The sequence below is a fragment of the Oncorhynchus masou genome, unplaced genomic scaffold (genome assembly GCF_036934945.1).
Source record: "Oncorhynchus masou masou isolate Uvic2021 unplaced genomic scaffold, UVic_Omas_1.1 unplaced_scaffold_666, whole genome shotgun sequence".
In the NCBI taxonomy this organism is placed as follows: domain Eukaryota; kingdom Metazoa; phylum Chordata; class Actinopteri; order Salmoniformes; family Salmonidae; genus Oncorhynchus; species Oncorhynchus masou.
This window is the reverse complement of record NW_027013106.1, coordinates 348,484-419,620: the sequence shown is the minus strand read 5'-3', so window position 1 is coordinate 419,620 and position 71,137 is coordinate 348,484. Positions and strand designations below refer to the sequence as shown.

General features: G+C 43.2%; 1 protein-coding gene and 1 long non-coding RNA gene across 2 annotated transcripts in view; both read right to left on the bottom strand.

The window, feature by feature from the left end:
* The window catches only part of LOC135536818 (uncharacterized), a 22,434-nt gene extending 16,382 nt beyond the window's left edge, over positions 1 to 6,052 (bottom strand). Inside the window, exons 1-2 of the long non-coding RNA XR_010455067.1 lie at positions 5,807 to 6,052; positions 638 to 886 (exon numbers count right to left, since the gene is read on the bottom strand). This is a non-coding gene — a long non-coding RNA (uncharacterized LOC135536818). The remainder of the gene's footprint in view (positions 1 to 637; positions 887 to 5,806) is intronic.
* Positions 6,053 to 10,884: 4,832 nt separating this feature from the next.
* On the bottom strand, positions 10,885 to 51,502 carry LOC135536806 (zinc finger protein 585A-like). Its single transcript, XM_064963032.1, has 8 exons — positions 51,454 to 51,502; positions 34,417 to 34,502; positions 33,530 to 33,768; positions 27,396 to 27,644; positions 23,556 to 24,736; positions 19,977 to 20,044; positions 16,274 to 16,527; positions 10,885 to 12,918 (listed from the first exon to the last, which is right to left on the bottom strand). The coding sequence occupies exons 1-8, from the start codon at positions 51,493 to 51,495 to the stop codon at positions 11,564 to 11,566; spliced, it is 3,474 nt and encodes a 1,157-aa protein (XP_064819104.1). The 5' UTR covers positions 51,496 to 51,502; the 3' UTR covers positions 10,885 to 11,563.
* Between the last annotated feature and the right edge of the window lie 19,635 nt (positions 51,503 to 71,137).

Below are 71,137 nucleotides of genomic sequence, written 5' to 3'. Positions count from 1 at the left end.
TATCACAAGGGTTAGTAACTACACAGACTCATTTCATATCATCCTCCACTCACTATCACAAGGGTTAGTAACTACAGACTCATTTAATATCATCCTCCACTCACTATCACAAGGGTTAGTAACTACAGACTCATTTAATATCATCCTCCACTCACTATCACAAGGGTTAGTAACTACAGACTCATTTAATATCATCCTCCACTCACTATCACAAGGGTTAGTAACTACAGACTCATTTAATATCATCCTCCATCATCACTCTACAGACTCACTATCACAAGGGTTAGTAACTACAGACTCATTTAATATCATCCTCCACTCACTATCACAAGGGTTAGTAACTACAGACTCATTTAATATCATCCTCCACTCACTATCACAAGGGTTAGTAATGACACAGACTCATTTCATAGAACTTTAAAACACTGACAGTTTGTCTACTTAACTTCTTTAGTCTACACTCTGAACACTCCAGACAGCCCAGTGAATAAAACGCTCCCTTTACTAATGTTAAACCAGGCAAGTCTCAGTAGCATTAAATAATATCTACCTTCTCATTGAAACAGTTCTACTGCAACGTTTCATTCACAGTGGGAAGTTGGAACGAACAACAAACTTAGATAGAACCCGCTCTTACCATGAGAAACAGATTCCCCAATCTTCTCCTCCTCTTCTTCATCTTTAATGTTGACATTCAGCTCCATTGTTGGACTGCAGTCTTCCAGCTTCACTGATGCCATCTCTGGATCCTGCAGTGCAAACTGGGCTCCACTGTCACAATCAGGACCCAGTGACTGTAGGTTTGGACTCAGTGTGGAAGGAGAGAGGCAGGCTGGGTTTGTCCTCACTGTTGATGTTACCGGCCTCAGACTTAATTCTAGTCGTCCTGTAGTAACATTGAGAAACAGTCACGAAAAGTTATTGTCTTGACAGTTCTGGCACTTTCTTTATTCTCTAAAAATATATGATTCAATTCTCACTTCAATAGATCAGGTACCTAAGCATTGAGAACAAAACATTCATTCATTCACATTAGACACAAAGTACACACTTTAAAATGACACGTAACCTATAGTAGATATCCTGATTTCAAATAAATGACAAAGCCCATTTAGTACAAAGTTAGTATATTTTAAGCAGCACTATGTGCTATTTTACAATAACCTGGTCTTAACTATTATTTCAGTCACACACATTGTATTTCCCATTCACACCATATGAACAATTATAGATCAAGACAGAAACAACTTAAGTGTCTGAACATTAGTACACATGTAGAAAACTGATAATCATTACATTCAGCTTCAAAACAGTAGTGCGACCATGAAAGTGTCTCTCTCTCTCTCTCTCTGATCAGAGTAAGAGCTCATTCTGCCTGGGGCACGGAGCAAGATGCCCACCGGCTGGAGTGTCAGCCTTCTCGCCTGCTCCAATCTCTCTCCAGCAGCGCTCACTTCATGAGCTCAGGGCCCAGCATGTATTGGTAGTCTACTTGTGTGCTGCTATAACCCCTTGCTTTAGCTACAGTCATGGGAGTTCGCTAAATATTTTCATAAAGAAACTGATTTTTTTTAAACACAGGTGCAAAATCAAGGTGACTTACAAAAGATGAGGACCAAGAGCCATTTCTTGTGATGTAATGTCCACAACTAAAGAACCATAGTGGAATCTGAAAAGATACATCCTGAAAGCATGATGGTGTACTTTACTACATGCACATGCTCACAGAAAGGAACGAGGTGGGTAGCTAATGAAATGTGTCATTGTAGCAAAGTATTTATAAGCTAAAAATCAGATATCTTAAAAGTTTCCTTCATTTTGGTTCTATTATGGGGGCGGCAGGGTAGCCTAGTGGTTAGAGCATTGGACTAGTAACCAAAAGGTTGTAAGTTCAAATCCCCGAGCTGACAAGGTACACAATCTGTCGTTCTGCCCCTGAACAGGCAGTTAACCCACTGTTCCTAGGCCGTCATTGAAAATAAGAATTTGTTCTTAACTGACTTGCCTAGTAAAATAAAGGTAAAATTTAAAAAGAATTATAATAATTATCTATACAATAGGCCATAATTGAATTAGGCCCAATAGGCCTGGCATAGTCACACTTTCAAGGAGCTTTATATTTAGGTTTGAGTTATTTTGCCTAAAAACTTTAAGGCCTATCTATAGGCAAAACAACAACTCTGCATCCAACAACTCTGTGGCCAAAAAGGTGTTTGCCATCCCCAGCGGCTCTGCAAGTGCGGAGAGGATATCCTCCGCTGCTGGCCTGCTCTCCAGGCACCATCACATGAACCAGAAGCAAACAAACTCTGGCCAAACTGGTGTTTCTAAATATAAATTCAAAGTCACTGAGCCGAAGCAAGTCACAGCCTCCAGAGCATTCAGAAAGTATTCAGACCCCTTCCTTTTTTCAAAACGTTGTTACGTTACAGCCTTATTCTAAAATGGATTCAATCATTTTTTTCTCCTCATCAATCGACACACAATAACCCATAATGACATCACAATAACCCATAACGACAAAGCAAAAACAGGTTTTTATACATTTTAGCAAATATATTCAAAAAAATATATAGAAATACCTCATTTACATAAGTATTCAGACCCTTTCCTATGAGACTTGACATTGAGCTCAGGTACATCCTGTTTCCACTGATCATCCTTGAGATGTTTCTAGAACTTGATTAGAGTCCACATGTGGTAAAAATCAATTGATTGAACATGATATAGAAAGGCACACACCTGTCTATATAAGGTCCCACAGTTGACAGTGCATGTCAGAGCAAAAACCAAGCGATGAGTTCGAAGGAATTGTCCATAGAGCTCCGAGACAGGATTGTGTCGAGGCACAAATCTGGGGAAGGGTACCAACAAAATTTCTGAAGCATTGAAGGTCCCCAAGAATAGCGGCCTCCATTATTTTTAAATGGAAGAAGTTGGAACCACCAAGACTATTCCTAGAGCTGGCCGCCCGGCCAAACTTAGCAATCGGCGGTGAAGGGCCTTGGTCAGGGAGGTGACCAAGAACCCGATGGTCACTCTGACAGAGCTCCAGAGTTCCTCTGTGGAGATGGGAGAACTTTCCAGAAGGACAACAAACTCTGCAGCACTCCAACAATCAGGCCTTTATGGCAGAGTAGCCAGATGGAAGCCACTCCTCATTAAAAGCCACATGACAGACTGCTTGGAGTTTACCAAAAGGCACCTAAAGACTCTCATACCATGAGGAACAAGATTTTATGGTCTGATTAAACCAAGATTGAACTCTTTGGCCTGAATGCCAAGCGTCACATCCGGTGGAAGCATCATGCTGTGGGGATGTTTTTCAGAGGCAGGGATTGTGAGACTAGTCAGGAACGAGGGAACGATGAACAGAGCAAAGTACAGAGAGATCCTTGATGAAAACCTGCTCCAGAATACTCAATACCCCAGACTGGGGCGAAGGTTCACCTTCCAACAGGACAATGACCCTAAACACACAGCCAAGACAACACAAGAGTGGCTTCGGGACAAGTCTCTGAATGTCATTGAGTAGCCAAGCTAGAGCCTGGACTTGAACCCAATCGAACATCTTGGGAGAGACCTGAAAATATATGTGCAGCGACGTTAACCATCCAACCTGACAGAGCTTGAGAGGATCTGCAGAGAAGAATGGGAGAAACTCCCCAAATACAGGTTTGCCAAGCTTGTAGCGTCATACCCAGAAGCCTCAAGGCTTCTGCCAAAGGTGCTTCAACAAAGTACTGAGTAAAGGGTCTGAATATGGAAATTATATATATATACTATATATACTTTTTTGAATAAATTGACAAAAATGTCTAAAAAAAACGGTTTTTGCTTTGTCATTATGGGGTATTGTGATGTCATTATGGGGTATTGTGATGTCATTATGGGGTATTGTGATGTCATTATGGGGTATTGTGTGTAGATTGACGAAGAAAAAAAACTATTTAATCCATTTCAGAATAAGACTGTAATGTAATAAAATGTGGGAAAAGTCAAGGGGTCTGAATGCACTGTATATTCTATATTATTATAGACTGATTTAATACAACTAAATGCTGTTAAAATGCTGAGCGCTTAATGTCCCTGACTCGCTACCAGTCTAGTGTCGCACTTAGGGTTGCCAACTGTCCCGTATTAACCGGGATGTCCCTTATATTGGGCTAAATGGTTTTGTCCCATACGGGACCTCCCCTGTCCCGTATATTCATCCAATCACAGTATAACGTAAACGCGCCAATTCCTGCAAAGTAATGTATGTTGTTGTTCGCTCGGTTTTGCATATCAAGGAAATATGGATCAACCTGCAAGAAAGGCTGTGCAGCTACAACAAACAACGTGAAGTAACAAAGACGTGGATTCAGCCCGTCAGTGGTGACTCGACGAAAGCTTTCTGTACTTTATGCCGTCAGGAATTCTCAATTGGCCAATGGAGGGGAGAGTGACCTAACTCCGCATGCAGCCACAGAAATGCACTAGAAGGCCACGTTAGCTAAAGGCGCTAGCAATATCGGCACATTCTTCGTGACGTCTACTGCGGAAAATGATGATGATCTGCCTCCTACGGAAGGTGAGCGTGTATTTCTCATTTGCCAGTGATGCCTCAAACAAGGGAAATAGAAACATGTTTCCAGTGTGCGTGAGATATTTCTCTGTCTGATGGTGCAGTGCAAGTTTCTTAACTGTTTAATGAAGACAGTGATGAAACTGCAAATGGCAAACATCAAGCTCTGATGAACTGTCTGGAAAAGCATGACCAGGATATTAGACATCACAGCCTATGCAGTAGATAATGCCCATGTCAACTTTGGAAAACACCACTCCGTTTACCAGTTATTGAGCAGTGACAACAATCGCATTCTGAAAGCTACTTGCCCAGCTCACATAACTCATAATGCCTTTGGCCTTTCCAATTGAATACACTGTATATTCATTCCCATAACACCATACCCACACCGCCGTGTCACCGTGCACGCCACCGTTTGTACCTTATTTGGTAGTGAGAACGTTGGCAACCCTAGTCGCGCTCGCTTCACAATGCGTTTCTTTGTTGGCTATAGCCTTGAAATAAATAATTGAAATAATATAACCTAAATTATATAACCTAAATTATTAATTTCGTTCTTAGGCTCCCTGTCTGGCACCTGGCCTATTTATAGTGGTATATGCTGTTTATTAATATGACAGGTAACCTATTTGAAATGAGCGCTTCTTACATTCACCGTTTCATGTTTATTAAAAACGTTGAATTCAAATCAAATGGCTTGGTTTCAATACTTCAAAACCAAAATGGTAGGTCCGTGTAGTCACAAAAATAGATAGGTGTTGGTTACGTTGTGATTTTAATGAAGGGGAGCGGCAATTTTCGTTCCTGTAAACTAAATGCAGGTTTTAGCCGAGCATTTGGAAAGAACGTGGAACGCCGGAGCAGTGAGCGGGATTTCCGAGCGCTCACCTACTCTCTGTCTCTGATGCATCCGCACTGCCTGTACTGAAGTCTGGTGACGCAGTTATTGGCGCCGCCATTTTAGCAGCTCGCGTCACTAATTTAGAAATGTCAAATAAATGGATTCTTTATGAAATGACCTTGCTGAAATGTACATTCACTTAGACAAACCAAGGTCTCGAGCTATGTGACTTGTAAAATAACTTTTATCGCGTTCTTCACTCATTCGGTTTTAACAGGGGGAAAAACACAAAACCTTTACCAAACGTTACACCTAACATGATAGTATACGGATTTGTTACCTGATATGTTATGACATATTCTTTCGAAATTAGGTTTAAACGTGCTATTACATACCTGTAGTAATACAAAAGCTATCGTTTCGACAGCACAGTTCTGCGGCTTTCTTTGTTGTTTTTTTTACTTCCTGTTCCTCCACTACCACAGTTCAACAGCGACATCACAGATAGAACAATGAGACAGATATTTCACCGGATGTATAAATGTGAAGCATCCGCTTGACGATTACACTCTGGGTGGCAGTGGGAGAAGATGGAAAGAGATGGATTTGGGCCGATATTTTAGCATTTTCTCATCGAAGAAACATCTGATCTCAATACAGTTTTTTGTTCCCAAAACTAAAATGCTATGAACAGAGTAGAATAAGGTTAATTAGACTTCACCCTTGCAAAAGTTAACAATCGCGTCGTTTATAAGGCGTGCAAAGGTGAATTGAGTTATTGCACAAGTGCACTTCAAAAAGGAGGTGTTACCGAACGAAATATGCAGATGAATGCTAGAATGCGCCAATAGGATCTTGCTCGCTCGTGCTTGGCTCTGCCCAGCTCCTTGCTTATTCTGCACACTATGACTCATTTGGTCCCGTTGGAAGCTGTAGTTTATCTTGGATATAAAACCCTTTGGCGACATCTTATTTTTGGTATAATGGCATTCTGCCACCTACACTACAGGTGGGTAATAAATAAATAAATAAATAAATAAATATATATTACTTTAAATACGAATCCATACAAACTATCAACATTTAAATTAGACTGAATCAGCCTGCTTTTCTGTTGCAGTGAGGTCAAGGAGGCCGAAAAAATCCTCAAATTCAGATATAAGGATGTCCATCTTACTGGATTTCTTGTGCAGTACAATTAATAGTACAATTAATACTGTGGCTATTCTTCACCGTCTTCTTCACCGTCCCCGCGCCTTCTTCACCACCTTCTTCACCGTCCCTGTGCCTTCTTCACCGCCTTCTTCACCGTCCCCGTGCCTTCTTCACCGCCTTCTTCACCGTCCCCGTGCCTTCTTCACCGCCTTCTTCACCGTCCCCGTGCCTTCTTCACCGCCTTCTTCACCGTCCCCGTGCCTTCTTCACCGCCTTCTTCACCGTCCCCGTGCCTTCTTCACCGCCTTCTTCACCGTCCCCGCGCCTTCTTCACCGTCCCCGCGCCTTTTTCACCGTCCCCGCGCCTTCACCGTCCCCGTGCCTTCTTCACCGCCTTTTTTCACCGTCCCGTGCCTTTTTCACCGTCCCCGTGCCTTTTTCACCGCCTTCTTCACCGTCCCTGCCTTCTTCACCGTCCCGTTGCCTTCTTCACCGTCCCCGTGCCTTCTTCACCGTCCCCGTGCCTTCTTCACTGCCTTCTTCACCGTCCCCGTGCCTTCTTCACCGTCCCCGTGCCTTTTTCACCGTCCCCGCGCCTTTTTCACCGTCCCCGCCTTTTTTCACCGCCCCTTCACCGTCCCCGTGCCTTCTTCACCGTCCCCCGTGCCTTTTTGTCCCCGTGCCTTCTTCACCGTCCCCGTGCCTTCTTCACCGTCCCCGTGCCTTCTTCACCGTCCCCGTGCCTTCTTCACCGTCCCCATGCCTTCTTCACCGCCTTCACCGTCCCCGTGCCTTCTTCACCGCCTTCACCGTCCCCGTGCCTTCTTCACCGCCTTCTTCACCGTCCCCGTGCCTTCTTCACCGCCTTCTTCACCGTCCCCGTGCCTTCTTCACCGCCTCCTTCACCGTCCCCGTGCCTTCTTCACCGCCTTCTTCACCGTCCCCGTGCCTTCTTCACCGTCCCCGTGCCTTCTTCACCGTCCCCGTGCCTTCTTCACCGTCCCCATGCCTTCTTCACCGTCCCCGTGCCTTCTTCACTGCCTTCACCGTCCCGTGCCTTCTTCACCGCCTTCTTCACCGCCTTCTTCACCGTCCCTGTGCCTTCTTCACCGCCTTCTTCACCGTCCCGTGCCTTTTTCTTCACCGTCCCCGTGCCTTCTTCACCGTCCCCGTGCCTTCTTCACCGTCCCCGTGCCTTCTTCACCGTCCCCGTGCCTTCTTCACCGTCCCCGCGCCTTTTTCACCCCCGTGCCTTCTTCACCGTCCCCGTGCCTTCTTCACCGTTCTTCACCGTCCCCGTGCCTTCTTCACCGTCCCGTGCCTTTTTCACCGTCCCCACCCCGTGCCTTCTTCACCGTGTGCCTTCTTCACCGTCCACCGTCCCCGTGCCTTCTTCACCGTCTTCTCACCGTCCCCGTGCCTTCTTCACCGTCCCCGTGCCTTCTTCACTGTCCCGTGCCTTCTTCACCCCGTCCCTTCACCGTCCCCGTGCCTTCTTCACCGCCTTCACCGTCCCCCTGTGCCTTCTTCACCGCCTTCACCGTCCCCGTGCCTTCTTCACCGTCCCCGTGCCTTCTTCCTTCTTCACCGTCCCTGTGCCTTCTTCACCGCCTCCACCGTCCCCGTGCCTTTTCACCGTCCCCGTCACCGTCCCCGTGCCTTCTTCACCGTCCCCGTGCCTTCTTCACCGTCCCGTGCCTTCTTCACCGTCCCCGTGCCTTCTTCACCGTCCCCGTGCCTTCTTCACCTTCTTCACCGTCCCCGTGCCTTCTTCACCGTCCCCGTGCCTTCTTCACCGTCACCGTCCCTGTGCCTTCTTCACCGCCTGTCCCCGTGCCTTCTTCACCGCCTTCTTCACCGTCCCCGTGCCTTCTTCACCGCCTTCTTCACCGTCCCCGTTTCTTCACCGTCCCCGTCCCTGTGCCTTCTTCACCGCCCACCGTCCCCGTTCTTCACCGTCCCACCGTCCCCGTGCCTTCTTCACCGTCCCCGTGCCTTCTTCACCGTCCCCGTGCCTTCTTCACCGTCCCCGTGCCTTCTTCACCGTCCCCGTGCCTTCTTCACCGTCCCCATGCCTTCTTCACCACCGTCCCGTGCCTTTCTTCACCGTCCCCGTGCCTTCTTCACCGCCTTCTTCACCGTCCCGTGCCTTCTTCACCGCCTTCTTCACCGTCCCTGTGCCTTCTTCACCGCCTTCTTCACCGTCCCCGTGCCTTTTTCACCGTCCCCGTGCCTTCTTCACCGTCCCCGTGCCTTCTTCACCGTCCCGTGCCTTCTTCACCGTCCCCGTGCCTTCTTCACCGCCTTTCTTCACCGCCTTCTTCACCGTCCCCGTGCCTTCTTCACCGCCTTCTTCACCGTCCCCGTGCCTTCTTCACCCCCGTGCCTTTTCACCGTCCCGTGCCTTTTTCACCGTCCCCGCGCCTTCTTCACTGTCCCCGTGCCTTCTTCACCGTACCTGTGCCTTCTTCACACCGCCTTCTTCACCGTCCCCGTGCCTTCTTCACCGTCTCCCCGTCCCTGCCTTCTTCACCGTCCCCGTGCCTTCTTCACCGTCACCCTTCCCCGTGCCTTCTTCACCGCCCTTCCCCAGTGCCTTCTTCACCGTTCCCCCCCGTGCCTTCTTCACCGCCTTCACCGTCCCCGTGCCTTCTTCACCGCCTTCTTCACCGTCCCCGTGCCTTCTTCACCGCCTTCTTCACCGTCCCTGTGCCTTCTTCACCGCCTTCTTCACCGTCCCCATGCCTTCTTCTTCACCGTCCCTTCACCGCCCGTGCCTTCTTCACCGTCCCTGTGCCTTCTTCACCGCCTTCTTCACCGTCCCCGTGCCTTCTTCACCGTCCCTGTGCCTTCTTCACCGCCTCCTTCACCGTCCCTGTGCCTTCTTCACCGCCTTCTTCACCGTCCCCGTGCCTTCTTCACCGTCCCTGTGCCTTCTTCACCGCCTCCTTCACCGTCCCTGTGCCTTCTTCACCGCCTCCTTCACCGTCCCTGTGCCTTCTTCACCGCCTTCTTCACCGTCCCCGTGCCTTCTTCACCGCCTTCTTCACCGTCCCCGTGCCTTCTTCACCGTCCCTGTGCCTTCTTCACCGTCCCCGTGCCTTCTTCACCGCCTCCTTCACCGTCCCTGTGCCTTCTTCACCGCCTCCTTCACCGTCCCCGCGCCTTCTTCACCGCCTTCTTCACCGTCCCCGTGCCTTCTTCACCGTCCCCGTGCCTTCTTCACCGTCCCCGCGCCTTCTTCACCGTCCCCGCGCCTTCTTCACCGCCTTCTTCACCGTCCCCGTGCCTTCTTCACCGTCTTCTTCACCGTCCCCGTGCCTTCTTCACCGTCCCCGTGCCTTCTTCACCGTCCCCGTGCCTTGTTCACCGTCCCCGTGCCTTGTTCACCGTCCCCGCAACTTCTAAATGGTTTCCCAAATGAACATCCTTTTCCTAAAAAACGTTCTCCAACAAGCAACGATTCATCAGTATCATTTTCCACACCAATTTTTAGCCCTTTTTGTTCCATTCTGGGATGGAAAGTAATTTGCCCTTGTAGTTGGTAGTTTAAAGCTAGGTTTACATCCTATCACTGATGAAGAACAATCTGGTTTTCTGCATGGTTAACACATTAGTAATAATCTCAGGTTGATCTTAGATATGATTGACTATAATGACCTCATCCTTGATGATAGTTTTCTCATGTTTATTGATTTTTTTATAAAGCAGTTAACCCGCTAAACATGTTTTGGAAAGATTCAAGCTGAATATCGAGTATAATTGGGATTTCTGTGGATGTTTATTTTGCCTGTATTTATAGTATAATTGTTTTAATTAACATATATAACTTTGTTACAAAGATAACAAGACATGTTGTACAATTGAATGGTTTTGATATGATTTAGTTCAGACATTCAGACATGGATAAGGAATAAGTATATTGCAGTCTACTCAGGAGACTGAAAAGATTTGGGTCCCCAGATCCTGAAAAAGTTCTACAGCTGCACCATCAAGAGCATCTTGACCAGTTGCATCTCTGCCTGGTATGGCAACTGTTTGGCATCTGACCGTAAGGCGCTACAGAGGGTAGTGCGTACGGCCCAGTAAACCACTAGGACCAAGCAGGACCTATATACTAGGCGGTGTCAGAGGAAAGCCCCAAAAATTGTCAACGACTCCAATCACCCAGGTCATAGACTGTTCTCTCTGCTACCGCACGGCAAGCGGTACCGGAGCAACAAGGCTCCTTAACAGCTTCTACCCCCATATGTCCGTAAACACTCCAGCCAGCTGTACACAAGAATAATACAAAAGACAAGAGATTGACCAACACAAATACACGTACAAAATGTATTGGCAGATCAATGCAGTTATCCAAACATGTTCATCATCAATGACTAAAATAACAAATGTAGTTTTAAAAAAAGACAACTTAATAAATATGAAGTCATTTAATAGCCTGTGAATCATTAAACAAATAGTAATTTAGTAGCAAGAAATAATCCAGCCAAATGTATGGTGAAAACTGATGATGTGATGATCTCTATCTGATACATGTTGTATCTACTAACTCATTCCCACAGAAAACTTTAGATGAAAGCAGTACCACCCAGTCAACCCTCACACTTTATTGTTTCAATGAGACACACCTCAGAGGATATTCAATCCTAAGGGCAAATCCATGGTGATCTCAATATCTCTACAGTAGAAGCAAACAAAACACACTGATCAGTAAAGTAGAGGCTAATGTTGTAGAAAACGCTCCTCTTCCACAGTGAGAAACAAGTGTGCTACGCTTTCCTCTTTTGATCAAATGAACTGTTACTTAATTCTCATCTCATAAAGGAAGTAGTGATGGAGTGACTTTACTCTCCGCTGGTCTGAGAGAACTGATGATGCTTCTCTCCTTTATGTATATGTTGGTGTGTTTATAAGGTATACAATCTGGAGAAACTCTTGTCCACAGTCACAGTGGTAAGGCTTCTCTCCTGTGTGTTCTGCGATGAACGTTTACCTCAGCATTTACCACGAGCAGAGCAGGAGTAAGGCTTCTCTCCTTTATGTATACAATGGTGGGTTTTTAGGTTGCCCGATATGGAGAAACTCTTCCCACAGTCAGAGCAGGTGTAAGGCTTCTCTCCTGTGTGTATACGTTGGTGGGTTTTTAGGTTGCATGATACAGAGAAACTCTTCCCACAGACAGAGCAGGAGAATGGCTTTTCGCCTGTGTGTATACGTTGGTGGGTTTTTAAGGTATTCAACCTGGAGAAACTTTTCCCACAGTCACAGTGGTAAGGCTTCTCTCCTGTGTGTGTTCTCCAATGAACATTTACCTCTGCTGATGTTTTGAAGCATTTCCCACAGTCAGAACAGGAGTAAGGCTTCTCTCCTTTATGGATACGTAGGTGGGTTTTTAAGTTGCCTGACATGGAGAAACTCTTCCCACAATCAGAGCAGGAGAATGGCTTTTCTCCTTTATGTATACGTTGGTGGGTTTTTAGGTTGCCCGATACTGAGAATCCCTTCCCACAGTCAGAACAGGAGAATGGCTTCTCTCCTGAGTGTATACGTTGGTGGGTTTTTAAGTTGCCCAGTTGAGAGAAACTCTTCCCACAGTCAGAGCAGACGTAAGGTTTCTGTCCTTTATGTATTAGTTGGTGACTTTTTAAGGCATCCAATCGGGAGAAACTCTCTCCACAGTCAGAGCAGGTGTAAGGCTTCTCTCCAGTGTGCACTCTCTGATGAATGGTTAATTTAGCTGATTTAATGAAGCATTTCCCACAGTCAGAGCAGGAGTACGGCTTCTGTCCTTGATGTATTAATTGATGATTTTTTAAGGTATCCAATCGGGAGAAACTCTTTCCACAATCAGAGCAGAAATAAGGCTTCTCTCCAGTGTGCACTCTCTGATGAATTGTCAGAGCCCTCGATGTTGTGAAGCTATTCCCACAGTCAGCGCAGAAGTATGGCTTCTCTCCGGTGTGTATACGTTGGTGTGATTTTAAGTGGCCATATTGGGAGAAACTCGATCCACAGTCCGAGCAGGAGTAAGGCTTCTCTCCTGTGTGCACTCTCTGATGAATGGTTAATTTAGATGATCTATTGAAGCATTTCCCACAGTCAGTGCAGGAGTAAGACTTTTCTCCAGTGTGCTCTCTCTGATGAACTGTCAGAGCCCTTGATGTTGTGAAGCTCTTCTCACAGTCAGTGCAGGAATACAGATTCTCTCCTCTTTGCATTTTTAGGTGTATTTTTAGCTTTGATAGAATTGGGAAAATCTCCTCACAATGTGGGCAGTGGTGAGACCCCTTAGCTCTGCGATCTTCCTGCTGTTTCTCTCTGGGTGTAGAGAATGTCTCAACATGGTCTCCTGTGTGAACAACATCAGAAGAACCAGTCAGTGAGACAAAAATATGACTTCATATACAGTGTGTTCAGAAAGAATTCACATCCCTTGGACCTTTTCTACATTGTGTTGTGTTTCAGCCTGAATTTAAAATGGATTAAATTGAGATCGTATCATTGGCATTCACACAATACCACACACATGCAAGGGCATGGATACATGACTAGATATTGGATATTGTTGTATCAACATGAATTCTACTACGACTATTTACCATCTGAATATGAAAACCACATCTGTAGATTCTAAACCACCAGTTGGAGGACAGATGGAACTAAACCACCAGTTGGCCAGAAAGTGTTATATATGGCAGGCCTGAAAACGGTTTAGTCCTTACCCCATAACACCAGTGGAATACCCCATAACACCAGTGGAGTACCCCATAACACCAGTGGAATACCCCATAACACCAGTGGAATACCCCATAACACCAGTGGAATACCCCATAACACCAGTGGAGTACCCCATAACACCAGTGGAATACCCCATAACACCAGTGGAGTACCCCATAACACCAGTGGAATACCCCATAACACCAGTGGAGTACCCCATAACACCAGTGGAATACCCCATAACACCAGTGGAATACCCCATAACACCAGTGGAGTACCCCATAACACCAGTGGAGTACCCCATAACACCAGTGGAGTACCCCATAACACCAGTGGAATACCCCATAACACCAGTGGAATACCCCATAACACCAGTGGAATACCCCATAACACCAGTGGAATACCCCATAACGCCAGTGGAATACCCCATAACACCAGTGGAATACCCCATAACACCAGTGGAATACCCCATAACACCAGTGGAATACCCCATAACACCAGTGGAATACCCCATAACACCAGTGGAATACCCCATAACACCAGTGGAGTACCCCATAACACCAGTGGGGTACCCCATAACACCAGTGGGGTACCCCATAACACCAGTGGAGTACCCCATAACACCAGTGGAGTACCCCATAACACCAGTGGAGTACCCCATAACACCAGTGGGGTACCCCATAACACCAGTGGAATACCCCATAACACCAGTGGGGTACCCCATAACACCAGTGGAACACCCCATAACGTTGAGTCAATAAGTATTCAACCCCTTTGTTATGGCAAGCTTAACAAGTCACATGGTCTCACTCTGTGTGCATTAATAATGGTTATCATGATTTATGAATGACTCCCTCATCACTGTAACCCACAAATACAATTATCTGTAAATGACCCTCAGTCAAGTAGTGAATTTCAAACACAGCTTCAACCATAAAGACCAGGGACATTTTCTAATGCCTCACAAGGAAGGGCACCTATTAGTAGATGTGTAAAACATTTTATAAAAGACATTGAGTATCCCTTTGAGCATGGTGTAGTTATTAAATTAACTCTGGATGGTGTATCAATACACCCAGTCACTACAAAGATACAGGCGTCCTTCCTAACTCAGTTGCCGGAGAGGAGGGAAACTGCTTAGGGTTTTCACCATGAGGACAATGGTGACTTTAAAACAGTTAGACTGAGGATGGATCAACAACATTGTAGTTATTCCACAATATTAACATCAATAACATAGTGAAAAGAAGCAAAGCTGTACAGAATAAAACTATTCCAAAACATGCATCCTGTTTGAATTAAAGCACTAAAGTAAACTGCAAAAAAAAAACTGTCAAAAATAATTAACTTTAAAAATCAAATTTTATTAGTCACATGCGCGCTGAATACAACAGGTGTAAGTAGACCTTATAGTGAAATGCTTACTTACAAGCCCCTAACCAACAATGCAGTTTAAAAAAATACAGATAAGAGTAAGAAATAAAAGTAACAAGTAATTAAAGAGCAGCAGTACAATAACATGTGCAGGGGAACCGGTTAGTTGAGGTAATATGGTCAAGGTAGAGTTATTAAATTGACTATGCATAGATGATAATGACAGAGAGTAGCAGCGGTGTAAAATAAAGGGGGGGGGTATTCAGGAGTCTTATGGCTTGGGGGTAGAAGATGTTTAGAATCCACTTGGACCTAGACTTGGCGCTCTGGTACTGCTTGCAGTGAGGTAGCAGAGAGAACAGTCTATGACTAGGGTTGCTGGAGTCTGACCATTTTTAAGGCCTTCCTCTGATACCGCCTGGTATAGAGGTCCTGGATGGTAGGAAGCTTGGCCCCAGTGATGTACTGGGCCGTTCGCACTACCCTCTGTAGTGCCTTGCGGTCGGAGGCCGAGAAGTTGCCATACCAGGCAGTGATGCAACCATATTCATATCCTGAATACAAAATGTTATGTTTGGGACAAATCCAACACAACACATCAAGAGTCCCACTCTACACATGGTGGGAGCTGCATCATGTTATGGGTATGCTTGTCATCAGCAAGGACTTGAATGTTATTGGGGGGATAAAAAGAAACGGAATAGAGCTAAGCACCGGCAAAATCCTAGAGGAAAACCTGGTTCAGTCTGCTTTCCAACAGACACTGGGAAACAAATTCACCTTTCAGAAGGGCAATAACCTAAAACACAAGGCCAAATATACACTGGAGTTGCTTACCAAGACAATATTGAATGTTCCTGAGTGACCTAGTTACAGTTTTGACTTAAATCGGCTTGAAAATCTATGGCAAGACATGAAAATCGCTGCCTAGCAATGACCAACAACCAACTTGACAGAGCTTAAAGAATTTGTACAACATTGTACCATCCAGGTGTGCAACATTCTTAGAGATTTACCCAGAAAGACTCACAGCTGTAATTGCTGCCAAAGGTGTTTCTACAAAGTATTGACTCAGGGGTGTGAATACTTATGTAAATTAGATATTTCTGCACTTCAATTTGTATAAATTTGCAAACATTTCTAAATACATATGTATGTCATTATGGGGTATTGGGTATATTAAATATCAATTTCATCCATTTTGAATTTAGGCTGTAACAACAATGTGGAATAAGTCAAGGGGTGTGAATACTTTCTGAAGGCTCTGTACTGTCCAATACAAAAGGGGAATACAACCATTCTAAAAGTGGACAGCTGAGAGTGAAAATCATGAGCCATATCATCCTCCACTCACTATCACAAGGGTTAGTAACTACACAGACTCATTTAATTGAACTTTAAAACACTGGCAGTTTGTCTACTTCACTTCTTTAGTCTCCACTCTGATCACTCCAGATAGACCAGTGAATAAAACAAATGCTGACAATACTGGTGTTGGAAAGAACAACACAAGCTTTGTTGTACAGTCTGATGTTCTTCAGAGATGTGATGGCAGAATTACAGAATTTACAATAGCAATAGACTGGGTCATAACTTAGTAAGATAGAACCTGCCTTTATCATGATAAACAGATGTCCTAATCTTCTCCTCCTCTTCTTCATCTTTAATGTTGACATTCAGCTCCAGTGTTTGACTGCAGTCTTCCAGCTTCACTGATGCCATCTCTGGATCCTGCAGTGCAAACTGGGCTCCACTGTCACAATCAGGACCCAGTGACTGTAGGTTTGGACTCAGTGTGGAAGGAGAGGGCAGGCTGGGTTTGTCCTCACTGTTGATGTTACCGGCCTCAGACTTAATCTGAGTCGGCCTGTAGTAATAAAGATAAACGGACACAAAAGTTATTGTCTTGACAGTTCTGGCACTTTATTCTCTAAAAAGTTATTATATGTTTTCTTGTTCAATTATCTCATTTCAACAGATCAGGTAGTTAAGTATTCACAACTAAACATTCATTCACATTAGACACAAGTGCACAAATTTACACAACGTACGTGCACTTAATCTATAGTAGATTTCCTAAATTCACATAAATGACTCAAAAAAACATTTAGTACAAGGTTGCAGTATGTTTTAGGCAGCACTATGTACTATTTTCCTGAATAACCTTGTCTTCACTATTATTTCACTCAAAAAACAACAGGATTTCCCTTTCACACCATAGTAACAATTATAGATAAAGATTCTACTACACATTCAGCTTCAAAACAGTAGAGCGACCTTGAAATGCTGTCTCTCAATCACCCACTTTGCCTGAACTGAAGTCCGTTGACGCTACTGAGTTAGCGCCACCTGCAGTACTGGAGTAAACATATCGAATGAATATTAATTTGTTTTTGCGCTATATTCCATATGCCTGTATCGCAAGGTGTTGTTATTTTGCATTTTTATGAGCGTTTATGTCGGCTTGTTGTCATGTTGTATTTTTAGTCTCGTCTCCGTCGGGTCTCTGTGCGGTGTGCACCTTCCCATTTACACCAGAGATCTGTATATAATGAGGAGATGCACGTCTCCGCCCTAACAATGGGAGTCGGTGTCCCAAAGGCGGGAAGGGAGGGGACAAGCTTAGGTCCAAAACAAGCCCATAGAAAAAAGCATTGGCCTTATTTTGGACATATTTTTTGTGAGAGTGAATTCTCTCGCTTCGCCTCTTCCTCTAGGATATCCAAACACACCAAGCCCCTACCGTTCACGCCAGGAAAGTTGCGAGACCACATCTTCCTATTTTATTTAACCTTTATTTAACTAGGCAAGTCAGTTAAGAACAAATTATTATTTACAATGACAGCCAAACCTGGACGACACTGGGACAATTGTGCTCTGCCCCTCTGTCAAGCGGTTTTAACTAACTATTTGCATTTGTGGTTTGGTCCAAAAGACTGGTTCATATTGACACCAAAACACATTGAGACATTATTTTACTGTAATAGAGGAGAAGTTACCTTTTCTATCAATGCCCTTTTTATGTCTGAACTACTCAGATTGAGAGCAGAGTTACACTACTAAAATGAGAGTATCAATGAACATTTATTCTGGAAAATGAATGCTCAGTTGGTCTCATGCGGCATTGGTACCGCTAGCAGCATTTTAGTCAAAGACCATCATACCAGATGCCCAGTCTGTGTTTTATAAATGTGTAATAAGCATGAAAACACAATTATATAATGTATTGGCAACTCGTTCTCATTCTGAGAAATAAGGTAGGCCACTTGATTTTAACATCTGAACAAAGTGGACAGGCTAACATGCTTTTCAAACAGGGTGTGTTCATAACAATTCAACTGTTCTACCTTGTTAGCTTGCAGATAGATCCTTGTTGGCGGTCCGGATCCAGAATGGGTCAATACAGACCTCGGTCCAGATCCAGAATGGGTCAATACGGACCACGGTCCGGATCCAGAATGGGTCAATACGGACCACGGTCTGGATCCAGAATGGGTCAATACGGACCACGGTCTGGATCCAGAATGGGTCAATATGGACCACGGTCTGGATGCAGAATGGGTCAATACGGACCACGGTCTGGATCCAGAATGGGTCAATACGGACCACGGTCTGGATGCAGAATGGGTCAATACAGACCACGGTCTGGATCCAGAATGGGTCAATACAGACAACGGTCCGGATCCAGAATGGGTCAATACAGACCACGGTCCGGATCCAGAATGGGTCAATACAGACCACGGTCCGGATCCAGAATGGGTCAATACAGACCACGATCCAGAATGGGCCAATACAGACCTCGGTCTGGATCCAGAATGGGTCAATACGGACCTCGGTCCGGATCCAGAATGGGCCAATACGGACCACGGTCTGGATCCAGAATGGGTCAATACGGACCACGGTCTGGATCCAGAATGGGTCAATACGGACCACGGTCTGGATCCAGAATGGGTCAATACGGACCACGGTCTGGATCCAGAATGGGCCAATACGGACCTCGGTCTGGATCCAGAATGGGTCAATACAGACCTCGGTCCGGATCCAGAATGGGCCAATACGGACCACGGTCTGGATCCAGAATGGGCCAATACAGACCTCGGTCCGGATCCAGAATGGGTCAATACGGACCACGGTCTGGATCCAGAATGGGCCAATACGGACCTCGGTCCGGATCCAGAGTGGGTCAATATGGACCTCGGGTCCGGATCCAGAATGGGTCAATACAGACCTCGGTCCGGATCCAGAGTGTGTCAATACAGACCTCGGTCCGGATCCAGAATGGGTCTTCCACCCCTGGTATCATATAAACACACATAAGACATAAGACATGGAAACGTGTAGAACTGTAGGAAATTAACTTTAAAAAAGAGAACAAATCTCAGCCCCATCCTAATGTGTAGAATTGTGGGATATTAGCATTAAAACTGCTAAATGTTCTCTCCGCCAACAGTTTGAACAATTGCAAGATAGTTTGTTACTACACAAATAAATGACAATATCCATCTGGACCTTTGCCACCTCGGAAATGTGTGTGACTGGACCTTCTCAAATAGTACTGGAGAACCCCTGTAATAGACTGACTGGGAAGGTGATTTTTCAGTCAAAGTCCTGCAATAAGAGCTAAGACATTAATATGTGTTAACTCTTGGTAATTGTATTCTGTGGGTGTCACCCGTTATATGGGTGCACAATCCAACCCGTTTCAGTTCGTAGAAAAATGTCCCCAATGCAATTATGCATCTAATACATCCACAGTGGGATTTCAACCGTTTTTCCTGTTTATTCTCAATTTAATGAACTATTGTAATTCATTTTTAATTAAGTAACATTCCAACCATGTTTAGCGTTTCTAGTCCAAATATGGCATGATTCCCCTATTTTCTATCCGTTTGCCTCACTTTCAATGAGGTACTTTTACTTTGAGGTTGAACCGTAAATTCCACTATTGTGGCTATCTTCACATAGGTAGGGACAAGCGGGGAGGACGGAGACGTTGGCCACGATCAGATATACATGTATTATGTAGAACAAACATGCCTCTGATTCTAAGGAATCATGTCAGTTCTATTCAGAGGATTTCTATCTGCACCTTTCCAAAACGTGTCGTACTGAACATCCCCAGGCGAAACACACTGAGCTATATACGAAAGCCTCACAAATGAAAACGTGTGCTTGTAAAATAGTTTTTTGATCACGTTCTTAACAGAAAAACAAGACAAAACCTTTCCCAAACGTGATCCTACCTTGAAGGATGTGTTATCTAACACGTTATGACGTTATTTCGACATTAGACAGTTTAAACGTGCTATTACAAACCTGTAGTAATAACGATAAACGGACAGCACAGTTCTGACGTTTTCTTTATTCCGAAGAATGGTGGGCACCTACCGGAACTTCCTGTCCCCCACTACCACAGTGCAACAGCGACATTATTGGACTGATGGACTAACTACTACTAAACCATGTAGAATATAAAAGTGAGATTGATTATCTCGACAAATAAACTTTGGTTCAAGAAAACTAAAGCAGTGTCTGTTTTAGTATCTAAAGTTTTCAACCCATTACATATGTATTGTAGAAGATCTCTGTGGAAGGCTAAGAAGATCATCAAGAACCTCCGCCACCCGAGCCACGGCCTGTTCACTCTGCTACCATCAGGCGGAGACAGTACAGGAGCATCAAAGCTGGTACCAAGAGAATGAAGCCTCTTCTATCTCCAGCCCATAAGACTGTTGAACAGTCATCACTGATTTGATGTAGAGAATATTGGTGACAAGTAACTTGGCTTGTCCCAATGTGTAGAGGTGTCATGACATGTATTGAGTAGATAAATACAAATATACATTATTTTGAATTCCATGAATTAAACAAAAGCATTATATTTACTGTAAAGTTACCCCCATAACTACAATGATTCAGTAGATCAATAAAGTTGCAGTACTCTAGCAGGTCTCGCAGCTGTTTATGCTGACAAAACATGTTAGAGAATAGGTCAGATTTTGCTTTGTGATGCTCATTTAAACTTGCTGTCTGGTTCAGCTTCAGAAAACCCCTAAATATGTCACTTGAAACACTTTTTTTGTATTTCATTACAAAAAAAGAGAAGAGTTTGACCAGAATAAATTCTTATACAAACTTGATTTTTCATTGGCAGATCAATTTATTTGGCTTGAATGTGCTTTTCCAAACACATTTATTATCAATGACTAAAATAACAAATCTAGTTTTGGAAAAACTATTGAATAAATGCATGAAGTCGTTTCATAGCTGTTTATCATTAAAGAAATAGTCATTTATTAGTAAACAATTATCCCAAACTACTGGTGAAAACTGTTCACACCATCTCTATCTGATACATGTTGTGTCTACCAGCTCATTCCCACAGAAAACTGATCATCACACCATCTCTATCTGATACATGTTGTGTCTACCAGCTCATTCCCACAGAAAACTGATCATCACACCATCTCTATCTGATACATGTTGTGTCTACCAGCTCATTCCCTGACATCAAATCTCTATCTGATACATCACACTCATTCCCACAGAAAACTGATCATCACACCATCTCTATCTGATACATGTTGTGTCTACCAGCTCATTCCCACAGAAAACTGCAGAGGGAAGCAGTACCTCCCAGTCCACTGTCAGACTCCGTTGTTTACATTATTATGAGCCGTCCTCCTCTCAGCAGCCTCCACTGAGATCATATCTATTTCAATGAATAACAATGCAACTGTCTACACTTCACTTCCATGGCTTTGTGAAGTCCAGAAACTGATGCTGGATGCTGGTTGGGCCAAGTGTGATTGTTCTGGGTAGCTGCATCATGTTATGGGTACCTTTATTTAACAAGACAAGTCAGTTAAGAACAAATTATTATTTACAATGACAGCCAAACCCGGACGACGCTGGGTCAATTGTGCGCTGCCCCTCTGTCAAGCGGTTTCAACTAGCTATTTGTGGTTTGGTCCAAAAGAAGGGTTCATATTGACACCAAAACACATTGAGACATTATTTTACTGTAATAGAGGAGAAGTTACCTTTTCTATCAATACCCTTTTTATGTCTCAACTACTCAGATTGAGAGCAGAGTTACACTACTAAAACCAGAGTATCAATGAACATGTTTTCTGGATAATGAATGCTCAGTTTGTCTCGTACGGTATTGGTACCGCTAGCAGTATTTTAGTCAAAGACCATCATACCAGATGCCCAGTCTGTGTTATATAAATGTGGAGCGCCAAGTCTAGATCCAAGAGGCTTCGAAACAGCTTCTACCCCCAAGCCATAAGACTCCTGAACATCTAATCAAATGGCTACCCAGACTATTTACATTTTACACCGCTGCTACTCTCTGTTGTTATCATCTATTCATAGTCACTGAAATAACTCTACCTACATGTACATATTCCCTCAACTAACCGGTGCCCCGGCACATTGACTCTGTACCGGTACCCCCCTTTAAATAGTCTCACTATTGTTATTTTACTACTGCTCTTTAATTACTTGTTACTCTTATTTTTTAATCTTATCCATATTTCTTCTTATATTGCATTGTTGATTAGGGGCTCGTAAGTAAGCATTTTACTGTCAGGTCTACACCTTTTGTATTCAGCATTTCACTGTAAGGTCTACACCTGTTGTATACAGCATTTCACTGTAAGGTCTACACCTGTTGTATACAGCATTTCACTGTAAGGTCTACACCTGTTGTATACAGCATTTCACTGTAAGGTCTACACGTGTTGTATTCAGCATTTCACTGTAAGGTCTACACCTGTTGTATTCAGCATTTCACTGTAAGGTCTACACCTGTTGTATTCAGCATTTCACTGTATGGTCTACACCTGTTGTATTCAGCATTTCACTGTAAGGTCTACACCTGTTGTATACAGCATTTCACTGTAAGGTCTACTACACCTGTTGTATACAGCATTTCACTGTAAGGTCTACTACACGTGTTGTATTCAGCATTTCACTGTAAGGTCTACACCTGTTGTATTCAGCATTTCACTGTATGGTCTACACCTGTTGTATTCAGCATTTCACTGTAAGGTCTACACCTGTTGTATTCAGGAACGCATGTGACCAATAACATTTGATTTGATAACCATTCATACTGTCAGATCTAATATGAAGAACTGAATACAACCATGAGAACCATTCATACTGTTAGATATAATATAAAAGAACTAACTATAAAAGAAAAGAGTTTGACCAGTACAAATTCATTTACAATTTCATTTACTTTTTATTGGCATGTCAATTAAGTTGGCTTCAATAGAGTAACCTAAACATATTCATCATCAATGATGAAAATAACTAATCTAGTTTTAAAATACAATTTAATAAAACACATGTAGTTGTTTCATAAACTGTATATAATTAAACAAATAGTCCTTTAATAGCTAAAATAATCCCCCCAAAATAATGGTGAAAACTGATCATCACACCGTCTCTATCTGATACATGTTGTGTCTACTAACTCATTCCCACAGAAAACTGATCATCACACCATCTCTATCTGACACATGTTGTGTCTACTAACTCATTCCCACAGAAAACTGATCATCACACCATCTCTATCTGATACATGTTGTATCTCATTCCTCACAGATAAATGCAGAGGAAAGCAGTACCACCCAGTCAACCAGCCTCACAGAGGATATTCAACCCTAAGGGCAAATCCAAAGTCCTCTCAATATATGTAAAGTAGAAGCTAACAAAACACATCAAAACTGACCAGGTGCACACTGATCAGTAAAGTAAAGAGGCTAACATTCTAGAACGCTCCTTTTTCTCGGCACAGTTCTCTCACAGTGAGAAACAATAGGATTACAATAGTGTACTATGCTTTCTTGAGAATTAAGTGATGCAATGACTTTAATCTTAGTTGGTCTGAGAGAACTGATTAGGCTTCTCCCCTTTATGTATACATTGATGTGTTTTTAAGGTATACAATCTGGCAAAACTCTTACCACAGTCAGAGCAGTAGTAAGGCTTCTCTCCTGTGTGGGCTCTTTTATGAACTTTTACATCAGTTGATGTTGTGAAGCACTTACCACAGTCAGAGCAGGAGTAAGGCTTCTCTCCTTTATGTATAAATTGGTGTGTTTTTAAGTTGCCCAGTTGTGAGAAACTCTTCCCACAGTCAGAGCAGCAGTAAGGCTTCTCTCCTGTATGTATTCGCTGGTGGCATTTTAATATTTCCAATCGGATGAAACTCTTCCCACATTCAGAGCAGTAGTAAGGCTTCTCTCCTGTATGTATTCGCTGGTGAGATCTGAAGTGGTTCTGTTGAGAGAAACTCTTCCCACAGTCAGAGCAGCAGTAAGGCTTCTCTCCTGTATGTAGACGTTTGTGTTTTTGTAAGTGGATATGTTGAGAGAACCTCTTCTCACAGCCAGAGCAGGAGTAAGGCTTCTCTCCAGTGTGCACTCTCTGATGAATTATCAGTGTCCCTGACGTTGTGAAGCTCTTCCCGCAGTCAGTACAGGAATATGGATTCTCACCTGTATGTATACGTTCATGTGTTTTTAAGGTATCCAATCGGGAGAAAGTCTTCCCACAGTCAGTACAGGAATATGGATTCTCACCTGTATGTATACGTTCATGTGTTTTTAAGGTATCCAATCGGGAGAAAGTCTTCCCACAGTCAGAGCAGGAGTATGGCTTCACTCCTGTATGTACATGTTGGTGTGTTTGCAAGTGGATCTGTTGAGAGAACCTCTTCCCACACTCAGAGCAGGAGTATGGCTTCACTCCTGTATGTACATGTTGGTGTGTTTGCAAGTGGATCTGTTGAGAGAACCTCTTCCCACATACAGAGCAAGAGTAAGGCTTCTCTCCAGTGTGCACTCTCTGATGAACTGTCAGAGATTGTGATGTTGTGAATCTCTTTCCACAGTTAGTGCAGGAATACGGATTCTCTCCTGTGTGTATTTTTATGTGTATTTTAAGCTTTGATAGAAATGGGAAAATCTCCTCACAATGTGGGCAGTGGTGAGACCTCTTAACTCTGTGATCTTCCGGCTGTTGCTCTCTGGATGTAGAGAATGTCTCAACATGGTCTCCTGTGTGAACAACATCAGAAGAACCAGTCAGTGAGACATACGTACGACTTCATATACAGTGTGTTCAGAAAGTATTCACACCCCTTGACTTTTTCTACATTTTGTTGTGTTTCAGCCTGAATTTTAAAAGGATTACATTTGAGGATTTATGTAATTGGCGTACACACAATACCACACACATGGATACATGACTACATATTGGATATCGTTGTACCAACATGAATTCTCCTACGACTATGTAGCATCTGAATATGAATACCACATCTGTAGATTCTAAACCACCAGTTGGTGGACCGATCAGGACAGAAAGTGGTAGGCCCGAAAAGTGTCTAGTCCTTACCCCATAACACCAGTGGAATACCCCATAACACCAGTGGAGTACCCCATAACACCAGTGGAGTACCCCATAACACCAGTGGAACACCCCATAACACCAGTGGAGTACCCCATAACACCAGTGGAGTACCCCATAACACCAGTGGAATACCCCATAACACCAGTGGAATACCCCATAACACCAGTGGAATACCCCATAACACCAGTGGAATACCCCATAACACCAGTGGAATACCCCATAACACCAGTGGAATACCCCATAACACCAGTGGAGTACCCCATAACACCAGTGGAGTACCCCATAACACCAGTGGAGTACCCCATAACGCCAGTGGAGTACCCCATAACGCCAGTGGAATACCCCATAACACCAGTGGAGTACCCCATAACACCAGTGGAATACCCCATAACACCAGTGGAGTACCCCATAACACCAGTGGAGTACCCCATAACACCAGTGGAATACCCCATAACACCAGTGGAGTACCCCATAACACCAGTGGAGTACCCCATAACACCAGTGGAGTACCCCATAACACCAGTGGAGTACCCCATAACACCAGTGGAGTACCCCATAACACCAGTGGACCCCATAACACCAGTGGACCCCATAACACCAGTGGAGTACCCCATAACACCAGTGGAGTACCCCATAACACCAGTGGAGTACCCCATAACACCAGTGGAGTACCCCATAACACCAGTGGAGTACCCCATAACACCAGTGGAACCCCCATAACACCAGTGGAACACCCCATAACACCAGTGGTAATAACCCAGTTAAAACCAGTGGAGTACCCCATAACACCAGTGGAGTACCCCATAACACCAGTGGAGTACCCCATAACACCAGTGGAGTAACCCCCCATAACACCAGTGGAAACACCCCCCATAACACCAGTGGAGTACCCCATAACACCAGTGGAGTACCCCATAACACCAGTGGAGTACCCCATAACACCAGTGGAATACCCCATAACACCCAGTGGAGTACCCCATAACACCAGTGGAGTACCCCATAACACCAGTGGAGTACCCCATAACACCAGTGGAGTACCCCATAACACCAGTGGAGTACCCCATAACACCAGTGGAGTACCCCATAACACCAGTGGAGTACCCCATAACACCAGTGGAACCCCCATAACACCAGTGGAGTACCCCATAACACCAGTGGAATACCCCATAACACCAGTGGAGTACCCCATAACACCAGTGGAGTACCCCATAACACCAGTGGAGTACCCCATAACACCAGTGGAACACCCCATAACACCAGTGGAACACCCCATAACACCAGTGGAATACCCCATAACACCAGTGGAGTACCCCATAACACCAGTGGAGTACCCCATAACACCAGTGGAATACCCCATAACACCAGTGGAATACCCCATAACACCAGTGGAATACCCCATAACACCAGTGGAGTACCCCATAACAATAATTAATAAATATTAAAAAATAATTTTTTTTTTTTGGCCAAGTCTCTTACTTGAATAGAATATTCCACCACACTACCTCATCTCTGTAACCCACACATACAATTATCTGTAAGGTTTCTCAGTCAAGCCAGTGGAGTACCCCATAACGCCAGTGGAATACCCCATAACACCAGTGGAGATACCCCATAACAAGTGGACAACACCCAGTCACTCCAATACCCCATAACACCAGTGGAATACCCCAAATAACACCAGTGGAATACCCCATAACACCAGTGGAATACCCCATAACACCAGTGGAGTACCCCATAACACCAGTGGAGTACCCTGCATAACACCAGTGGGGTACCCCATTACGGGGTAGTGGAATGGCCCATAACACCAGTGGAAAAACAAAATGTGGAATAAGTCAAGGGGTATGAATACTTTCTGAAGGCCCTGTAAGTAAGTATACTGTACAATACAAAGGGGAATACAACTACTCTAAAACAATGAGCCATATCCTCCTCCACTCACTATCACAAGAGATAGTAACTACAGACTCATTTCATATCATCCTCCACTCACTATCACAAGAGATAGTAACTACAGACTCATTTCATATCATCCTCCACTCACTATCACAAGGGTTAGTAACTACAGACTCATTTCATAGAACTTTAAAACACTGGCAGTTTGTCTACTTCACTTCTTTAGTCTCCTCTCTGATCACTCCAGATAGACCAGTTAATAAAACAAATCCTGGTGTCAAACTATGCAAGTGTCAGTAGCATGAAATAACATCTACCTTCTCATTGAAACAGTTCTACTGCAACTTTTCATACACAGTGTGAAGCTGGAATGAACAACAAACATCGTTAGATAGAACCTGCTCTTACCATGAGAAACAGATTCCCCAATCTTCTCCTCCTCTTCTTCATCTTTAATGTTGACATTCAGCTCCAGTGTTTGACTGCAGTCTTCCAGCTTCACTGATGCCATCTCTGGATCCTGCAGTGCAAACTGGGCTCCACTGTCACAATCAGGGCCCAGTGACTGTAGGTTTGGACTCAGTGTGGAAGAAGAGAGGCAGGCTGGGTTTGTCCTCACTGTTGATGTTACCGGCCTCAGACTTGATCTGAGTCGGCCTGTAGTAATAAAGAGAAACAGACACAAAAAGTATTGTCTTGACAGTTCAGGTACTTTCTTTAAAAATGTATTTATTTATTTTTATTTATTTTTAATTCTTGTTCCAAGTATCTCATTACAATAGATCAGGAAGCTAAACATTGATAACAAAACATTATTTCACATTAAACAAGTGCAAACTTTAAATTACACAATGTAAAGTGCACTTAAAGTGGAACTGACAGCGTTTTCACTACTTTGCAGATATGAAACAAACAGACAATCACTATATCAGTCAAAAATATTTTAAAAATCACAGTCTATGCTACAAAACCCACTTCATAAGCTGTTTTAAAAATAGGTCCATTTGACTCAACATTCCATGACGTACAGTAAGACATTGTTGGCAGAATAGATGGATGCAGTTCAATGTGTCATGATTTTCCCTTCTGGGTGTCACGCCCTGGTCTTAGCATTTTGTGTTTTCTTTATTATTTTGGTCAGGCCAGGGTGTGACATGGGTTATTTATGTGGTGTGTTTTGTCTAGGTTTTTTTTGTAGGTCATGGGATTGTGGTTAGTGGGGTTGTCTAGAAAAGTCTATGGTTGCCTGGAGTGGTTCTCAATCAGAGGCAGGTGTTTATCGTTGTCTCTGATTGGGAACCATATTTAGGCAGCCATATTCTTTGAGTGTTTCGTGGGTGATTGTTCCTGTCTCTGTGTTAGTTTGCACCAGTTTAGGCTGTTTAGGTTTTCACGTTACGTGTATTGTTTGTGTTTATCTTTTATTAAACATGTATCGAAATAATCACGCTGCATTTTGGTCCACCTCTCCTTCACCGGAAGAAAACCGTAACACTGGGTGACAATCAGAGAGAGCCCCCCCTCCCACCAGAGAGGAAGGGGGGAATGGGGTGACGTTGGCCAGTTTGATGACGTCGTAAATACCTCACAGAAACTATCTCTTCCTTGTCATGCAATAATGAGGGAGAGAACCTCTGTGGAACAAAGGGAGTCCTCCCTCAAACTCCCAACATCAACAGACTGGATAATGAAACAATGTTTCTGTCATCCAATCATTTGGAATGGTCCTGTGGGTACATAAAGAACAATCCTGTTGAATTCATTACTCATTTGTGATGTCACTAAGGACAGTAGAACAACATAACTGTATCTCTGAAAGTGTACATTTCCCAGTTATCAGATTCACATCTAAATGTTGGGGTGACTTATATGATTAAATATTAAACTATTTGTGAGGAGATGAAATGTGATGTTAACCTTCTAAATGAGAATAGTTTTTCATATGAAAGTTCTACCCAGTCAGTGACCACACCCGCGAGAGCACAGACATTTCGGCGTCATCGAACACCCCCTTTTGTGAGTGCATAAAACCACTCGTTAACTAAATCTACATTCTGTCCATTCTGTCTTTCCCGCTCTTTATCTGTCCCCACCTCTTTCCATTGTCTACAAAGCCGTCATATCGGGTTAGTCCACTAGGGACCTTTCATTGCATTATGTTAGTATTCTATAATCATCCTGTGTGTGTGTTTATCTATTTCTGTGTGATTATTTCATTAGTTAGTAAATAAATAATAATTAATTGAAACATTCATTATGAGACTGAGGTAATAATTCATAATTGATTAATATGATGACGGGTAGGATATCGAGATATTCTGATCTACATTTGAGTTAATTTGGGAAACGGTAACTCGTTAAATAAACTTTTCCCGTGGTGCCCCAGGTTACGACTTAATCAATTGTTACATGGTTAATTTAACCGCGTAATAATTGACCGTAGTATGTAATTATTAGATGAATAGCCATCATCGCATTAATGGTAGCAACAACACGACAAATGCATGATTTAATATAATTCACCAATACATTCTAAATGTTTTATTTCATTGAATATTAAAACATACAATCTACCTGCAGTGAACAGTAGGTAACAATATGGTGATGTCATTACCTTGCCTTCCTATTGATGGGGCATTCCTTACCCCTAACCTTACCCCTAACCCTTACCCCTAATCCCTTACCCCTAACTCCTAACCTCTAACCTCTTACTCTATCTCTAACCCGATTCCCATGTCTACCCCTTTGGCATTTGTAAGCATGAAGGCACAGAACAGTAGGTAACAATATGGGGATGTCATGACCTTGCCTTCCGATTGATGGGGCATCAAATCAACAATACACAGGTTATGTTACCAACGTTATGAGTTTAGACAAGAGGTTATAGCAGACGGCCATTTCTGAGCCTTCGGCAAATTAGATTACTGTCCTACTGTAATGGTCCCGGTCAATGCACGTGATTGGATGTGTGGTCAGGGAAGTGAATGTGATTGGCTTAGAGCTCAGGTGAGAACACGGGTAATTGTGTTAGTATTTGATGAAGCATTAGGATGACAGGAACCTCTCCGAAAGGGACACAGTGTGCCATGGAGGCACCGCTCGGCCCCCTGGGTATCAGTGACTGTACCTGGATCTTTCTAGGTTCGTCATTTATTTAACAGGTCTGGTGTCATGAATCTGGTTGGATCACCATGTCTTCCTCAACAACTCACTGTATACTGGATCCACTGTAGGTTACACAAGAACTGTATACTGGATCCATTGTAGGTTACAGAGGAACTGTATACTGGATCCATTGTAGGTTACAGAGGGACTGTAATACTGGATCCATTGTAGGTTACAAAGGAACTGTAATACTGGATCCATTGTAGGTTACAGAGGAACTGTAATTACGGATCCATTGTAGGTTACAGAGGAACTGTAATACTGGATCCATTGTAGGTTACAGAGGAACTGTAATACTGGATCCATTGTAGGTTACAGAGGAACTGTAATACTGGATCCATTGTAGGTTACAGAGGAACTGTAATACTGGGTCCATTGTAGGTTACAGAGGAACTGTATACTGGATCCATTGTAGGTTACACAGGAACTGTATACTGGATCCATTGTAGGTTACACAGGAACTGTATACTGGATCCAATTACTGGATCCATTGTAGGTTACACAGGAACTGTAATACTGGTTCCATTGTAGGTTACAGAGGAACTGGATCCATTGTAGGTTACACAGGAACTGTATACTGGGTCCAAAGCTACCTTTCACTGGTGACTGTCAGCAGCATTACTTTGAAAGACATACTACTGGGCTTATTGTCTGTGTCTCTCTCCCTCTCTCTGTGTCTCTGTCTCTCTCTGTCTGTCTCTCTCTCTCCTCTCTCAAAGTGGACCTCTGGGCGATAACACTGACAGGAGATTTACTATGTCTTTTTGGTGATAAAACCTAAAGAGCATTCCAGAGCATGAGTTAATGTTTCTGTTCTATACGGTACCAGGGAGAGATGGCTCCAGTAGGGCCAGACACTGGTCTCTACGCAATGAAAACTGTCTGCTGTGAATTATAAGTATCTTTCATACAAAATCTTAAACAAAATCTTATAGATCTTCTCATTGAAAGCAAGTCTAAGAAGCGGTAAATCTGTTCTATGTGCGCTCAAACAGGATTCAATGCTGGTCTAACCAATCGGAATCCACGCGTTAGATAAAATACGGAACAGTTCTGTATTACACTGAAAGAATAAACGTTTTGTTTTCGAGATGATAGTTTCCGGATTCGACCATATTACTGACCTAAGGTTCGTATTTCTGTGTGTTATTATGTTATAACTAAGTCTATGATTTGATAGAGCAGTCTGACTGAGCGATGGTAGGCACCAGCAGGCTCGTAGCATTCATTCAAACAGCACTTTTATGCATTTTGCCAGCAGCTCTTCGCAATGCTGTTTATGACTTCAAGCCTATCAACTCCTGAGATTTGGCTGGTGCAACCGATGTGAAATGGCTAACTAGTTAGCGGGGAGCGCGCTAATAGCGTTTCAAACGTCACTCGCTCTGAGACTTGGAGTAGTTGTTCCCCTTGCTCTGCATGGGTAATGCTGCTTCGAGGGTGGCTGTTGTCGATGTGTTCCTGGTTCGAGCCCAGGTAGGAGCGAGGAGAGGGACGGAAGCTATACTGTTAACACTGGCAATGCTAAATCGCCTATTAAGAACATCCAATAGTCAAAGATATATGAAATACAAATCGTACAGAGAGAAATAGTCCTATAATTCCTATATTAACTACAAACTAAAACTTCTTACCTGGGAATATTGAAGACTCATGTTAAAAGGAACCACCAGCTATCATATGTTCTCATGTTCTGAACAAGGAATTTATACGTTAGCTTTGGGGCGGCAGGATAGCCTAGTGGTTGGACTAGTGACCGGAAGGTTGCAAGTTCAAATCCCCGAGCTGACATGGTACAAATCTGTCATTCTGCCCACTGTTCCTAGGCCGTCATTGAAAATAAGAATTTGTTCTTAACTGACTTGCCTGGTTAAATAAACATGGCACTTTTACTTTCTTCTCCAACACTTTGTTTTTGCATTATTTAAACCAAATTGAACATGTTTCAATATTTATTTGAGGATAAATAGATTTTATTGATGTATTATATTAAGTTAAAATAAGTGTTCATTCAGTATTTTTGTAATTGTCATTATTACAAATAAATCAATAAAAAAAATGTCTGATTTATCGGTATCAGACTTTTTTTGGTCCTTCAATAATCGGTATCGGTATCTGTGTTGAAAAATCATAATTGGTGACCTCTAGGCTTGATCAGCAACAAGTAAAAACGGCCTCTTCTCGGGTTACAACACTCACTACCGAGTTACAAACTGCCTCTGGAAGCAAAGTCAGCACAAGAACTGTTACTCGGGAGCTTCACGAAATGGGTTTCCATGGCCGAGCAGCCGCACACAAGCCTAAGATCACCATGCACAGTGCCAAGTGTCGGCTGAGTAATGTAAAACTCGGCGCCATTGGACTCTGGGGCAGTGGAAACGCATTCTCTGGAGTGATAAATCACACTTCACCATCTGGCAGTCTGACGGACAAATCTGGGTGTTGCTTCTATTGCCAATTCTATGGATATATGATTAGAATGATCCTGATAAATGAATTGGCCTGGATCAGAGAAGCTGTCCGTCTCGTCACGTTCATATGCATGGCACAGTGGAGATGCAACATGTTGCACAGGTCAGATAGGCTAGTAGCATGGAGAAATATTGTCCAGAGGCGCTTTTTTCCAAGGGAGGTTTATAAATTGACTGGCTGGGCTGTGGGACAGTGGATGTGGTAAAACTAATGGAACTGCTAACAGGCATTATGCATGAATATTGGTGATAACTCCTTGCTATCAACCAATCAGCATCCAGGATCCAAACAACCCATTTTATAATGTGACAAAGAGATTGGTAAATGATATAACACCCGTTATAACATCTGGTATGTAGACACTTATGTAGCATGTAATAGAATAGGACATAAGTTGTCATGCAGACTGTGTAATAGCAGTTGTTATTAACAGTAGGCATTAGCGCATATGACAACAGGATAAACAGTCATCTAGAAACACCCATTATGAACTAGTTTCATAAGATGTTATGCCGTTACTCATTACTGTTGTATAGGTGTTATAAAAGGCTTTATTAACACATGACTAAGGACACCTAGACTAAAGTGTTACCCCAACTTCTCCTGATCATTTCATAGACAAACTGCCAGTGTTCTGAAGTTCTATTTCAATTCTCTAGTCTGCGCCAGGTCACAGTTGTAAATGAGAACTTGTTCTCAACTAGCCTACCTGGTTAAATCAAGGTGAAATTAAAAAAATAGTAAAAAGTCTACTCTGAACACTCCAGATAGCCCAGTGAATAAAACACAAGTTCTACAGCAACTTTCAACGCAGTTTGAAGTTGAAATGAACAACAGACTGGAGCTCTTCAGGGACGTGTGAGTCAGAATTATAGAATCAACCTGAAGATAGAACCTGTTCTTACCATCATAAACAGATTTCCCAATCTTCTCCTCCTCTTCTTCATCTTTAATGTTGACATTCAGCTCCAGTGTTTGACTGCAGTCTTCCAGCTTCACTGATGTCATCTCTGCATCCTCCAGTGCAAACTGGGCTCCACTGCCACAATCAGGACCCAGTGACTGTAGGTTTGGACTCAGTGTGGAAGGAGAGAGGCAGGCTGGGCTTGTCCTCACTGTTGATGTTACCGACCTCAGACTTGACCTAAGTCAAAAAAAAAAAAGTTTAAATAATTTTAACAGAACAGTAGTTCACCTGCCTTACAATTAATGCTTGGGTTGCTTGCTTAAGAATCTTTCCTGGTAAATATTTAGCTATCCTTCTGATAAAGCATGCAGTTTATGCAGCACTATTTACTATGTTCCTGAATAACCATGTCTTCACTGTATTATTTCACCTCACAAAAAAAATATTGTATTTCCCATTTTCACACTATAGAAACAATTACAGACAAAGTTAGAAACACCTGAATGTCTGAATATTGTTACACATGTAAAAATAATAAGAAGTGAACCCGCGCTGCCTGCACTGAATTCAGTTGACGTAGACAGAAGGGGAGCCGCCATTTTACCATCTCGTGAATTTTACACAAAACCAATAACGAACTCAAAAATCGCAAATAATTTGATTTTTTAAATTAAATTAGCTTTACTAAATGATTTTCATTCAATCAGCCAACCCCAAAGTCTCTAGCTATTTGACTTATAAAATAGTAATGCTCACTCGGCTTGACACAAAAAAACCTAAAAGTAAAACCTTTACCAAACGTGATAATACCATAAAGGATGTGTTACCCAGCACGTTATGACATGTTCTTTCGATATTACAAAGTGTAAACGTGCTATTACATACCTGTAGTAATACATGTGAAACTGACACAAAATATATCGTCTCCACCACACAGTTCTGGCGCCTTCCCGGAACGTCCTGTTCCACCGCTGCAACAGAGCAAATGCGACATCACAGACCGAACAATGCGACAGATATTTCATTGGATGTATATATATGGTAGTGAGGGGAAAGCCCACTGGCAGAGTGGGAGAAGATGGAACGATATGGGGTTTGGCCGAAATTCGGCAAATTTTCTCATGCATTAAACATTTTATCTCAATACAGTTTTCTGTTCCTCAAACTACAATCTGTTATGAACAGAGTGGACAACGTTTGCTTAGGAATCCAAAGGCAAATTGAGTTAATGCACACAAGCGCTTCACCGACTAGGCGTTGCCTAAAGGAAATATTCAGGTTTGCTGGAACACGCCAATAGGATATCACTAGCGCGTGCTTGGCTCTGCCCACTATGACTCCCATTGGAAACAACAAGATGTGGTCTATCTTGGTTGACATAAACATATTTGGAGACACCTGTGTGTACATATTTGGAGACAAGACACTCTTGCGTATTGCTGCCTAATCCAAGGTTGGGGTACGGATTTCACATTTAGGTCACAAAAACAACTGGGAAAAGGAGAATGGGAAAATCTTAAATTGCACCATTTAATCCTGTACCGATTCACTATCCCCAAAAACTCACCACACCATCCCACTACTTTGGCCCTAAACGATCCTACACCAGGCCGTCTGCCTTGGAGGATGGAACCACTTCCCTCAACTTTTTTCTGCACTAAAATCTCTCACACCCAAATATGTATCTGCTGCTGAAACCACCACATCTATTTTATGTGATTTCCACTCCCATCAGTGCAGTGCAGTTGATCACAATGACTATAAAGGCAAGGAATTCGACCTTACTAAAACTCATTCTCAGCAAGACTACAAATTCCTGCAGGAAGCTCCCACAGTTAGTCTCTAGCCGACACTGTCAGCTACCGTTCACCACCTCGATCAGCGAGACCTCCTGGATCCAATCCATGAATGAACATCCTCTTTCTCTGTTTTAGATACTCACTGGCTACATGTTAGCTAGCTAGTTAGCAGGGCAGTAGATCAAACATCATTGTTTTACTTAGCCTAGGTAATTGTTTGTGTAGTATGTCAACGTTGGTGTCTATTTCAGACCTCATGGTATTTTTCAAGGATAAGCATAAGAGCATTGGAAGAGGAGAAGACCACTAGAAGTCGAGCCATGTGGAGGAGTGCAGCTATAGTAAGCAACAATTCACCGGTTTGGTCAGACCCAGCATTAGGTCAGACCCAGCATTAGGTCAGACCCAGCATTAGGTCAGACCCAGCATTAGGTCAGGCCCAGCATTAGGTCAGGCCCAGCATTAGGTCAGGCCCAGCATTAGGTCAGACCCAGCATTAGGTCAGACCCAGCATTAGGTCAGGCCCAGCATTAGGTCAGACCCAGCATTAGGTCAGGCCCAGCATTAGGTCAGGCCCCAGCATTAGGTCAGGCCCAGCATTAGGTCAGGCCCAGCATTAGGTCAGACCCAGCCCAGCATTAGGTCAGACCCAGCATTAGGTCAGACCCAGCATTAGGTCAGGCCCAGCATTAGGTCAGACCCAGCATTAGGTCAGGCCCAGCATTAGGTCAGACCCAGCATTAGGTCAGACCCAGCATTAGGTCAGGCCCAGCATTAGGTCAGGCCCAGCATTAGGTCAGGCCCAGCATTAGGTCAGGCCCAGCATTAGGTCAGACCCAGCATGAGGTCAGGCCCAGCATTAGGTCAGACCCAGCATTAGGTCAGACCCAGCATTAGGTCAGACCCAGCATTAGGTCAGACCCAGCATTAGGTCAGGCCCAGCATTAGGTCAGGCCCAGCATTAGGTCAGGCCCAGCATGAGGTCAGGCCCAGCATTAGGTCAGACCCAGCATTAGGTCAGGCCCAGCATTAGGTCAGGCCCAGCATTAGGTCAGGCCCAGCATTAGGTCAGACCCAGCATTAGGTCAGGCCCAGCATTAGGTCAGACCCAGCATTAGGTCAGGCCCAGCATTAGGTCAGGCCCAGCATTAGGTCAGGCCCAGCATTAGGTCAGACCCAGCATTAGGTCAGACCCAGCATTAGGTCAGGCCCAGCATTAGGTCAGGCCCAGCATTAGGTCAGGCCCAGCATTAGGTCAGACCCAGCATTAGGTCAGACCCAGCATTAGGTCAGACCCAGCATTAGGTCAGGCCCAGCATGAGGTCAGGCCCAGCATTAGGTCAGGCCCAGCATTAGGTCAGGCCCAGCATTAGGTCAGACCCAGCATGAGGTCAGACCCAGCATTAGGTCAGGTCCAGCATGAGGTCAGACCCAGCATTAGGTCAGGCCCAGCATTAGGTCAGGCCCAGTATTAGGTCAGGCCCAGCATTGAGGTCAGGCCCAGGTCAGGCCCAGCATGAGGTCAGACCCAGCATTAGGTCAGACCCAGCATTAGGTCAGGCCCAGCATTAGGTCAGACCCAGCATTAGGTCAGACCCAGCATTAGGTCAGGCCCAGCATTAGGTCAGACCCAGCATTAGGTCAGACCCAGCATTAGGTCAGACCCAGCATTAGGTCCCCAGCATTAGGTCAGGCCCAGCATTAGGTCAGGCCCAGCATTAGGTCAGGCCCAGCATTAGGTCAGACCCAGCATTAGGTCAGACCCAGCATTAGGTCAGGCCCAGTCAGACCCAGCATTAGGTCAGACCCAGCAGGTGTCCATTAGGTCAGGCCCAGCATTAGGTCAGACCCAGCATTAGGTCAGACCCAGCATTAGGTCAGACCCAGCATTAGGTCAGGCCCAGCATTAGGTCAGACTTTGTCAGACCCAGCATGTTTTGGTCAGGCCCAGCATTAGGTCAGACCAGACAGCATTAGGTCAGACCCAGCATTTCAACTAATCATGTAAGGTCAGGCCCAGCATTAGGTCAGGCCAATTACAGCATTAGGTCAGGCCAATTCTCAGCATTAGGTCAGAGCATTAGGTCAACAGCATTAGGTCAGGCATCGGCCCAGACCCAGCATTAGCTAAGCAGACCCAGCATTAGGTCAGACCCAGCATAAGTCATGACCCACAAAGGTCAGGCCCAGCATTAGGTCAGACATTAGGTCAGGCCCAGCATTAGGTCAGACAATCAATATATAGCCCAGCATTGTCAGGATCAGACGTCCTTCTGCATTGGAGAGTCAGACCCAGCATTATCTCTCTCTTAGTCCCTGAGACCCAGCTTGAAAATGAGTTTATTAAATATTATACAGCGGTAATGTCATCAATCAAATCAAACTATATTTATTTGGCACATTTCTTACAACAAATGCATTTCAAGGTGTTCCAAGTCATTCATTGAAAGGAATGTGTCACTTAACATCCTTCCTGTTGGCTGGTCTCTATAGGTGACCTGGGGATTCTCTCTACCTAGAATGCCTCCGCGGAGCTCATCAGTGGAGCCATGCAGTCTATTTTGGCGGTTCACAATATCGTCCGTACGGATGCCAGCCGTGCCCAATCAGGTGCAGTCAGTGGAGGATCTGTACCCGGGCGAAGACTACAACCCTCTGTCCCGAGAGCCCACAGAGGAGGATCATCAGAGGGTGAGGAACAGTCTCTGGGGCAGGTTCAGTGGAAGGAAATGTCTTCTTGAACCTGAGCCAGAACAACCGCTACCCTCCACGTCATCCCTGTCTGTACCGGACATTGTTAGAACAAGGGCACCTGGGGCATGCAGGCGTCCTGGCTGGCATGGTGCTGTCGGTGGAGCAGCAGGAGGCTAAACGACAGGCAACAGTTGGACAGCGCACCAACAGTCACACCACGAGGACTGGAATTATGGAGCTGTGGTTAGGACCAAAGGCGTTACTCCGTCCCTGCTTAAAACAGTCCTCAGATCAGTCGTTGGATGGGGTGTTGTCTGATAACGAAGAGGAGGGCATCAAGTCATTCAAATGGCTACAGGGATGAATGTGCAGGAGTCAGGGTTTTGGGTCACAGGGTCTGGGTGCCTCACCAGATGGCCTGGTGGGCACCACAGCAATGTCTTTATGGTGCAAGGGACCTTACTATTGAATAGGACGGATTTCAACTTCACTGAAAAATGTGAATGTTCTATCATAAAGTGAGAACATTTAGTTTCCCTGGCTGATATGGTTGCTACTTAGAAATACTAGAACAATACATTAATAGATTACATTCACTGCTATAAAATCGATCTCCAATTTAAATCACATAGTTTACATAGACCCAACGTGGACCTTTGACAAATACATGTGTAAGAAAAGGCTTTCCACGGTCTGTTTTGTCAACGAACTCAATGTATTCCAAACACTGGTGGTATTAGATGATCCTAATAAATGATGTAGCCTAGTAAACGATGCCCTCCTCTGGTATGTTCTATTGAACTGTCTGGGACTCGTTGTTTCCCTGCTTACTACTCAAAGATATTTCCCTGATTAGGTCAAAGACGAAACTAACTTCAATGCACTGGTCTCAAATGTATTCGCATAACTATGCTACACAGAACCAAGGCTGACCCAGTGTAGAATGAGAGGCTTTATTATATTAAAACTTGTCCCAGTCCAACGTACCTAGCTCCGCCCACTGGGGCGTGGCTTACGGAACGCTCTCTGAAATAAACGCTCTTATCGCCTTATTCCAACAGATGGAGTTCTCGCCACACCTGTGGTTCCAAAACGTGGAGTCATGTTTCGGTCAAGCCGCTTTGTTGACAACTCTAACCATCTCGCCAAGTGCCTTTGAACGGGGTAATGTAGTAGGTGCCAGGCACATCCAGCCAACTTGACACAACTAGGAAGCATAGGAGTCAACATGGGTCAGCATCCCTGTGCAACGCTTTTGACACCTTGTAGAGTCCATGTCCCGACGAATTGAGGCTGTTCTGAGGGAATAAAGGTGCAACTGAATATTAGGAAGGTGTTGTTAATATGAAATACCTCACGAGGAAACGTTATAATCATTACCATTGCCACAGGAAGTAGAGGTGCTGGGCTCCAGTCACAATCACGAACCAGTGACCGTAGTAGTGATTGGTCGTTCGAACGAGTCGGCTCTGAGAGCCGGCTCTTCTAGGTGAACGTTGGGATCCGGCTCGGATATCAGAAGAGACAAATCTATTTATAAAAATATAAAACAATTAAGATACGAATAATCAAAAGATTTAAAATTTATAGAATTAACTAATTCAAAGAATGAACAAAAATAAATACAATAATATAGGCCTAAATGCTCAAGCACACACACATTCGTTCTGAAAGATCTCCAGATCCTCTGAGCTGGTGGAAGAACAAGGCCTCTGTCTCCCCACGGCTTATTAAAGTCATGACAGAGAGACTCTGCATAGTGGCCACATCCGTTCCCTCTGAGAGGGTCTTCTCGAAAACGGGACAAATAATTACTGAGAGAAGAAACCGCATCAGCCCCTTGAAAGTGATGCCGCTTGCATTTCTGAATGCAAATCTCTCATAAAAGCGAAATATGGTCAGTATTGCTGTGTGCTGTTAGTTATAGCATGGCAATAAAGGAGAATAGAGGGACCAGTTTAATGTTTTAAGTGGGATGCTGCAGTTTTGCAAATTGTAATTTTTCTTTGATATGGTGCAATATTATATTATGCTGTTCAGATTGTATTCGTTTTGAATGGTTAGATTTATGCACTTTGTTTAAATACATTAAAAAGTTATACTTTAAATGCAAATGTTTAATAGCATTCTATTTAATTACAAACCAATGCATTTTTAAATACATTGTGGTTAAGGTAGAGTATGATTTCATTAAATCATATAATTAGAATTGTTTTAACACCAATCATAGTCAAACTATCGCAAACTGTTTGACTTGAAAAATAACAAAACATACTTTTTTAAAGAGCCGTTTGGGAGCTGTCATGGTAATTGCCTGTATTACTGAGGGAAAGGAGAGTTTACAAACCACACACCAGTCAGAGTTATACATAAACTTCATCTGTTAATTAAATTAGCTTCACCATAGCCCTGTGACTCTCGGATCAATTCAGTGTCGATAAATGAATTCTGAGAGTCAACATAATGGCAACTGGGATCTTTTTATAGCAAAGATCCACCCCTCCCAAGATGAACCACAGGTCTTGGGAAAACTGCACACAGAAAGACGTTTACTTGAGAGAGGAGTATCCCATAGCCAGACAGCATTAGCTATAAATTATTGTTCAGTTCGCTGTCTTAGACGAGGTTCAACTTCTCGTTCTTGGTAATTCCCATTACCAAACATTACCTCATCCAATGGCATATATCAGTTGTCAATTCTAGATACTCTCATCTCAAATACACCCCCTCCACCTGGACAAGCTCACAAGAGGAGAGTGAGCCTCTAGGTCAAGATAAGGGCAACATCAGAGGGGACATACAATGGTTCCAGACACTGCCATACTCTTCCCCCGAATGGGAAAGGTAGGGAGTGACTGGCACACAGACATTGTGGAGCCAAGAGATAATTGGTTCCCCCTCAATCATCTCTTCACGTGTTTTAAAAGATACGTTCACATATGAAGACAAGCCTGACCTCTCCCCTCTCTGGGGCCCAAGTCATTTCCCCACATAAGCATATTTATGAAAGTAGATAAAACATCTTATTTATCAATGTTACCTAACTAATTCTGATTCTGCTACGACAGAGCCAAAAGAGCTGGCTGGAATGTCCATCACTAGACTGTAGGTTGGGACTCAGTGTGGATGGAAAGAGGCAGACTGGAATGCCCATCACTAGACTGTAGGTTGGGACTCAGTGTGGATGGAAAGAGGCAGACTGGAATGCCCATCACTAGACTGTAGGTTGGGACTCAGTGTGGATGGAAAGAGGCAGACTGGAATGCCCATCACTAGACTGTAGGTTGGGACTCAGTGTGGATGGAAAGAGGCAGACTGGAATGCCCATCACTAGACTGTAGGTTGGGACTCAGTGTGGATGGAAAGAGGCAGACTGGAATGCCCATCACTAGACTGTAGGTTTGGACTCAGTGTGGATGGAAAGAGGCAGACTGGAATGCCCATCACTAGACTGTAGGTTGGGACTCAGTGTGGATGGAAAGAGGCAGACTGGAATGCCCATCACTAGACTGTAGGTTGGGACTCAGTGTGGATGGAAAGAGGCAGACTGGAATGCCCATCACTAGACTGTAGGTTTGGACTCAGTGTGGATGGAAAGAGGCAGACTGGAATGCCCATCACTAGACTGTAGGTTGGGACTCAGTGTGGATGGAAAGAGGCAGACTGGAATGCCCATCACTAGACTGTAGGTTGGGACTCAGTGTGGATGGAAAGAGGCAGACTGGAATGCCCATCACTAGACTGTAGGTTTGGACTCAGTGTGGATGGAAAGAGGCAGACTGGAATGCCCATCACTAGACTGTAGGTTTGGACTCAGTGTGGATGGAAAGAGGCAGACTGGAATGCCCATCACTAGACTGTAGGTTGGGACTCAGTGTGGATGGAAAGAGGCAGACTGGAATGCCCATCACTAGACTGTAGGTTGGGACTCAGTGTGGATGGAAAGAGGCAGACTGGAATGCCCATCACTAGACTGTAGGTTGGGACTCAGTGTGGATGGAAAGAGGCAGACTGGAATGCCCATCACTAGACTGTAGGTTGGGACTCAGTGTGGATGGAAAGAGGCAGACTGGAATGCCCATCACTAGACTGTAGGTTTGGACTCAGTGTGGATGGAAAGAGGCAGACTGGAATGCCCATCACTAGACTGTAGGTTTGGACTCAGTGTGGATGGAAAGAGGCAGACTGGAATGCCCATCACTAGACTGTAGGTTGGGACTCAGTGTGGATGGAAAGAGGCAGACTGGAATGCCCATCACTAGACTGTAGGTTGGGACTCAGTGTGGATGGAAAGAGGCAGACTGGAATGCCCATCACTAGACTGTAGGTTGGGACTCAGTGTGGATGGAAAGAGGCAGACTGGAATGCCCATCACTAGACTGTAGGTTGGGACTCAGTGTGGATGGAAAGAGGCAGACTGGAATGCCCATCACTAGACTGTAGGTTGGGACTCAGTGTGGATGGAAAGAGGCAGACTGGAATGCCCATCACTAGACTGTAGGTTTGGACTCAGTGTGGATGGAAAGAGGCAGACTGGAATGCCCATCACTAGACTGTAGGTTGGGACTCAGTGTGGATGGAAAGAGGCAGACTGGAATGCCCATCACTAGACTGTAGGTTTGGACTCAGTGTGGATGGAAAGAGGCAGACTGGAATGCCCATCACTAGACTGTAGGTTGGGACTCAGTGTGGATGGAAAGAGGCAGACTGGAATGCCCATCACTAGACTGTAGGTTTGGACTCAGTGTGGATGGAAAGAGGCAGACTGGAATGCCCATCACTAGACTGTAGGTTTGGACTCAGTGTGGATGGAAAGAGGCAGACTGGAATGCCCATCACTAGACTGTAGGTTGGGACTCAGTGTGGATGGAAAGAGGCAGACTGGAATGCCCATCACTAGACTGTAGGTTGGGACTCAGTGTGGATGGAAAGAGGCAGACTGGAATGCCCATCACTAGACTGTAGGTTTGGACTCAGTGTGGATGGAAAGAGGCAGACTGGAATGCCCATCACTAGACTGTAGGTTGGGACTCAGTGTGGATGGAAAGAGGCAGACTGGAATGCCCATCACTAGACTGTAGGTTTGGACTCAGTGTGGATGGAAAGAGGCAGACTGGAATGCCCATCACTAGACTGTAGGTTTGGACTCAGTGTGGATGGAAAGAGGCAGACTGGAATGCCCATCACTAGACTGTAGGTTTGGACTCAGTGTGGATGGAAAGAGGCAGACTGGAATGCCCATCACTAGACTGTAGGTTTGGACTCAGTGTGGATGGAAAGAGGCAGACTGGAATGCCCATCACTAGACTGTAGGTTTGGACTCAGTGTGGATGGAAAGAGGCAGACTGGAATGCCCATCACTAGACTGTAGGTTTGGACTCAGTGTGGATGGAAAGAGGCAGACTGGAATGCCCATCACTAGACTGTAGGTTTGGACTCAGTGTGGATGGAAAGAATGGAATGCCCATCACTAGACTGTAGGTTTGGACTCAGTGTGGATGGAAAGAGGCAGACTGGAATGCCCATCACTAGACTGTAGGTTTGGACTCAGTGTGGATGGAAAGAGGCAGACTGGAATGCCCATCACTAGACTGTAGGTTTGGACTCAGTGTGGATGGAAAGAGGCAGACTGGAATGCCCATCACTAGACTGTAGGTTTGGACTCAGTGTGGATGGAAAGAGGCAGACTGGAATGCCCATCACTAGACTGTAGGTTTGGGACTCAGTGTGGATGGAAAGAGGCAGACTGGAATGCCCATCACTAGACTGTAGGTTGTGGACTCAGTGTGGATGGAAAGAGGCAGACTGGAATGCCCATCACTAGACTGTAGGTTTGGACTCAGTGTGGATGGAAAGAGGCAGACTGGAATGCCCATCACTAGACTGTAGGTTTGGACTCAGTGTGGATGGAAAGAGGCAGACTGGAATGCCCATCACTAGACTGTAGGTTTGGACTCAGTGTGGATGGAAAGAGGCAGACTGGAATGCCCATCACTAGACTGTAGGTTTGGACTCAGTGTGGATGGAAAGAGGCAGACTGGAATGCCCATCACTAGACTGTAGGTTTGGACTCAGTGTGGATGGAAAGAGGCAGACTGGAATGCCCATCACTAGACTGTAGGTTTGGACTCAGTGTGGATGGAAAGAGGCAGACTGGAATGCCCATCACTAGACTGTAGGTTTGGACTCAGTGTGGATGGAAAGAGGCAGACTGGAATGCCCATCACTAGACTGTAGGTTTGGACTCAGTGTGGATGGAAAGAGGCAGACTGGAATGCCCATCACTAGACTGTAGGTTTGGACTCAGTGTGGATGGAAAGAGGCAGGCTGGGTTTGTCCTCACTGTTAATCTGTCAACTCTGGATAGAATCCCAGTTCTAAATAAAAGTCTGAGATCAACCTCCTGGTTCTCCTCTGTGCAGGCCACACACCCCCTCCCATTGTTACTGTGTGTATGAACAGATTCTGAACAATGGCTTCCTAAAATGCTGTGGTGCTTACTAACACAATAGGAAAGGTTTTGGTAGATCACAGGTGAGTTCCCAGCTCTTCCACTCTGAACAATGGGGCAGGTAAAGGCTAATGCTGCTTCCTCTCTGGTTCCATTCCCGAATAGTAAGTGGATCATACTTGAATTGTGGTAGTAATATTGTCCCTGGACTTTGGCACCATAGAAAACACATTACAATTATACATTGACAAAATAAATGTTATTTTATTTAACTTTTATTTAAATAAGAAAACATGTCCTTTATACTGCAAAACATTATTTGTATGATACAAATCATTAAAATCCAGACAGAAAATATTTACACAAGAAGCATCTAATATCACACAGTCAAAACTCTCCGTCGTTTAGTTAAGTTCACCATTCTGCGATTCTCACTAGCTAATTGGCATGTAGAGGTTTAGTGACATGTATTGACTAGATACATAGACATTTAAATTAGTTTGAATAACATCAATTAAACAAAAAACATTGCATTGTCAGTATAAATAACCCAAAGTTTGACCAGCACAAATTCAAGTAGAATATTTATTTTTCATTCGCACATCAATTAAGTTCAATGCAGACATCCAAATCCATTCATCAATGACCAAAATAATACATCTATTTAAGACAATTTAATGAACATATTTATCGTTTCAAAGTATGTATATCACTAAATTGGTCATCATCATACAATGTTGTTGATCCATCCTCAGTCTAACTCATTCCCACAGAAAACTGATCACACCATCTCTATCTGATACATGTTGTGTCTACTAACTTATTCCCACAGAAAACTGATCACACCATCTCTATCTGATACATGTTGTCTACTAGCTCATTCCCACAGAAAACTGATCATCACACCATCTCTATCTGATACATGTTGTGTCTACTAACTTATTCCCACAGAAAACTGATCACACCATCTCTATCTGATACATGTTGTCTACTAGCTCATTCCCACAGAAAACTGATCACACCATCTCTATCTGATACATGTTGTGTCTACTAACTTATTCCCACAGAAAACTGATCATCACACCATCTCTACCTGATACATGTTGTCCACTAGCTCATTCCCACAGAAAACTGATCACACCATCTCTATCTGATACATGTTGTCTACTAGCTCATTCCCACAGAAAACTGATCATCACACCATCTCTATCTGATACATGTTGTCTACTAGCTCATTCCCACAGAAAACTGATCATCACACCATCTCTACCTGATACATGTTGTCTACTAGCTCATTCCCACAGAAAACTGATCATCACACCATCTCTAACTGATACATGTTGTGTCTACTAACTTATTCCCACAGAAAACTGATCATCACACCATCTCTATCTGATACATGTTGTCCACTAGCTCATTCCCACAGAAAACTGATCATCACACCATCTCTATCTGATACATGTTGTGTCTACTAACTTATTCCCACAGAGTACCACACAGATCAGTCAGACTTCATTGTTTCAATGTAAGGATATTCAACCCTAAAGGCAAATATATTTAGAGTAAAAGCTAACAAAACACAACAAAAAACTGACAAGGTGCTCACTGATCAGTAAAACAACAAGAAGCTAACATTCTATAACACGCCCTTTCCTCTGCACGGTTCTCTTACAGTGAGAAACAATCGGATCCCAATAGTGTTTTATTCTTTCTTAAATGTTATCAAATTCACTGTTACCACTTCATTTATGAGATGAGAATGAAGTGATGTAATGACTTCCCTCTTAGCTGGTCTGAGAGAACCGATGAGGCTTCTCTCCTGTGTGTATACATTGGTGTGTTAAGCTGCTCTGATCAGTAAAACAATTTCCACAATCAGAGCAGGAGAAAGGCTTCTCTCCTGTATGTATACGCTAGTGACATTAAAAGGTATCTAAATCGGGGGAAACTCTTCCCACAGTCAGAGCAGAAGTGAGACTTTGTCTATTTGTATTCGCTGGGGACATGTTAACTTTTCCAATTGGGAGAAACTCGTTCCATTGTCAGAGCAGAAGTAAGGCTTCTCTTCTGTGTGTGTTCTCTGATGAACTGTTAGCTCAGGTGATGTTTTGAAGCACTTACCACAGTCAGAGCAGGAGAATGGCTTCGCTATATGTATTAGTTGGTGACTTTTTAACTTATCCAATCGGGAAAAACTTTTCCCGCAGTCAGAGCAGGAGTAAGGCTTCTCTCCAGTGTGCACTCTCTGATGAATTGTCAGAGCTTGTGACGTTGTGAATCTCTTCCCACAGTCAGAGCAGAAGTAAGGTTTCACTCCTGTGTGTGTCCTCTGATGGACCTTTACCTCAGTTGATGTTTTGAAACATTTACCACAGTCAGAGCAGGAGAATGGCTTCTCTCTATGTATTAGTTGGTGACTTTTTAACTTATCCAATCGGGAAAAACTTTTCCCGCAGTCAGAGCAGGAGTAAGGCTTCTCTCCAGTGTGCACTCTCTGATGAATTGTCAGAGCTTGTGACGTTGTGAATCTCTTCCCACAGTCAGAGCAGAAGTAAGGCTTCACTCCTGTGTGTGTTCTCTGGTGAACTTTTACCTCAGTTGATGTTTTGAAGAATTTACCACAGTCAGAGCAGAAGTAAGGCTTCTCTCCTGTGTGTGTTCTCTGATGAATTGTTACATCAGACGTTGTGGTGAAGCATCTTCCACAGTCAGAGCAAGAGTATGGCTTCTCTCCTGTATGCACACGTTCATGTACTTTTAAGGTATCCATTCGGGAGAAACTCTTTCCACAGGCATAGCAGAAGTAAGGCTTCTCTCCTGTGTGTGTTCTCTGATGAACTTTTACCTCAGTTGATGTTTTGAAGCATTTACCACAGTCAGAGCAGAAGTAAGGCTTCTCTCCTGTGTGTGTTCTCTGATGAACTGTTAGATCAGATGTTGTGGTGAAGCATTTTCCACAGTCAGAGCAAGAGTATGGCTTCTCTCCTGTATGCACACGTTCATGTACTTTTAAGGTATCCAATCGGGAGAAACTCTTTCCACAGGCAGAGCAGAAGTAAGGCTTCTCTCCTGTGTGTGTTCTCTGATGAACTTTTACCTCAGTTGATGTTTTGAAGCATTTGCCACAGTCAGAGCAGGAGAATGGCTTCTCTCTGTGTATTAGTTGGTGACTTTTTAACTTATCCAATCTGGGGAAACTTTTCCCACAGTCAGAGCAGGAGTAAGGCTTCTCTCCAGTGTGCACTTTCTGATGAATTGTCAGAGCTTGTGATGTTGTGAATCTCTTCCCACAGTCAGTACAGGAATTCAGATTCTCTCCTGTGTGTATTTTTAGGTGTATTTTTAGCTTTGATAGAAATGGGAAAATCTCACAATGTGGGAGGTGGTGAGACCTCTTAGCTCTGTGATCTTCCTGCTGTTGCTCTCTGGATGTAGAGAATGTCTCAACATGGTTTCCTGTGTGAACAACATCAGAAGAACCAGTCAGTGAGATATACATATGACTTCATTTACAGTGAGTTCAGAAAGAATTCACATCCCTTGATTTTTTTCTACATTTTGTTGTGTTTCAGCATGAATTTAAAATTTATTAAATTGAGTCATTGGCCTACACAATACCACACACAAGGGCATGGATACATGACTAGATATTGGATATTGTTGTACCAACATGAATTCTACTATGACTATTTACCATCTGAATATGAAAACCACATCTGTAGATTCTAAACCACCAGTTGGTGGACCGATCAGGACAGAAAGTGGTAGGCCCGAAAAGTGGGTAGTCCTTACCCCATAACGCCAGTGGAGTACCCCATAACGCCAGTGGAGTACCCCATAACGCCAGTGGGAGTACCCCATAACGCCAGTGGGAGTACCCCATAACGCCAGTGGGATACCCCATAACGCCAGTGGAGTACCCCATAACGCCAGTGGAATACCCCATAACACCAGTGGAGTACCCCATAACGCCAGTGGAATACCCCATAACGCCAGTGGAATAACGCCAGTGGAGTATAACGCCAGTGGAGTACCCCATAACGCCAGTGGAACCCCATAACGCCAGTGGAGTGGAGTACCCCATAACACCAGTGGAGTACCCCATAACACCAGTGGAGTACCCCATAACACCAGTGGAATACCCCATAACACCAGTGGAATACCCCATAACACCAGTGGAATACCCCATAATGTAAAACAAAAACAAGAAAAATGACATTGAATATCCCTTTGAGCATGGTGAAGATATTAATTACACTCTGGGTGGTGTATCAATACACCCAGTCACTACAAAGATACAGGCATCCTTCCTAACTTAGTTGCAGGAGAGGAGGGAAACTGCTTAGGGTTTTCACCATGAGGCCAATGGTGACTTTAAAACAGTTAGACTGAGGATGGATCAACAACATTGTAGTTACTCCACAATATTAACATCAATAACAGAGTGAAAAGAAGGAAAGCTCTACAGAGTAAAACTATTCCAAAACATGCATCCTGTTTGCATTAAGGCACTAAAGTAAAACTGCAAAAAATGTGGCAAAAATAATGAACTTAAAATCCTGAATACACAGTGTTATGTTTGGGGCAAATCCAACACAACACATCACGGAGTACCACTCTTCACATGGAGGTGGCTGCATCATGTTATGGGTATGCTTGTCATCGGCAAGGACTTGGACGTTTTTTGTTGGTTGATAAAAAAAAATAATGGAATAGAACTAAGCACTGGCAAAATCCTAGAGGAAAACCTGGTTCAGTCTGCTTTCCAACAAACACTGGTATGCAAATTCACCTGTCAGAAGGACAATAACCTAAAACACAAGGCCAAATATACACTGGAGTTGCTTACCAAGACATTGAATGTTCCAGAGTGACCTAGTTACAGTTTTGACTTAAATCATCTTGAAAATCTATGGTAAGACTTGAAAATGGCTGTCTAGCAATGAAAGCACTTATTTTTTCAGAATAAATGTGCATATATTGTACAATCCAGGTGTGGAAAGCTCTTAGAGATTTACACAGAAAAACTCACAGCTGTCATCACTGCCAAAGGTGCTTCTTCAAAGTATTTACTCAGGGGTGTGAATACTGTGGTGGTTAATTCCTTTACTATCAAATGAGGAGAGACAAACTTATCACACAAGTCAGAGTTATACTAAAACAACATCTTTAAATCACTTATTAATAAGGGAGCAGGTTAATACAACGCACACATATAAATTGAATCGATTGAGTGCTCTACGATAATGATGGCTGGTCATGGCTGGTCGACAAATTCACGCTCAGATGATTCATTGAGAGCCCAGAGACAAAAGTACAAAGTCCATCCTCTTCCATCTACATGACACACGACAGATGTATACAATGGGTCACAAGGTTAAGATTTGTATGAAATATACCTATAATACAGTTTTCATTGTGTAAAGACCAGTGTCTGTCCCTCCGACTCCAAACTGGAGCCATCTCTCCCTGGTACCATATAGAACAGAAACATTATCTCATGCTCTGGAATGCTCTTTAGGTTTAATCACCCAGAAGACATCATAAATCTCCTGTCAGTGTTATCGCCCAGAGGCCCTTCCTCAGTAGAACACACACACAATAGTTAAGAATACTCTGTTCTGTCGAATAAAACAACCATTTGATGCAATAAAAGTCTTATAACATAACCTTGCAATCTTCCACCATAATACTTATGTAAATGAGATATTTCTGCATTATTATTTATTTTTTTAAACATTTGCAAAGATTTCAAAAAACATGTTTTGCCTGTCATTATGGGGTATTGTGTGTAGATGGCTCAAAAATAAAAAATAATAATTTAGGCTGTAACAACAATGTGGAATAAGTCAAGGGGTATGAATACTTTCTGAAGGATCTATACTGTCCAATACAAAAGGGGAATACAACTATTCTAAAAGTGGACAAAAAGCTGATTCCCCCCCCAAAAAAGAGTGAAAATTCAGACCCATATAATCCTCCACTCACTATCACAAGGGTTAGAAACTACAGACTCATTTCATATCATCCTCCACTCACTATCACAAGGGTTAGTAACTACACAGACTCACTTCATAGAACTTTAAAACACTGGCAGTTTATCTACAGTGGGGCAAAAAAGTATTTAGTCAGCCACCAATTGTGCAAGTTCTCCCACTTAAAAAGATGAGAGGCCTGTAATTTTCATCATAGGTACACTTCAACTATGACAGACAAACTGAGAAAAAAAATTCCAGAAAATCACATTGTAGGATTTTTAATTAATTTATTTGCAAATTATGGTGGAAAATAAGTATTTGGTCACCTACAAACAAGGAAGATTTCTGGCTCTCACAGACCTGTAACTTCTTCTTTAAGAGGCTCCTCTGTCCTCCACTCGTTACCTGTATTAATGGCACCTGTTTGAACTTGTTATCAGTATAAAAGACATGTACACAACCTCAAACAGTCACTAAATACTTTTTTGCCCCACTGTACTTCACCTCTTTAGGCTACTCGCTGATCACTCCAGACAGACCAGTGAATAAAACAAATGCTGGCAATACTGGTGTCAAACCATGCAAGTGTCAGTAGCATGAAATATTATCTACCTTCTCATTGAAACAGTTCATCATGAAACAGTTCTACAGCAACTTTTCAAAATGAAAAACAAGTTTTGTACAGTCTGGTGTTCTTCAGGGATGTGATGTCAGAATGACAGAATTCACAATAGCAATAGACTGGTTCATATAATGGAATACCCTACTAATGAAGGAGGTATACCCTATGCTTATAGATAGAATTAAACCTACTAATAGACTGGGTCATAACTACTAATGGATAACTAATGGTATACCCTATGAAGGGAACTTATAGATAGAATTAAACCTACTAATAGACTGGGTCATAACTAATGGAGGTATACCCTATGAAGGGAACTTATAGATAGAATTAAACCTACTAATAGACTGGGTCACTAATAGACTGTCCTGCTCTTACCATGAGTAACAGATGTCCCAATCTTCTCCTCCTCTTCTTCATCTTTAATGTTGGCATTCAGCTCCAGTGTTTGACTGCAGTCTTCCAGCTTCACTGATGCCATCTCTGGATCCTGCTGTAAAAACTGGGCTCCACTGTCACAATCAGGGCCCAGTGACTGTAGATTTGGACTCAGTGTGGAAGGAGAGAGGCAGGCTGGGTTTGTCCTCACTGTTGATGTTGCTGGCCTCAAACTTGACCTGAGTCGGCCTGTAGTTATAAAGAGAAACGGACAAAAGTTATTGTCTTTTAGTTCTGGCATTTCCTTTATTCTCAAAAAAATAAATAAAAATATATATATTTTGTTCAATAATCTAATTTCAATAGACCAGGTAGTTAAACATCGACAACAAAACATTAATTCACATTAGACGAGTGCACACTTTTAATTACACGTAAAAAAAACTTTATGCTTAAAATAAATTTTAGCAACCAGGAAATGGCAAAGCATATTGCACCTTCAAGTACAGCGGTGGGGAAAGTTATTAAGTAAAAGTTAATGTTATACATCAAACTCCTAATATTAAGCAAACCAGAAGGCACCATTCTGTCAGGGAAGATGTATGGGAGAGGAAAGTACATATTTTGGTCCCGATTTATTTCCAGTGCATCTTATGAATGCGTCATAAAGCATTCATATAGGCTTCATAAGCACTACATAACATGAGTCACAAATCATCCATAACTGTATTTCATGCTCTATAAAAGGAGGAATAAATGTGAACAAAATAACCGTGTGACAAAACCATCAATTGAAGCCACATTAAGGATCTTTATTGAGCATGATGTTACGGCAAACAATGTTTCCACTCCAAGAATGAGGTATGGTAAATTACTGTAATTAACACAGTAAATTACTGTAATTAACACATGCATTAACAGGCGCTCATTGTTACTGTAGCCTGCACATCTTCCTTTTTTCACAGCTTTCACAAATCCTGTTGTCAGTTTGAAATATACATTTTATTTGCTTCCATTTAGTTTCAAAATTGTTTTTGGAGTTATTATAATAATATAATGACGTTTTTTAATATCTGGAAGTGGTTCTTGCTTGTACAACTCAGTAGTTTGTCATCCTAAATATACATCTGTTTACGCTCCAATTTGCCCATATTTCTTGGAGATCCTGAATGTTTTTGTGATACCATCAACTCTGCAGTATTAAGCACATTCATAACTGCTTTATAACATCTTAAATTAATAGCAGTCAACTTAAGGGTGAAGGAGTCTGTGCACTATAATGGCTTATGACCTGGTTAGGACGCCCATCATTCCATTCAATGTCAAAGTAATAAGGGATGAGAACCCAGGGATTATCGTGTGATAACTCCCTTAGGGTTTATGGTAGAAAATTTTTCCATTCAATGTCATAGTTAAGTAATAAATGAGAACCCTGTTGTCATTGTATAGAAACAGTGTGATAACTCCCTGAGGGTTTATGGTAGAAAATTATTCAAATGTCATTTATGTTGTAATAGAAACAGTGTTAACTGTTTATGCATTACAAGATTATGTTGTAATAGTGTTTGTTTATGCTCGGTACTCTCTCATCCGTGTCTGAGTGGACTGAGTTGGGCCTCTGGCGCTGGCAATAGATTGATGATAGCTTGGTGATAAAAGCTACAGCCTGCATTCCATAGACTGAGTTGGTGTTTGTGTACTATGTGGTACCAGGGAGGAGATGTCTCTGGTATGGATAGCTGAGTTGGTGTTGGTGTACTATGAGGTACCAGGGAGGAGATGTCTCTGGAATGGATAGCTGAGTTGGTGTACTGTGTGGTACCAGGGAGGAGATGTCTCTGGTATGGATAGCTGAGTTGGTGTTGGTGTACTATGAGGTACCAGGGAGGAGATGTCTCTGGAATGGATAGACTGAGTTGGTGTTTGTGTACTATGAGGTACCAGGGAGGAGATGTCTCTGGAATGGATAGCTGAGTTGGTGTACTGTGTGGTACCAGCGAGGAGATGTCTCTGGTATGGATAGCTGAGTTGGTGTTTGTGTACTATGAGGTACCAGGGAGGAGATGTCTCTGGAATGGATAGCTGAGTTGGTGTACTGTGTGGTACCAGGGAGGAGATGTCTCTGGTATGGATAGCTGAGTTGGTGTTGGTGTACTATGAGGTACCAGGGAGGAGATGTCTCTGGTATGGATAGCTGAGTTGGTGTTTGTGTACTATGTGGTACCAGGGAGGAGATGTGTCTGGAATGGATAGCTGATAAGAACCCCCGTCTTGGGGGCCAAACCCTGGTTTCTATACAATGACAACAGTCTTCACAGCAAATTCTATCTGATGTGAATTATTCATTTATTTTATATAAAATGATAACTTTTTGACCCATTCGACATATTTGTTGTTTGTCATGTATTCAGGAGGATGTGTCCAGAGCTTCTGGTCAGCGGGGTGGTGGCACCGGGATCCTCATCTCTCCCAAGTGGTCATTCTCTCTTTCTCCCCTTACCCATCTGTCTATCGCCTCCTTTGAATTCCATGCTGTCACAGTTACCAGCCCTTTCAAGCTTAACATCCTTATCATTTATATTTCCCTCGGAAGTTCATCAATGAGCTTGATGCCTTGATAAGCTCCTTTCCTGAGGACGGCTCACCTCTCACAGTCCTGACGACTTTAACCTCACTCCACCTTTGACTCATTCCTCTCTGCCTCCTTCTTTCCACTCCTCTCCTCTTTTGACCTCACCCTCTCACCTTCCCCCTACTCACAAGGCAGGAATACGCTCGACCTCATCTTTACTAGATGCTGTTCTTCCACTAACCTCATTGCAACTCCCTCCAAGTCTCCGACCACTACCTTGTATCCATTTCCCTCTCGCTTTCATCCAACACTTCCCACACTTTCCTACTGGATGGTTCCTGACGCTGAACCTTCGTTTGAGCTACTCATCCTATCATCTCTTCCCTCTGCTCATACCTTCTCCAACCTATCTCCTGATTCTGCCTCCTCAACCCTCCTCTCTTCCCTTTCTGCATCCTTTGACTCTCTATCCCCTATCCTCCAGGCCGGCTCGGAGCTCCGTGGCTACGACTCACTGCGAATTGCTCCGACCGAGGCCTACGGAAATGGAGGAAAACTGAGCCCCCTGCGGACCTGGCATCCTTTCACTCCCTCCTCACATTTTCCTCCTCTGTCAGCTGCTAAAGCCACTTTCTTCCACTCTAAATTCCAAGCATCTGCCTCTAACCCTAGGAAGCTCTTTGCCATTCTCCTCCCTCCTGAATCCTCCTCCCCTTCCTCCCTCTCTGCAGATGAACTTCGTCAACCATTTTGAAAAGAAGGTCGAACACATCCGATCCTCAAGTTTGCTAAGTCAAACGACACCGCTGGTTCTGCTCACACTGCCCTACCCTGTGCTCTGACCTCTTTCTCCCTCTCTCTCCAGATGAAATCTCGCTTCTTGTGAGGCCGGAACAACCTGCCCGCTTGACCCTATCCCCTCCTCTCTTCTCCAGACCATTTCCGGAGACCTTCTCCCTTTTACCTCACCTCGCTCATCAACTCATCCCTGACCGCTGGCTAGCCCTTCCGTCTTCAAGAGCGCTAGATCACCCCTTCTGAAAAAACTACACTCGCCTCCATGTCAACAACTACAGACCAGTATCCCTTCTTTCACTCTCCAAAACTCTTGAACGTGGTCCTTGGCCAGCTCTCCCGCTATCTCTCTCAGAATGACCTTCTTGATCCAAATCAGTCAGGTTTCAAGACTAGTCATTCAACTGAGACTGCTCCTCTGTATCACGGAGCGCACGCACTGCCTGTTGGTCTGCTATCATCCTTCTAGACCTATCAGGCTGCCTACACTGTGAACCATCAGATCTGGAAAACCTGGAGTATCTCAAGGCCACGCTTGGATTGTTAAACAGGTCGCCCTACCAGGTGAGTGAGAATCTGTCTCCTGGACGCGCTACCCACTGGTGTCCCCCAGGGCTCTGTTCTAGGCCCTCTTATTCTCGCTATACACCAAGTCACAAATAACCTCACATGGTCTCTCCTTCATATGCAATGACACACAATTACAGTCCTTCATCCCCTTCTGATGACCAGGTGGCGATATCGCATCTCTGCATGTCTGGCAGACATATCAGTGTGGATAACTATGATCACCACCTTGAACCTCGGCAAGACGGAGCTGCTTTCCTCCCGGGGAAGGACTGCCCGTTCCATGATCTCGCCATCACGGTTGACAACTCCATTGTTTCCTCCTAAGAACCTTGGCGTGATCCTGGACAACACCCTGTCGTTTCTCACTAACATCAAGGCGGTGGCCCGTTCTTTTAGGTTCATGCTCTACAACATCCGAGAAAAGTTCCCTGCCTCACAGGAAGCGGCGCAGGTCCTAATCCAGACTTGTCATCTCCCGTCTGGATTACTGCAACTCGCTGTTGGCTGGGCTATTACCTGCCATTGTACAACTCATCCAGACAAGTTGGTGTTTACCCAAGTTCTCTCACGTCATCCGCTCCTCCGCTCTCTCCACTGGCTTCCAGTTGATGTGATCCGCTACAAGACCATGGTGCTTGCCTACGGAGCTCTGTGAGGGTTGGTACCGCAGTACCTCCAGGCTCTGATCAGGCCCTACACCCAAACAAGGGCACTGCGTTCATCCACCTCTGGCCTGCTCGCCCCCTACCACTGAGGATGTTCCCGCTATCAAAACTGTTCGCTGCTCTGGCCCCCCAATGGTGGAACAAACTCCCTCACGAGGCCAGGACAGCGGGTTCACCACCTTCCGGAGACACCTGAAACCCCACCTCTTCAAGGAATACCTAGGATAGGATAAGTAATCCTTTCAGCCCCCCTCCCCCTTAATGATTTAGATGCACTAAAAGTAACTGTTGACCACTGGATGTCAGACAATTCATTTGTAAGTGTTGGATAAGAGCGTCTGCTAAATGACTTAAATGTAAATGTAAATGTGTCGTTGACAAGCTCCATTATTGCAATAATTAATAATACACTTTGATTGTTTTTGAAGAAATCTTTTTAAAACGTTCCTCTCCTTTGGCTAGAAATACTCCACAACAGGCTGTTCTTACAAGGCAAATAATGACATGTTTTCATTAAAACCATTATTTAAAAATAAATAAATCAGTACACACATTATATTCATCCTCTCACCAGACCAAATGGGTGTGATAGTAAAATCACCCTGGCAATCTACTCCGCTTTCAGGGCAGTCTAGTTTGACAGCGGCCGAGCGCAGAATAACGGAGGAACTTACGGTCACCCTAAAGTTGGGCTGTTATGACAGGCAGCGGTGATTTTAACATGGCAATCTTGGTGGTGCAAAAAAAAAAAAAAACATTATTTTGTTTTTAGATGCGAAGAAACTACAACATTATTTTGTTTGTAGATGCAAAGAAACTACAACATTATTTTGTTTGTAGATGCATGCCAGTGAAGAAACTACAACATTATTTTGTTTGTAGATGCGTGCCAGTAAAGAAACTACAACATTATTTTGTTTGTAGATGCGTGCCAGTAAAGAAACTACAACATTATTTTGTTTGTAGATGCAAAGAAACTACAACATTATTTTGTTTGTAGATGCGAAGAAACTACAACATTATTTTGTTTGTAGATGCGAAGAAACTACAACATTATTTTGTTTGTAGATGCAAAGAAACTACAACATTATTTTGTTTGTAGATGCATGCCTGTAGAGTGAAGAAACTACAACATTATTTTGTTTGTAGATGCGAAGAAACTACAACATTATTTTGTTTGTAGATGCGTGCCAGTAAAGAAACTACAACATTATTTTGTTTGTAGATGCGTGCCAGTAAAGAAACTACAACATTATTTTGTTTGTAGATGCATGCCAGTAAAGAAACTACAACATTATTTTGTTTGTAGATGCGTGCCAGTAAAGAAACTACAACATTATTTTGTTTGTAGATGCATGAAGAAACCAGTTTGTAAGAAACTACAACATTATTTTGTTTGTAGATGCATGCCAAGAAACTACAACATTATTTTGTTTGTAGATGCATGCCAAAGAAACTACAACATTATTTTGTTTGTAGATGCATGCCAGTGAAGAAACTACAACATTATTTTGTTTGTAGATGCATGCAACATTATTTTGTTTGTAGATGCAGAAAAACTACAACATTATTTTGTTTGTAGATGCATGCTACAACATTATTTTGTTTTTAGATGCAGAAAGAAACTACAACATTATTTTGTTTGTAGATGCATGCCAGTGAAGAAACTACAACATTATTTTGTTTGTAGATGCATGCCAGTGAAGAAACTACAACATTATTTTGTTTGTAGATGCATGCCAGTGAAGAAACTACAACATTATTTTGTTTGTAGATGCATGCCAGTGAAGAAACTACAACATTATTTTGTTTGTAGATGCATGCCAGTGAAGAAACTACAACATTATTTTGTTTGTAGATGCATGCCAGTGAAGAAACTACAACATTATTTTGTTTGTAGATGCATGCCAGTGAAGAAACTACAACACTAAAACAATAGATAAAAATGCAGTATAAAAAGGTTCCCACAAACGGTTAGGGTCTTACATAAAGCTGTCCCAACAGGGGAGCTGATGGCTGACTGGCGTAAATAAATATGGGTTCTGACTCCTTGTGGATTTGTGGATCTGGATAAAAAACGCTTCTCTCCTTTCAATAATAATGAATGTCGACATGAGTTTGAAACATTCACAAACATTATTGCATTTTATGTTCTGTACATTCACAATGCTTGTTCTTCTATAATTAACACTTAGCTCCTCAGTATGAGCAGGGTTCAAGCAAACGAGCTGCGATGAGGTAGGCCTATTCTTTCATCAATGGACAGCGACAGAAATTCAGATGGATATTAGTTCAGAGAAATTCAGCGTAGATGTTGCCTTCACTTTACTCTTCTTTAAGTCACCACAGAGCGAGAGGACCCAGACTCAGCGGTTAGCCTACCATAGAGCGAGAGACCCAGACTCAGTGGTTAGCCTACCATAGAGAGAGAGAGACCCGGCGGTTAGCCTACCATAGAGAGAGAGACCCAGACTCAGCGGTTAGCCTACCATAGAGAGAGAGAGACCCGGCGGTTAGCCTACCATAGAGAGAGAGACCCAGACTCAGCGGTTAGCCTACCATAGAGAGAGAGACCCAGACTCAGCGGTTAGCCTACCATAGAGAGAGAGACCCAGACTCAGCGGTTAGCCTACCATAGAGAGACCCAGACTCAGCGGTTAGTCTACCATAGAGAGAGAGACACAGACTCAGCGGTTAGCCTACCATAGAGAGAGAGACCCAGACTCAGCAGTTAGCCTACCATAGAGAGAGAGACCAGACTCAGCAGTTAGCCTACCATAGAGAGAGAGACACAGACTCAGCGGTTAGCCTACCATAGAGAGAGAGACCCAGACTCAGCAGTTAGCCTACCATAGAGAGAGAGACCCAGACTCAGAGGCTAGCCTACCATAGAGAGAGAGACCCAGACTCAGAGGCTAGCCTACCATAGAGAGAGAGACCCAGACTCAGAGGCTAGCCTACCATAGAGAGAGACCCAGACTCAGAGGCTAGCCTACCATAGAGAGAGACCCAGACTCAGAGGCTAGCCTACCATAGAGAGAGAGACCCAGACTCAGCGGTTAGCCTACCATAGAGAGAGAGACCCAGACTCAGCGGTTAGCCTACCATAGAGAGAGAGACCCAGACTCAGCAGTTAGCCTACCATAGAGAGAGAGACCCAGACTCAGCGGTTAGCCTACCATAGAGAGAGAGACCCAGACTCAGCAGTTAGCCTACCATAGAGAGAGAGACCCAGACTCAGCAGTTAGCCTACCATAGAGAGAGAGACCCAGACTCAGCGGTTAGCCTACCATAGAGAGAGAGACCCAGACTCAGCAGTTAGCCTACCATAGAGAGAGAGACCCAGACTCAGCGGTTAGCCTACCATAGAGAGAGAGACCCAGACTCAGAGGCTAGCCTACCATAGAGAGAGAGACCCAGACTCAGCAGTTAGCCTACCATAGAGAGAGAGACCCAGACTCAGAGGCTAGCCTACCATTTGAAGTATTTTATTTGTCCTATGTGGTCTAAAAAAGGAAGGACAATACAATCACGAGAATCCACTTGTATAGACAATATACAGACGCACAGAAAGCACATTGAGCAAACAAAACTACCCTTGCAATATGAACTGGAATAACATGGGTCTATTACTGAACTGTCTGTTGAACAAGAGACTGTTACTGGCAACCATGGTTACGAGGAGGGGATACTACAATATAATGTTGTTGGGTCTGTAACTTAACACCCTCCTCGTAGAGAAAAGCACCAGAGATAATTATAACACACAAAGTAAGAAAAACAATGAAATGCATCGTTCTAACGCTGCCTAAAATGATGAATAAGATACTAATAAGATGGACCTTTATGAGAAATATTACAATGCTGATGTACAAACTATGAGATAAATGGCTATAAGAGGAAAGCCGTCATTTCCATTAAGACATGAGCGAGCTGAGACAGATGGAGCCTATAACGCCGCCTATTTGTTCAGCACTTTTTAAATGGACAACGACATAATTCAGAACACGGGCCGTTCTTACAGTTTTGTCCCTGTACACCAAGTCAAAACAGGTGGATAAATTAACAGGGGTACATAAGCAGACAATGAAAGTTCTGACATTTTTCTAAAACAGGCTATATGTGCACCACCAAGTCAGAACAGTAGGCTAAGTTCTTAGGGGGAAAGGGTACCAAATTCTTAGGGTGAGGCACATGGGCTACTAACATACACTTAGTATTACTTTGACATTCTCTGGATGACGTCATGCTGGATTGACAGCATGGCCAAAGCATTTAACCTTTCTGGCCCATGGAGTTGCGTATGAAGGTTTTTTTTTATCCTTTTAAAGGTAGAAAAGTTTCCCTTGACTCGGCAGTTGTCATCGGAGTGGTGATGATGATGATTTTGAGAAGAGAGTGATTTCAATAAAGAAAGTGCCGTCTTTCCAGTGTGCAGCTCAGGATGCCGGTAGACAGTGAACAGCTCCCTTTTCAGCTTCTCCTGGTTACCCACAAGCCATAGCTGGGTAGAACACTGGAGTTCTGCGGTCCAGAAAGGAATCCATCAGTAGCGTTTGGACACCACGTACATTACCACTCATCAGCGCTGACCAATCGTAGGTTTGTGCAACCAGCTTTCTCCTTGACATTCAGTGGAGCTCGTACTTGTTTGATGGTGTTGGAGAGGCCAACACCAGTTTTGTCCTTCACCTCTACAAACACCTCTCACACACACTGGTGTTGGAATCGGATAAACTTTGAACATTGAGATATTAAATAAAATGATAGAGACAAAGGCCTTGAATAGAAAGAGTTTGTAAAAAGCCAGAAGGCTTTGCAATGTGTTTGATGGAGGAGAGGAGAGGAGAGGAGAGGGATGTGTTGATATAAGGAAGACAGGTGGATATCTGTGGGTCAGGAGGTGAGAGGTGAGGTCAGTTCCCCCTTAAGGGAGTAATCAGGGTTGATACAGTGGGGAGAACAAGTATTTCATACACTGACAATTTTGCAGGTTTTCCAGACATGTAGATGTCTGTATTTTTTATAATAAGTACACTTCCTCTGTGAGAGATGGAATCTAAAACAAAAATCCAGAAAATCACATTGTATGATTTTTAAGTAATTAATTTGCATTTTATTGCATGACATAAGTATTTGATACATCAGAAAAGCAGAACTTAATATTTGGTACAGAAACCTTTGTTTGCAATTACAGAGATTATGCTTTTTGACTTGTGTCTTGGAGATGGTATGAAGGAAAGGTTAATGTCATAAGTCATCATATAGACAATGTTTGTCTAATTTACTGAAACAGAAATGTAATGAATTTAACTGTGTTTTTTGTTGTTGTTGAGATTATCCTGGAAGCTGAAGTCAGATCGTGTTTCAATGTATGATAGAAATAATTTGACAATAGACAGTGTCAACCTCAAAACCCTCCCTAACCGGCTGAAGCAAAAGAGACGAAGGCGGTGCTATGAGAGACAGTGACTTTTACCACTCCTATCTGAGTCCCAACCAAAACCAGGGCCGGGGTGCTGAGAGCGCGTGTGTGGAGAGAGAGAACAAGCTGAGGTGAGAGGCTCGTGGTAATGAGAGAGTGAGAGAGAGAGAACAAGCTCAGTTGAGAGACTCGTGGTGCTGAGAGCGCGTGTGGAGTGAGCGTGGAGAGAGAGAGAGAGAGAGAGAGAAAACAAGCTCAGTTGAGAGTCTCGTGGACGTGGATAAAACAGAAGTATTTAACTGGATATTAAAATCGGGACATTATCAGCCATGAAATGTGACAGGCAAAAGTTGCATGTGCCGTTGGGAAAATGAACTGTAAACGATACGCTAGAATGATAAGTGCCGGGTGCTAACTATTTAACTATTTAAACTGAAAATGCATTGAGATACTGATTTTTCTTTACCAGGCCTGTAATGGGAAGAGTTATGACCGGCAATAAAAGGTTGTTGATAAATGTTCTAACAGGGGTGATGGGTGCGGAGTTGATCAACTGGAATTTGTGCCTTCGTCTCAAAGAACGCACTGAGGTCAGTCATTCTACATTCTAAATTCTAAAGTGATAAAACGTTTCCGTTGTGATTGGGACACTGAACGCAGTCATTCTAAATTCTAAAGTGATAAAACGTTTCCGTTGTGATTGGGACACTGCGAGAGACAATGGCTAAAGCACGATGAGGGGCTGAGACGCTGCTAACAGTTATGTGGCCACCGAGAGAGTTTAAGAAACGTATCTCTAGGTGTCATCGTGAGGTGGTTTGTTTAGGAGACTCACTGGATGACAGCTTGGGACGAACATGAAAGTTTTGTTTTTGTATTACCCTGTATTAAGAGTTCATGTTACATCAATGAGCAGTGCAAAGTTATTAAACATGTACTTAGTTTCTCTTTTCTTTTCAAGTCAATATGTTTTTAGGTTTTGTGCAACATGAGGGTGTTCATTGTCCCAGATGAGGGAATGATGTATATTGACTAAATTGATTTGAGAACGTGTTAGTAGGTTTGTAAATGTAGAAAATGATTTTGGAGTATAGTGTGTTATGGGTTAGATGTAATGATAGAGGAGTATCAATCCCAGAGACTGAATATTGTTGCAGGAGATAGCAGCTAACGGTACACAATATGGGGATTTAATTGAACATTACACATACACAGATAATGGTGAAAGTAGAAGAGATAGTGTTGTCATTTCAGACACCATTGTCAACTTTCAGTAATGAGTTTATCACAGAAGGCATAACACTTGAAAGAATAGCAACCGATCCCTGTATACAGGAGGCCACATCGCCAGAAGGACTAGCTACAGATCCCTGTATACAGGAGGCCACATCGGCAGAAGGACTAGCTACAGATCCCTGTATACAGGAGGCCACATCGCCAGAAGGACTAGCTACAGATCCCTGTATACAGGAGGCCACATCGCCAGAAGGACTAGCTACAGATCCCTGTATACAGGAGGCCACATCGGCAGAAGGACTAGCTACAGATCCCTGTATACAGGAGGCAACACCCTGTATACAGGAGGCCAGAGAAGGACTAGCTACAGATCCCTGTATACAGGAGGCCACATATAGATCCCTGTTAAGGAGATGCTACAGATCCCTGTATACAGGAGGCCACAGCTATCAATCCCTGTAGGAGACTGCTACAGATCCCTGTATACAGGAGGCCACAGCTACAGATCCCTGTATACAGGAGGCCACAGCTACAGATCCCTGTATACAGGAGGCCACAGCTACAGATCCCTGTATACAGGAGGCCACAGCTACAGATCCCTGTATACAGGAGGCCACAGCTACAGATCCCTGTATACAGGAGGCCATCAGCAGAAGGCATCCCTGTATACAGGAGGCCACAGCTACAGATCCCTGTATACAGGAGGCCACAGCTACAGATCCCTGTATACAGGAGGCCACAGCTACAGATCCCTGTATACAGGAGGCCACATCGCCAGAAGGACTACAGATCCCTGTATACAGGAGGCCACAGCTACAGATCCCTGTATACAGGAGGCCACATCGCCAGAAGGACTAGCTACAGATCCCTGTATACAGGAGGCCACATCGCCAGAAGGACTAGCTACAGATCCCTGTATACAGGAGGCCACGTCGCCAGAAGGGAAATTTGCTGTGATAATAGCATCACATCGCCTGCAGAGTGTGATTAAGAAACATGTGACTCAGAGTTTTGTACGGTTGGGATACTCTTCCAACGCCAATAATCTCTCTCCCATTTCTGACAGATAGTCTACTGGGAGGTATGTCAAGTGTTTACTGGGAGCGAACCACGGTAAATGGAAAGTGTCAGAAGGTGGCTGTTTATCAACCAACCGGTGGGGCCCAAAGTCTACACTGTAACAAAGGTGTTCACAAAAGGGGGAGATCGGCCTTGGGGTGAGAGATGTGTACCTAACTTGAGCACAGGGGTGTAATATCCACAGTTACCAACTGTAGCAGAATACAGGAGGTCAGTGGAGATGTTGGTGGCTAGAGACTAAGGGATAAATTGGGAAACAGGTAGGGGGTATCTGAAAGTTCAGTCCTAAGACTTATCAGTAAAACACGAAGACAATAGGAGAGCAGGAGACAAATTCCGGGCAATAGCTAGTCTCACAGCAGTCCCTGTAGGGCCAGTAACAGAAGGAACAGTAGTAGAAGCGTAGAATGCTATATTAATAGCATGAAATTGGACTACTGCGCAAATGAGGGGTATTGTGAGACTATAGTCACGGGCCATGTTGGAAGTAGCAATGGTTACTTTTGTAGCATTGTTGGTATATCAGTAATGACGACACGTCACATGGATTAGTAAGTGGTAACTGGGGGACCGATGGCAGAACAGGGGATGCTGTTATTCAAATATCACAGATGATGTTGTCAGGAAATAACCTGTGTTGCAGTGTGCATGTCCTCAGGTGGAACCAAGATATAACCAAGGGCACGGGATCGAGTGTACATCAAGAGACACCAGGGGGGTGTTGGAACAGCATTGATTTGAGAGACACTACTTCGAACAGTACCTGCAGTGATTAAGATTGTCATGTCTCTCCTTGGGGGTGAGGTCCAACTGCATAATGGGTGAGTGAAGACACCATGACACAGGAAGTGAAGACACCATGACACAGGAAGCGCAGCGACAGAGAGACTAGATTCCATTGTAAGACATACAGAATGGTCAGGTCTGGGAACTGCTATAAACATCATAGTTGGTTTGGGGTTTAACTGCTTTATAGGTTAATGCATCATATGATAGAGGATATTATTTACATATTTATTTCACCTTTATTTAACCAGGTAGGCTAGTTGAGAACAAGTTCTCATTTGCAACTGCGACCTGGCCAAATTAAAACAAAGCAGTTTGACACATACAACAACACAGAGTTACACATGGAGTAAACAAACATACAATCAATAATACAGTAGAAAAATCTATATACAGCATATGTAAATGAGGTCGGATAAGAGAGGTAAGGCAATAAATAGGCCATGGTGGCAAAGTAATTACAATATAGCAATTAAACACTGGAATGGTAGAATGTGCAGAGGATGAATGTGCAAGTTGAGACACTGGGTGCAAAGGATTTGGAGTTGTACCTGGTAGGTTCATAGATCACTTGTGTGAGATTGAGGGCATCAAGCTTAGATTGTAGGATGGCCGGGGTGTTAAGCATGTCCCAGTTTAGGTCACCTAGCAGCACAAGCTCAGAAGATAGATGGGGGTCAATCAGTTCACATATGGTGTCGAGGGCACAGCTGGGGGCAGAGGGTGGTCTATAGCAAGCGGTAATGGTGAGAGACTTGTTTCTGGAAAGGTAAGGTATTAGAAGTAGAAGCACAAATTGTTTTGGTACAGACCTGGATAGTAAGATAGAACTCTGCAGGCTAACACCGCCCATTGGCAGTTCTATCTTAGCGGAAAATGTTATAGTTAGGGGTGGAAATTTAAGGGGTTTTGGTGGTTTTCCTAAACCAGGACTCAGACACGGCTAAGACATCCGGGTTGGCAGAATGTGCTAAAGCAGTGAATAAAGCAAACTTAGGGAGGAGGCTTCTAATGTTAACATGCATGAAACCAAGGCTATTACGGTTACAGAAGTCAACAAATGAGAGCACCTGGGGAATAGGAGTGGAGCTAGGCACTGCAGGGCCTGGATTCACCTCTACATCACCAGAGGAACAGAGGAGATGTAGGATAAGGGTACGGCTAAAGGCTATAAGACCTGGCCGTCTAGCACGTTCGGAACAGAGAGTAAAGGGAGCAGGTTTCTGGGCACGATAGCATAGATTCTAGGCATAAGGTACAGACAAATGTATGGTAGGAAGAGAGTACATTGGAGGTAAACCTAGGCATTGAGTAATGAGAGAGATATAGTCTCTAGAGACGTTTAAACCAGGTGATGTCATCGCATATGTGGGAGGTGGAACAACATGGTTGGTTAAGGTATATTGAGCAAGGCTTGAGGCTCTACAGTGAAATAAGACAGTAATCACTAACTAGGACAGTAATGGACAAGGCATATTTATTTTAGGGAGAGGCATGCGTAGCCAAGTGATCGTATGGGTCCAGTGAGTGGTTGGGCTGGCTGGGGACACGCGAATCAGACAGTTAGCAGGCTGGGGCTAGCAAGCTAGCATAAGGGCCTTCGAGGGACGTCACGATGGGGGAAAGTCTGTTTTTGCCTCCCAGTGCAGTGACGTCGACAGACCAGTCGTGGAATTAGTAGGGTTCCAAGTAGCAGAGGGGTCCAAGTCCAATTGGCAAAATGGGTATAGTGGTCCAAGAAACTGGCCGATGGATCAGCTAACAGCCCAATATGCGGTTAGCAGAAGGGCCTTCGGGGACCTCGCGCCCGAGTGGCCTGTTGGGATCCCCGGGCAGATTACGTCGGTATTCCAGTCGTGAAGGATCGGCGGGGTTCCGTGCCCCGCACCGGCAGTAGAAGGGGTCCGGATATTGTAGCCGAGGAGTGGGCTTCAGGAGTAGCCCAGGAGCCCGAGCCGGGAGATGGGTCTAGCATGGGCTAGCTCCAGGCTAGTTGGTGCTAGCGCCGGGACGGAAATGTTAGCCAGGAGTAGTCAACCGGGTTGCGGTTAGCTAACTGCAATGATCCAGATGAAAAGGTTCAGAGTTTGCTGGTAGGAATCCGGGGCTTTGGAGAGAAAAATAGGTCCGGTATGTTTCTGGTTTGAAACGCGTTGTAAGAACTGGCGAGAGCTTTCCGAGCTAAAGGTTAGCTGATGACCCTAGCAGTGGTTAGCTGACTGATAGCTGATAGCTAGTTAGCTTCAGTTGGCAGTGTTCTGAAGTTCTATGAAATGAGTCTGTGTAGTTGCTAGGGTTGCTGTCAATTCCACTTGAATTTCAGTCAATTCAGGAAATAACTCATTCTAATTTCAATTCTCTGCAATGCTTTTCGATCAGGAAAAGTTGGTGTCACACTTTACTGTAGGTGTCCTTAGTCATGTATTTATCTTCTTCACTTCTTTAGTCGACACTGTGATAATTCCAGACAGCCCAGTGAATAAAACACATGCTGACAATACTGGTGTCAAACCATCCAGATCTCATTAGCATGAAATAACATCTACCTTCTCATTGAAACAGTTCTATAGCAACTTTCAACACACAGTATGAAGTTGAAACAAACAACAGTCTGGAGTTCTTCAGGGATGTGAGAGTTAGATGGAACTTAACACAGCAATAGACTGGGTCATAACTTACGGAGGTCTAACTTATGAAGAAAGAATCTGCTCTTACCGTGATAAACACATTTCCCAATCTTCTCCTCCTCTTCTTCATCTTTAATGTTGACATTCAGTTCCAGTGTTTGACTGCAGTCTTCCAGCTTCACTGATGCCATCTCTGGATCCTGCAGTGCAAACTGGGCTCCACTGTCACAATCAGGACCCAGTGACTGTAGGTTTGGCCTCAGTGTGGAAGGAGAGGCAGGTTGGGTTTGTCCTCACTGTTGATGTTACCGGCCTCAGACTTGATCTGAGTTGTCCTGTAGTAATAAAGAGAAACGGACACAAAAGTTATTGTCTTGTCAGTTCTGGCACTTTCTTAATTCTCTAAAAATAAATTATATTTGTTCAATTATCTCATTTCAATAGATCAGGTAGCTAAGCATTGACAACTCAACATTCATTCCCATTAGACAAAAAGTTCACACTTTAAATGACACAATGTAAGTGAACTTAACCTATAGTAGATTTCCTACATTTGCATAAATTACAACAAAAAAACATTTAGTACAAGGTTGCAGTTAGTTTTGATTTTATTGGGATATATTTTACTTCTCATTTGGACTAATCTTCCAAGAGTCCTTAAAACATTTTTAAAAAATGTATAATGTGATCACATTTTCACATATAACACACAAGACAAAGAGACATAACACACTGACATATTGACCAGATAACTACTCTTAACAGTCTGAAAAGTTGGATTGATTCTTCCATAGTCCTGCACAACATTCCAATGTATTAGAAATAAAGGATTCTAAAGTCATGTTTGAATTTATATATTAAAACGTTTCTGGTTAGCTCAGATAAATTATTCAATTTTGTTATCACTCTGAATCTAAATGTTATTTTGCCTATTCTTCGTTTCTGTCTGGATAACACAGATTGTGGACAATCTATTCCTGGTGTTGACTGAATGTCTGTCTCTAACCAACTGAGTACTGTTGTGACTATAGAGTTCGTCCGTTTTAAATGGTGTGCATTGTGAAATAAAATGAGCATGGTGCATGACTACAACAGAAGAACCATATCTCCACCTTTAAAACAATCCTTGTTGCTTTGTTCTGTCCAATCTGCAGCCTCCTAACTTGACTTGCTGATGCACGTGCCCATGTTTAGCTATCCTTCTGATAATGTATGCAGTTTAGGCAGCACTATGGACTATGTTCCTGAATAACCATGTCTTCACTGTATTATTTCACCTCACAAAAAAATATATTGTGTTTCCCATTTGTCACAAAATAGTAACAATCATAGACAAAGATAGAAACACCTGAATGTCTGAATATTGTTACACATGTAAAAAATAATAAGAAGTGAACCCGCGCTGCCTGCACTGAATTCAGTTGACGTAGACAGAAGGGGAGCCGCCATTTTACCATTCCGTGAATTTTACACAAAACCAATAACGAACTCAAAAATCGCAAATAATTTGATTTTAAAGATGAAATTAGCTTTAGTAAATGATGTTCATTCCCTCTGCCAAACCCAAAGTCTCTAGCTATTTGACTTATAAAACAGTTATGCTCACTCGGCTTGACACAAATATGACACATAAAACCTTTACCAAACGTGATAATACCTTAAAGTATGTGTTACCCAGCACGTTATGACATGTTCTTTCGATATTACAAAGTTTAAACGTGCTATTACATACCTGTAGTAATACATGTGAAACGGACATAAAATATGGTTTTCACCACACAGTTCTGGCGCCTTCCCGGAACTTCCTGTTCCACCACTGCAACAGAGGCAGTGTTGCCAAGTCCTCAGTAAGGAGAGTAGCTATTGGCTGTCTTTTTTCTCTCTCTTTTTTATTAACAACAAATCAATACAGGAAGTACATGAGGGAACACAGTATATATGAATAATGTACAATGGATAATTGTGCTAGAGGGTACAATATCACATTACACAAGGACCTTAAGGGACATACATACACTTGTAATTTGAACAGCTTTGTTGTTAGTAGAGTATTTAATTGTCTTAAAATACAGTTCAATTCATTTTTTTAAGGTAAGAATTATTTTATTTTTTTGGTTTGTAAATGTAAATTTGTGAATATGAAATTTGTCCAAAAGAATAAAGAAATGAATTACATAAAAATGTTTCAGCTTATTTCTATCGTTGGTAAAGACTCCAAGCAGTACAAGTTCTTCATAAATGTGTTCAATTATAAATCTACTGATGTCTTGCCACAATTTTCTTACATGAATACAATGTCAAAAAAGATGCAACACTGTCTCTGGGTGGTCATTACAAAAGGAGCAATTTGAGTTGATGTTTTCCTTAAACTTCTTCATATAGTGGTTGGCAGGATAATATTTATGAATAATTTTAAAGGAAACTTCCTTAATTTAGTTAACAAGTAGGTATGTGTGTGGCAACAGCCAAACTTTTTCCCAACAGATATTATCAATAAATCCATTTCGATACGGCATGACATAAAGTATGAAACTGATTGAAACAAGGTTCGTATCGCTTTGTTGTTGAATGGACCAAAAGAGAAACAAATCTTTCCTACTGATGAGTCAACAGGGTCAATGGAAGGTAAGCTCTGAGGGTCAGGTCTTGACACGTTCCTGAATAACAGAGCAACACCTGAGGGAATGGCATCTAAAACCATTGCAAAATCTTTAGGTGTTACAGGGACCTTGTAAAGTGATAAGAATTCTTTATAACTGAGTAAAAGACCCTCTGCATTTATTTCGGGACCAATATTCTAAAAACAAAGAAGTATTTCTATACAATATATCTTGATTATTCCATATATACCATCTGTGGGAGAAAAATTGTGCTTAGAAATGAAGGACCATGACAACAAAACCTGCCGATGAAAAGCATAAATTTTCACTGGAACTTTGTCAATATTATAATTGCAAACCAACATGAAAAGTAGAGATGACATGATGAGGAATTAAATTCCACATAGAAGTTGGTCTTCTTAGGAATTGTTTTAATCCAATTGATCTTAAAAGTATTATTTAAAGTAGTAAAGTCCAGAAAATTCAGCCCAACATTCTCATAAGTGTTCATTACAACAGTTGTCCTAATGTAATGGGTACGGTTTCTCCACGGGAAGTTGAAAAGCATCTGGTCTATCTCCTTACTTATTTTACGGTCAAGATATAAAGATAGAGCACCATATGTTAGTCTAGAGATACCTTCAGCCTTGGTTATTAGGACTCTACCTTTTAAATATAAGTCCCTCTGTAGCCATTGATTTAGCTACTTCTGGGTTTTTTTAATAAGAGGGTTAAAATTGAGTAAGCCTCTAGACTTCTGATCCTTTGTAATGGTTATGCCTAAATGTGTAAGTTCTTCTTTTACTGGAATACCATAATATGAAGGTGTCACACAATCTTTGACAGCCATGAGTTTACATGTATTAATGTTAAGATATAGATCAGACGCTTTGGAAAAGGATTGTAATCACATTGATCGATATGGGAATTTGGTTAGAGTCTTTCAGAAAAAGTGGCTATTGGCGGTCCTAAAAGTCGCTAAATGACGCATTCGCCTAATTTGCATAATTGTGATGGACGCTGTAGGAGAGAGGATTACCGTCGTGGGAGAGAGTAAAAAAAACTCTAAATATGTTTAGAACAACAAATTAACTTTTTTCTGTCGATTATTGTTTTATATTATGTCACAATTCCAACCCTTTTCCTTTATCCGGGCTTGGGACCGGAAAAAGTGACCCAAAAGCGACACTGGCGGACTTACTTCGTTTTTTTATTTTTTATTTTATTTTTCTTAATTTGGTTTGGTTTTTAACCTTGTGGTCCACTTAGGAGCCAACAACAAGTCACAGTAAAACATTAACATTTTTAACCATAACATTTTTTACATT

Excerpts from the sequence above, each read along its gene's own strand:
- LOC135536806 (XM_064963032.1), bottom strand. The coding sequence starts at position 51,495 with ATGAAGAAGAGGAGGAGAAGATTGGGACATCTGTTACTCATG. Across the intron at positions 24,737-27,395 it reads TGGGGAATCTGTTTCTCATG|GAGACCATGTTGAGACATTC; the intron begins GTAAGAGCAGGT and ends TTGTTCACACAG. Across the intron at positions 20,045-23,555 it reads ATCAGTTCTCTCAGACCAAC|GTGCCCACCATTCTTCGGAA; the intron begins TAAGATTAAAGT and ends AAGTTCCGGTAG.